Source organism: Oncorhynchus gorbuscha, unplaced genomic scaffold, assembly GCF_021184085.1.
Source record: "Oncorhynchus gorbuscha isolate QuinsamMale2020 ecotype Even-year unplaced genomic scaffold, OgorEven_v1.0 Un_scaffold_2778, whole genome shotgun sequence".
In the NCBI taxonomy this organism is placed as follows: domain Eukaryota; kingdom Metazoa; phylum Chordata; class Actinopteri; order Salmoniformes; family Salmonidae; genus Oncorhynchus; species Oncorhynchus gorbuscha.
Window position 1 is genome coordinate 1 of NW_025747198.1, and position 65721 is coordinate 65721.

The following is a 65721-nucleotide window of genomic DNA, read 5'->3' on the forward strand; positions in this document are numbered from 1 at the left end:
AATCATGTGAGTGAAAAGATGGGAGAATGTTCTAGCTCAGGAAATGTATTATTGGTTTCTTCTGTTTTTTTTGCCATATATTGATGACCATAAGATAAGTCTCTAAAGGATTGATTCACCTAATAGACTGGAGCCAACAAGTATTACTTAGATTATTATAAAAGGCATGTACATACATTTCAGCTATCCATTTTTAATTAACTTTTCTAAAAACATAATTCCACTTTAACATCATGGGCTATTGTGTGTGTGTGGATCAGCGACACAATCTAAATGTAATCCATTTTAACTTCAGGCTATACACAAAATGTAGAAAGTGCAGACTTTCTGAAGTATTCAGTACATGCTGTCTGAATTCAGACTTTCTGAAGTATTCAGTACATGCTGTCTGAATTCAGACTTTCTGAATTCAGACTATTCAGTACATGCTGTCTGAATTCAGACTTTCTGAACTATTCAGTATATGCTGTCTGAAATCAGACCTTTCTGAAGTATTCAGTACATGCTGTCTGAATTCAGACTTGAATCTGGGTCCATCCATATTCCAGAGAGCCTTTCAATGGAAGCTCATTATTCAGACATGGACTTGCACTGGCATTGCTTACCATAACATACACTGCAGTTGTCAGAGGTCGATAGCATGGTTGAGCAAAGTTTAGTGACTCATTACAAATATTTAGTTTCGTATCGATGTAATGCTCTTAACAAGTTTGTCTCTTCAAGGAGGATCATACTCGACCTACAGTTGATAAATGATTTATTCCGTGTCCGTCCATACATTTGATTACACACCCAAATAAAAGGTGTAGATGACAATGACACATTTCCTTACTTTAAATCTCAACATGAAATCAGCATTGTTCATGTCAAACACTGAAGACTAGTTAAGTAGGCATATATATATATCTATATCCTGGTTTAACGTTTGTCAAAGTGCTATATTACCCATCCCTGAACTCTTTTCCTTGCAGTCTGAGGTGAACATTACTTGTGTGTTCTTTTGGGCACTCCCCCTCCCCTCTCCTCCAAATGCGCTCCCTGCCACAGATATAAAACTCACAGGATGCTTGCTGCCAAACACAGTTGCGAGCACAGAACAGTCATTCAACGAAACCATCTCCAGTCTTCACAACATAAAGTGAGTAAAAAGCACTTCTATTGCTGACTATTTGCCTTTTTATAGACTTCCAGGAGTTTTGTAAAGTTGCTCTTGATTGAATTACTAAAGAAAATATTTGTCCTCATGGAAAACCTTGTTTTCTGCACATTCAAAATATCAGTTGGTTAATATTTTTTCAGTTGGTTATTAAAGATGATGGAATATTATTTTGGATAACAAGGTGTCGTTGGCTTTATGATTCATTTAGAAGTTATTACGCACAGTAGCAAATAAAAAATAATAGCATTTTATTGGCTACAATATGAACTAAGGACAGGAGCGTAGTCACAGTGCATTTGTTTTCTAGTTTGTTTCTCTGCGCTTTTGTGTGGTTTAGATGCGCCCCAACGCAGCGATGTCTCTGGGTATGCTGGCCGTGTACTTGCTGATATGCATGTCCAATCTGATGGCCGCGTATCCATCCAAACCCGTCATTCCCGCAGAAGATGCGCCTGTCGAGGACTTCGCCAAGTACTTCTCTGCACTCAGACACTACATCAACCAAATCACTCGACAGCGGTGAGTTGTTCATCTGGTGAGGGGAAGGAACAGCACATGAAGAAGGTTATTATTTGGAGTTAACAATTACATTCATACATTAAACAAGATGAGCATTTGATCCCAGAAGAAAAACCAAATTTCCAAAGTGGTTCTGATGCTTCTGTTTTTGTTGCCTTTCACAAAATATCTGTATTTCATACAAGGTTTAAATTTTCTAAATGTTTTCCTGTTTATTTGTACTCGTTGCGTCTCTCTCAGGTATGGGAAAAGATCCAGCCCTGATATGGTGTTCTCTGACCTGCTACAGAGGGAGAGCACAGAGAGCATCCCACTAGCAAGCTATGGAAGGTGGGTGTGAAAACATACAGAGGATACCGATATACCTGTCCTCAGAATGATCTTCTTTAGACATCATCTTTTTGGGGGTGAGGATTAGTAGCCGAAATCTAATCCATTCTTGTTTCAAGTAGTTTCATACTGTCAGAGATGCTGTTCCTCATTGTTTATTGGTCCACTATAACCTATAGGCTATAGTATATTGTGCATTTGAGAGTAACAGACACAGCAATAGTCAATGACTTATTAGTCAATGGACCAATATAATAATGGACCAATATAATAATGGACCAATATAAATGAACACTTTTCTTGTTTCTCCTGACAGATATGAGGATCTACCGTTGTGGTGGTGAAGCCAGTGTATTACGGACTTCCATACCAGTCCCTTTCAACAACACCACACTGCCTGTTTGTCACAGCACCACAACAACAACACCACACTGCCTGTTGGTCACCGCACCACAACAACACCACACTGCCTGTTGGTCACAGCACCACAACACCACCATACTGCCTGTTGGTCACAGCACCACAACACCACCATACTGCCTGAATACCTAGGATAGGTTAAGTAATCCCTCTCACCCCACCCCCCTAAGTTTTAGATGCACTATTGTTAAGTGACTGTCCCACTGGATGTCATAAGGTGAATGCACCAATTTGTAAGTCGCTCTGGATAAGAGCGTCTGCTAAATGACTTAAATGTAAATGTGTTGGTCACCGACTCGACCTGGACTTTAATGGATATCTGCAGCCTGCATGCAACCACCTCCCTGTCTGTCTGTCATAGTAGAAGTGTCCTGTACATATGTTACTTTCTCCTTTTGTGCATCACACTGTGTACTGTAAACCTAAATAAACATTTACTGGTTGGATCAAATACATCATATAAAGTACCTTGGATCAATGTTTTAGAATGTGACTCTGTTTTAAGTATATAAACAAGAATCACTCCAGAAAGTAAGCAAAGTGGTCTTTCTTAAAGAAAAACATTTCTAGTGTGGTTTTTTTTTTTACACTTATTGGATACTAGTTGTTCCTGCCAGAACCAGGACCTACACCTAGAACCACTGCTGCACAGGGTTCTCTTTGTTCCCACAGGTTTTTACTAAGATATACTGCCCTCTTCTGGACTGGCCTTAGTACTCTGACACCATTATACTCCAGCCTTCAAACAGCTGTCTGGAGTGAGAGGTGAGAATAACAATCGATTAATTCTGTCCATTATTTCAATGTGTAACAATCTTTCACTGGTCTGTGTGGATTTGTATTGTGTACAATCGTTCTATATAACAGCACCTTGCCTAACGTGAAAACAGATTTAAGGTGTAGAATCATTAAGTGGCCTGGGATCCCTATGGATCCCTGGTCGAAAGTAGTTCACTATGGAATAGGGTACGATTTGGGACACTGGCCTGGTTACCTCCAAAGGGACATGAGATAATGAGATCTGGTGCATGAACCCAGTTACCTAACTGTACTAAATGGCACCCTCTGTAGTGCACTATTTATCGCCTGGTAGGGTACCACTTGGGACTAAGTTCTGTTTTAGAAGATAGAACAGTCCTTGCATACTAATGGGTTCATTGTTCCAGAATGCTCAAATGTAACATGAGGTTCTGTCCCAAATTGGCACCCTATTCTCTATATTGTGGACTACTTTTGACCAGGGCTCACTAGTGCACTATGTATGGAATAGGGTGCCAATTTGAGATGTAGACATACAGTAGGATTCTTTATGTTGACGGCCAGATAATCATGTCAGGTCATATGTAATGTCGTTGGCTGTACTGAATAAATAAGCTACTGCTGTCTCTGGTGTTTAATGCTTATTTATTTCACAAGGAGTATGAATGTGTAACAGTGGCTAGTCATGTCGTGTAACTAACATAGGGCCTTTACGTCCCAAATGGCAACCTATTCCCTATATAGTGCTCTACTTTTGACCAGGATCCCCATAGTGGGCTTTACTATATAGGGTGCCATTTGAGATGTTATGTGTGGGTTAAAACGGTTTGTGGAGCGCTGGAGACCCAGATGATCATAGTCGATGTCAAATGCAGAATCTATAATTACTGCTATTGAAAACTATATGAAGAGAAAAGAGCAAGTCTGAAGTTCTCACACAGATATCTGTAGTACGTTAAACGAGTGGGTGGGAACTACATTAACTAGCTCCTCGTCTCTAAAGTGCGGCATGTCTCCAGGACAGGAGTCGACTGTTGCGCGCAGGGAAAAGTAGCCTCGTCTGGGGCGCAGGGAATCTATGGAGACTTGAAAGTCTGACTGAAGGACACGGAGAACGTCAGGTAAAAGTCATACATCTTTCATGACCATCTTCTTCGAAACCGCATGAGGGGTTTAGTGCCACGAAAAAGGGTTAAAATAGCGAAACGCAAGTCAGGTTAGCAATCCACTCACCAGTGTGGAAACACTCGCTAGCTAGCTAACACCAGCTGGATCCAGTCAGGCTGGGACTCAGTTGATTGCTAGCAAGCTAATAATAACACGCTAGCTACCATTGCTAACCTAACAAAGAGCATATTTCTAGACGAGGTTTTAACTAGTTGGCTAGCTAAGCCAGATATCCAGTTACATTGTTTTGCCACAAGTTATGACGTGGAATTGTGCCAAATGCTCCGCTGTTATTTTGTTTAGCTCAAATACCAATTTAGTTAATTGACCATAAAAGTGGTTGTATTTGCTTGATACCTAACAGGGCAGTTTACGAATAAAGTTAGCAAACCACTAGGAATGTGTCCCATGCGACCTCATCTGCTCGGTCTCCGCCGAACGCGAAACCAAAAATGTCTGCACGTGTTCCGCACCCCGCACAGGAAACTAGCTGATAGTGTGTGTGTCTTTACTCTAACGAGTTGTGTGTGCCTTTACTCTAACGAGGTGTGTGTGCCTTTACTGTAACGAGGTACTCTAACGAGTGTGTGTGCCTTACTCTAACGAGTTGTGTGTGCCTTAAACGAGTTGTGTGCCTTACTCTAACGAGTTGTGTGTGCCTTACTCTAAACGAGTTGTGTGTGTCTTACTTTGTGTGTATCTTACTATAACGAGGTATGAGTCCCAAATGTGTTATTTGGGGTGTAACTCGTGTGTTTGTGAGATATGTGTTGGCTTTCTGGAAGGTTCCACGTGTTGAGCTGTAAGAGTCAGACATGTTAGACACATTGAGAAGGAACACTTTAGTGTCAACAATGGAGAGAGTAGTCGAATGTCTTGCTTTGCATGGATCGGCCTTTTTTAGTTGGCTATGTGTAGTTAGTTACCCTATACGTTATTCTGTCAGTGCCGGCTTGCTCACACAATGAGCCCATCATTTCACCATGACTTGGACGTTTCCATTGCCACAATGAATGATAAAACAGATTGACCCATCTAACAACTTTGGATACCTCGGTGGTGTCCCAAATGATACCCAATTCACTACATAGTACACTAGGTGGCCTGGTCACTGTACAGGGAAAGGGTTCCAGGTGGGACGGATGTCTTTTTCTTTTTAATGCCTTTATTTGGGAGACGTGATCTGTTTTGGATCAACAGTAAAACACAGACCAGAAATGTTCCTGCTGAATTTGGACCTCTTCCTGTAATTAGTGTTTTTTTGTTCTTCATTCCTGTGGTAGTGTTCAAATCCTTGTTTGTGTCTGAGGTTGAGCTATAAACATCTTTCATCTTTAAAAAGCCTTATGAAATGGTGTCCGTAAAGCTGAGGGGAGCGGTCCAGGGGAGCGGTCCAGGGGGCGGTCCAGGGGACAGACGGGTGGCTTATTCAATGGAGTACAGTATGGATCCAATGGATCCTTCAGATAGGAAAGCATACTTTTCTATTTAAATGGTCTGTATAACATTACACTGCAGCACTCTCCTGGATAAGCCTCTGGTCTGACAGTGAACCCCATTCATCCCTGTAGCCTGCTACTTATTATATGGGGCGGCAGGGTAGCCTAGTGGTTAGAGCGTTGGACTAGTAACCGGAAGTTCATATCCCCGAGCTGACAAGCTACAAGTCTGTCGTTCTGCCCCTGAACAGGCAGTTAACCCACTGTTCCCAGGCCGTCATTGAAAATAAGAGTTTGTTCTTAACTTTGCCTTCCCCATGGTCCCTGGCTTCCCCACCTGGTCCCCACTGGCTGGTCCCTGGCTCCACCTGGTCCCTTCCCCATGGTCCCTGGCTGGGTCCCCTTCCCCATGGTCCCTGGCTGGGTCCTTTCCACCTGGTCCCTTCCACTTGGTCTCTGGCTGCGTCCCTTCCCCATGGTCCCTGGCTGGGACGCTGGTCTGGACCTTTCCCCCTGGTCCCTGGCTGGGACGCTGGTCTGGTCCTTTCTCCCTGGTCCCTGGTCCCTGGCTGGGACGCTGGTCTGGTCCTTTCCCCCTGGTCCCTGGCTGGGACGCTGGTCTGGTCCTTTCCCCCTGGTCCCTGGCTGGGACGCTGGTCTGGTCCTTTCCCCCTGGTCCCTGGCTGGGACGCTGGCTGGCTTCAGGGTTTAATTGAGGTGTTGGAGAATCCAGAGAATTTCAGCCTCTGTGGGAATGCTGCTGGCGAGAGCAGCGGTGTGTATCACACCCTGGTTGTCTCCCAAATGGCAAAGGGTGCTATTTGGGAGACCACCAGGGTGTGAATTCTGATTCCCTCTGAAGTGTGTAGTCCGTGTGTACTGCACTCATTCACTCCCCCTCACATACAGTATTTGAAAAGGAAAGGACTGGTGTGAACCTGGAGTCCTCAGTTGAAACAATAACAAAGTGGCCCACCCCGCCTCGGGTTTGTTCAGAAGCTGAGAGAAGAGCCTGGATAAATGTGACCACTCTCAAATGCATAGACAGAGCTATGGATGCAAAGACTGACCATCCGTGATATCAACATTATAGGTATTACCATGTTTTGAGGCTATACAGTGTTTCCATTTCCATAGTTTACAAACATGTTGTGTTCTGATGGGGTACAGCAGTTGAACTAAGCTCATGAGACATAAGTTAGCCTATATTCTTCAAGAATCAATGTGTGTATAGCATTCATTTAGAAGTCAACAATTTAAATTTAGCAACTAAGGATTCTAGCTTTAAGGAATATGTTGGATATAATCCCCTCTCAAATTCATGCTTAAACCCATCCAGTGCTCTAATTTAAACCCACATAAAAAAATACTACAGTTTACTATGTAATACTATAGTACTTACTATAGAATTCTGTAGTAAACTGTAGTATACTACATACTGTAGTATCCCTCGATCATGTGTAGTACTTAGTATAGAATTCTGTAGTATAGTGTACAATGCTATAATAAATATTAAGGTATTATCTACACAAAAAAACACTAGTAAATACTACAGTATTTATTTTGCATATACCCTGTCCATTCCCCCTCCCCCATATCACAATTTGTGCCACCCGCAAGTCAGAAACCTACATGACAAGTACAAACCATACAATGTGTTCCCTATGGTTATAGAAAACAGCAGAAGCTCTGAAGTCCCCGTTCAGAACCCAGTCCTACCTATCTACAGGTTATCTGCTCCTTTATTCTTTCTCCAGTATTTTTCCTCAAGGAGAAAGCTCCCCACTTCTGTCTCAAAGATAAACAAAAACACTTCAGTAAATACTACATACAGTAATGTCCCCAAAAACACTTAAGGAAATACTACAGTATACAACAGTCTGCAAAACACTACAGTAATTACTGTTTCTATATAATAAAAAATACTACAGTATTTGTACTACAGTAAACTGTAAACACTACAGTCTGCAAAAACACTACAGTAATTACTTTTTCTCTATATAAAAATGTACTACAGTATTTATACTATAGTAAACTGTAAACACTACAGTATATATTAATGTTTTTCATACCGTCATATTGACTCTGTACTGTTTACTATAGTAAACGGGTTTATTTGACACAGATTTCTTGTAGATAGTTATAGTTATAAGCAGTGGTGTAGGCAATCACCCTCAGTCCAGCGTGCGGGGGTGAATGTATGTCCAGCGTGCGGGGGTGAATGTATGTCCAGCGTGCGGGGGTGAATGTATGTCCGGCGTGCGGGGGTGAATGTATGTCCGGCGTGCGGGGGGTGAATGTATGTCCGGCGTGCGGGGGTGAATGTATGTCCAGCGTGCGGGGTGAATGTATGTCCAGCGTGCGGGGTGAATGTATGTCCAGCGTGCGGGGGTGAATGTATGTCCGGCGTGCGGGGGTGAATGTATGTCCGGCGTGCGGGGGTGAATGTATGTCCAGCGTGCGGGGGTGAATGTATGTCCGGCGTGCGGGGGTGAATGTATGTCCGGCGTGCGGGGGTGAATGTATGTCCAGCGTGCGGGGGTGAATGTATGTCCAGCGTGCGGGGTGAATGTATGTCCAGCGCGTGCGGGGTGAATGTCCAGCGTGCGGGGGTGTATGTATGTCCAGCGTGCGGGGGTGAATGTATGTCCGGCGTGCGGGGGTGAATGTATGTCCAGCGTGCGGGGGTGAATGTATGTCCGGCGTGCGGGGGTGAATGTATGTCCGGCGTGCGGGGGTGAATGTATGTCCCGCGTGCGGGGTGAATGTATGTCCGCGTGCGTGTATGTATGTCCAGCGTGCGGGGTGAATGTATGTCCGGCGTGCGGGGGTGAATGTATGTCCGGCGTGCGAGGGTGAATGTATGTCCGGCGTGCGGGGGGTGAATGTATGTCCGGCGTGCGGGGGTGAATGTATGTCCGGCGTGCGGGGTGCATGTATGTCCGGCGTGCGGGGTGCATGTATGTTCAACTCGCGGGGGTGAATGTATGTCCAGCGTGCGGGGTGAATGTATGTCCGGCGTGCGGGGGTGAATGTATGTCCGGCGTGCGGGGGTGAATGTATGTCCGCGTGCGGGGGGTGAATGTATGTCCGGCGTGCGGGGGTGAATGTATGTCCGGCGTGCGGGGGTGAATGTATGTCCGGCGTGCGGGGTCTATGTATGTCCAGCGTGCGGGGGTGAATGTATGTCCTGCGTGCGGGGGTGAATGTATGTCCTGCGTGCGGGGGTGAATGTATGTCCAACGTGTAGGGTTGCCCCCAACCCCAAAATAAGTAATTTTTTAAACGGTATTGAAAATCATACTGTCGATATTTCGAAATACCCCGGTATATCGCCCAAGCCTAGTACTACAGTATGCCTACCATAGTATACACTATAGTATTTCTTTCATGTGGGAACCCACAAGGTGGAGTGGGTTAAGTACACACACCTCAGGGAGAAGGCCTGGGTAGAGAATCTGGACCGTTTGAATGTTGAACGCTTTCAATGCTACTGATCCCGGTGGTGATAAACCAACCTGACAAATATAGGCCACACAATGATACCAGGGACTTCAGCTCTGGAGTTGACTACTTGCACTCTTGACCTCTAGGCTAATCAACATAATGCGATTAATGCTTTTCAGTCTCTTACCCCCCCCCAGACCGGTATGACCACATGACGTTCTTTGTCCAATCAGAAAGCACACACTAAGAGTGAGGAATGAAAGCCCTCTGGAGTGGCAGTGATCTGACCAAATGGAAACTGTTGAACATTACAGCATGTTGTCTACAGCAAGACTGAAATGGTTGGACTATTGTCCTTTAAAGGTTGACGCTGCTATTTCAGATGAGTCACTCTGAAGGTATTTAAGTTGGAAAGCAAGCATTTCAGGTTAGCTAGCAATCCCGTATTATTGGGCATTGGGTAATAACAAGGTGTTGTCTCCCTGTGTTCCTGTTCAGGTTCTTCTGTGTTGCCACAGGCAGGCAGGGCACCAGATGACTGGTGTGTACTGGGAGTAGGGCTTTCAGTCGCTGCGCTGCATTGGAGCACAATTCACAGGTGAGTGTCAGAGGTTCACTTCCTACTTTACTACTTCCATTCTTCTGTCACGTACGTCCACCTTTTTATTTTTAACACTGATTGGTTAAACATGAATCTATGTTTGAAACAATGCTCCATTCATGATGATGTCTGAGTAACTAAGGTGTGAAGAGGGACAACAATGTGTCTGTTGTGGAAATGTCTTTTCTGCTGTGTGTGTGTGGCGTGTCCATCTATCAGTATGTACAGTATAGCAGTATGTACTCTCCTCTGTCTGGACAGTGGGGTTGGTTAGGGTAGTGTGTACTCTCCTCTGTCTGGACAGTGGGGTTGGTTAGGGCAGTTTGTACTCTCCTCTGTCTGGACAGTGGGGTTGGTTAGGCCAGTTTGTACTCTCCTCTGTCTGGACAGTGGGGTTGGTTAGGGCAGTTTGTACTCTCCTCTGTCTGGACAGTGGGGTTGGTTAGGGCAGTATGTACTCTCATCTGTCTGGACAGTGGGGTTGGTTAGGGCAGTATGTACTCTCCTCTGTCTGGACAGTGGGGTTGGTTAGGGCAGTATGTACTCTCCTCTGTCTGGACAGTGGGGTTGGTTAGGGCAGTTTGTACTCTCCTCTGTCTGGACACTGGGGTTGGTTAGGGCCGTTTGTACTCTCCTCTGTCTGGACACTGGGGTTGGTTAGGGCCGTTTGTACTCTCCTCTGTCTGGACAGTGGGGTTGGTTAGGGCAGTTTGTACTCTCCTCTGTCTGGACAGTGGGGTTGGTTAGGGCAGTATGTACTCTCCTCTGTCTGGACACTGGGGTTGGTTAGGGCAGTATGTACTCTCCTCTGTCTGGACACTGGGGTTGGTTAGGGCAGTTTGTACTCTCCTCTGTCTGGACAGTGGGGTTGGTTAGGGCAGTTTGTACTCTCCTCTGTCTGGACAGTGGGGTTGGTTAGGGCAGTTTGTACTCTCCTCTGTCTGGACAGTGGGGTTGGTTAGGGCAGTATGTACTCTCCTCTGTCTGGACAGTGGGGTTGGTTAGGGCAGTATGTACTCTCCTCTGTCTGGACAGTGGGGTTGGTTAGGGCAGTATGTACTCTCCTCTGTCTGGACAGTGGGGTTGGTTAGGGCAGTTTGTACTCTCCTCTGTCTGGACAGTGGGGTTGGTTAGGGCAGTATGTACTCTTCTCTGTCTGGACAGTGGGGTTGGTTAGGGCAGTATGTACTCTCCTCTGTCTGGACAGTGGGGTTGGTTAGGGCAGTTTGTACTCTCCTCTGTCCCGACAGTGGGGTTGGTTAGGGCAGTGTGTACTCTCCTCTGTCCCGACAGTGGGGTTGGTTAGGGCAGTATGTACTCTCCTCTGTCTGGACAGTGGGGTTGGTTAGGGCAGTTTGTACTCTCCTCTGTCTGGACAGTGGGGTTGGTTAGGGCAGTTTGTACTCTCCTCTGTCTGGACAGTGGGGTTGGTTAGGCCAGTTTGTACTCTCCTCTGTCTGGACAGTGGGGTTGGTTAGGGCAGTATGTACTCTCCTCTGTCTGGACAGTGGGGTTGGTTAGGGCAGTATGTACTCTCCTCTGTCTGGACAGTGGGGTTGGTTAGGGCAGTATGTACTCTCCTCTGTCTGGACAGTGGGGTTGGTTAGGGCAGTATGTACTCTCCTCTGTCTGGACAGTGGGGTTGGTTAGGGCAGTTTGTACTCTCCTCTGTCCCGACAGTGGGGTTGGTTAGGGCAGTGTGTACTCTCCTCTGTCCCGACAGTGGGGTTGGTTAGGGCAGTATGTACTCTCCTCTGTCTGGACAGTGGGGTTGGTTAGGGCAGTATGTACTCTCATCTGTCTGGACAGTGGGGTTGGTTAGGGCAGTATGTACTCTCCTCTGTACCGACAGTGGGGTTGGTTAGGGCAGTATGTACTCTCCTCTGTCTGGACAGTGGGGTTGGTTAGGGCAGTTTGTACTCTCCTCTGTCTGGACACTGGGGTTGGTTAGGGCCGTTTGTACTCTCCTCTGTCTGGACACTGGGGTTGGTTAGGGCCGTTTGTACTCTCCTCTGTCTGGACAGTGGGGTTGGTTAGGGCAGTTTGTACTCTCCTCTGTCTGGACAGTGGGGTTGGTTAGGGCAGTATGTACTCTCCTCTGTCTGGACACTGGGGTTGGTTAGGGCAGTATGTACTCTCCTCTGTCTGGACACTGGGGTTGGTTAGGGCAGTTTGTACTCTCCTCTGTCTGGACAGTGGGGTTGGTTAGGGCAGTTTGTACTCTCCTCTGTCTGGACAGTGGGGTTGGTTAGGGCAGTTTGTACTCTCCTCTGTCTGGACAGTGGGGTTGGTTAGGGCAGTATGTACTCTCCTCTGTCTGGACAGTGGGGTTGGTTAGGGCAGTATGTACTCTCCTCTGTCTGGACAGTGGGGTTGGTTAGGGCAGTATGTACTCTCCTCTGTCTGGACAGTGGGGTTGGTTAGGGCAGTTTGTACTCTCCTCTGTCTGGACAGTGGGGTTGGTTAGGCAGTATGTACTCTTCTCTGTCTGGACAGTGGGGTTGGTTAGGGCAGTATGTACTCTCCTCTGTCTGGACAGTGGGGTTGGTTAGGGCAGTTTGTACTCTCCTCTGTCCCGACAGTGGGGTTGGTTAGGGCAGTGTGTACTCTCCTCTGTCCCGACAGTGGGGTTGGTTAGGGCAGTATGTACTCTCCTCTGTCTGGACAGTGGGGTTGGTTAGGGCAGTTTGTACTCTCCTCTGTCTGGACAGTGGGGTTGGTTAGGGCAGTTTGTACTCTCCTCTGTCTGGACAGTGGGGTTGGTTAGGCCAGTTTGTACTCTCCTCTGTCTGGACAGTGGGGTTGGTTAGGGCAGTATGTACTCTCCTCTGTCTGGACAGTGGGGTTGGTTAGGGCAGTATGTACTCTCCTCTGTCTGGACAGTGGGGTTGGTTAGGGCAGTATGTACTCCTCTGTCTGGACAGTGGGGTTGGTTAGGGCAGTTTGTACTCTCCTCTGTCCCGACAGTGGGGTTGGTTAGGGCAGTGTGTACTCTCCTCTGTCCCGACAGTGGGGTTGGTTAGGGCAGTATGTACTCTCCTCTGTCTGGACAGTGGGGTTGGTTAGGGCAGTATGTACTCTCCTCTGTACCGACAGTGGGGTTGGTTAGGGCAGTATGTACTCTCCTCTGTACCGACAGTGGGGTTGGTTAGGGCAGTTTGTACTCTCCTCTGTCTGGACAGTGGGGTTGGTTAGGGCAGTTTGTACTCTCCTCTGTCTGGACAGTGGGGTTGGTTAGGGCAGTATGTACTCTCTGTCTGGATAGTGGGGTTGGTTAGGGCAGTATGTACCCTCCTCTGTCTGGACAGTGGGGTTGGTTAGGGCAGTATGTACCCTCCTCTGTCTGGACAGTGGGGTTGGTTAGGGCAGTTTGTACTCTCCTCTGTCTGGACAGTGGGGTTGGTTAGGGCAGTATGTACTCTCCTCTGTCTGGACAGTGGGGTTGGTTAGGGCAGTATGTACTCTCCTCTGTCTGGACAGTGGGGTTGGTTAGGGCAGTATGTACTCTCCTCTGTCTGGACAGTGGGGTTGGTTAGGGCAGTTTGTACTCTCCTCTGTCTGGACAGTGGGGTTGGTTAGGGCAGTTTGTACTCTCCTCTGTCTGGACAGTGGGGTTGGTTAGGGCAGTTTGTACTCTCCTCTGTCTGGACAGTGGGGTTGGTTAGGGCAGTATGTACTCTCCTCTGTCTGGACAGTGGGGTTGGTTAGGGCAGTATGTACTCTCCTCTGTCTGGACAGTGGGGTTGGTTAGGGCAGTATGTACTCTCCTCTGTCTGGACAGTGGGGTTGGTTAGGGCAGTTTGTACTCTCCTCTGTCTGGACAGTGGGGTTGGTTAGGGCAGTATGTACTCTTCTCTGTCTGGACAGTGGGGTTGGTTAGGGCAGTATGTACTCTCCTCTGTCTGGACAGTGGGGTTGGTTAGGGCAGTTTGTACTCTCCTCTGTCCCGACAGTGGGGTTGGTTAGGGCTGTCTCTCCTCTGTCCCGACAGTGGGGTTGGTTAGGGCAGTATGTACTCTCCTCTGTCTGGACAGTGGGGTTGGTTAGGGCAGTTTGTACTCTCCTCTGTCTGGACAGTGGGGTTGGTTAGGGCAGTTTGTACTCTCCTCTGTCTGGACAGTGGGGTTGGTTAGGCCAGTTTGTACTCTCCTCTGTCTGGACAGTGGGGTTGGTTAGGGCAGTATGTACTCTCCTCTGTCTGGACAGTGGGGTTGGTTAGGGCAGTATGTACTCTCCTCTGTCTGGACAGTGGGGTTGGTTAGGGCAGTATGTACTCCTCTGTCTGGACAGTGGGGTTGGTTAGGGCAGTTTGTACTCTCCTCTGTCCCGACAGTGGGGTTGGTTAGGGCAGTGTGTACTCTCCTCTGTCCCGACAGTGGGGTTGGTTAGGGCAGTATGTACTCTCCTCTGTCTGGACAGTGGGGTTGGTTAGGGCAGTATGTACTCTCCTCTGTACCGACAGTGGGGTTGGTTAGGGCAGTATGTACTCTCCTCTGTACCGACAGTGGGGTTGGTTAGGGCAGTTTGTACTCTCCTCTGTCTGGACAGTGGGGTTGGTTAGGGCAGTTTGTACTCTCCTCTGTCTGGACAGTGGGGTTGGTTAGGGCAGTATGTACTCTCTGTCTGGATAGTGGGGTTGGTTAGGGCAGTATGTACCCTCCTCTGTCTGGACAGTGGGGTTGGTTAGGGCAGTATGTACCCTCCTCTATCTGGACAGTGGGGTTGGTTAGGCCAGTTTGTACTCTCCTCTGTCTGGACATTGGGGTTGGTTAGGCCAGTTTGTACTCTCCTCTGTCTGGACAGTGGGGTTGGTTAGGCCAGTTTGGTACTCTCCTCTGTCCCGACAGTGGGGTTGGTTAGGGCAGTGTGTACTCTCCTCTGTCCCGACAGTGGGGTTGGTTAGGCCAGTTTGGACTCTTTTCCCTTTATAGGGAACTACTTCTGACCAGGGCTCATAGGATGCTTTTTGGGGCACAACCTTTATCCAGGAGGAGTGGGGGAAAAACCCATCCTCTCCACCAAGACTTTGAAACTATGTAAAAAAAGAGTGATCAACGTTGTTGTTAACATCCTGGTTGGTAGCTGATGAAGTGGAAACCTTTTGACGTGGGTTCCCTACCCTCTCCAGCCTTCCAGGTGCTGTGTTGTCTGTCAGTCTGCCTGAGGTGAGGGCAGACGGACTGGTTTTGATGTAGGGTGAAGTTGCCCTTAGACACTGATCTTGGGACAGTTTAGCATTTTCCCCACTAATGGCTAAGGTTAGGATTGGAGGCGGAGAAGCCTATCATAGATCTGTAGCTAGGGGAAAGTTCATCCTGTAGTGTTATTGTTCCATTCAAATGTCTCTCAAAAACATATTATTTACAAGGTGTTACAATGGGACGCTGTTGTTTGCATTGTGGCTACATGGGGTTTGTTTACATGTCAGATTGTTGTATAATACACCTGAGTATACCACACCTTAGGAACACCTGACCTAATATTGAGTCTCAAAGGATCATAGGGGTTTAAAGGGTGTGTCTCAGTCACCAGATCTCAACCCAATTTCAACACTTATGGGAGATTCAGGAGCGGCGCCTGAGACTGTGTTTTCCACCACCATCATCAATACACCAAATTATGGAATTTCTCATGGAAGAAGGGTGTCACATCTCTCCAGTAGAGTTCCAGTTGTAGAATCTTTGCCTTGGTGCATTGAAGCTGTTCTGTTGGCTCGTGGTGCCCAACGCCCTATAGAGTTCCAGACACTTGTAGAATCTTTGCCCTGGTGCATTGAAGCTGTTCTGTTGGCTCGTGGTGCCCAACGCCCTATAGAGTTCCAGACACTTGTAGAATCTTTGCCCTGGTGCATTGAAGCTGTTCTGTTGGCTCGTGGTGCCCAACGCCCTATAGAGTTCCAGACACTTGTAGAATCTTTGCCCTGGTGCATTGAAGCTGTTCTGTTGACCTGTGGTGCCCAACGCCCTATAGAGTTCCAGACACTTGTAGAATCTTTGCCCTGGTGCATTGAAGCTGTTCTGTTGGCTCGTGGTGCCCAACGCCCTATAGAGTTCCAGACACTTGTAGAATCTTTGCCTTGGTGCATTGAAGCTGTTCTGTTGGCTCGTGGTGCCCAACGTCCTGTTTTGGGCTTTCCTTTATTCTGTTACCTCTATGTTGGTGTGTGCAAGTCAAAGTCCTTGTGATTTTTGTCATGATGTTTTTTGTTAAGATTAGAAAGTAGACCAGAGAAAGCTGTAAGTATAGGCTGTGACAAGCCTTGGTTTGAGTGTTTCACCGGTAACCACTTATAGGCTTGAATTGGGAAACGGTTCTGTTCTCTTATATAGTGAATGTTGGAGACATCTACCAGTGGGACCCGTCAATGTCTGTCCCAAATGGCACCCTATTCCCTATATAGTGCACTATGATGGGCCCTGGTCAAAAGTAGTGCACTATAAAGGAATAGGATGCCATTTGGAACTTCTCCATTGTTTTAGCGAGTTGCTTGTTGGGGTTATGGAAATGAAGGCTTTTCGTACTGAATCACTCCATTGATGGTCTCTTACTGCTCCAGTTGTTTCACCCTTGTTATGCCAGGTATTTTACATCAAGGCCCTACATTTGTGTTTGATTGGGATTTTGGGAATTTGTCACTGTGCACTCATTAATATCCAAATCAAATGTCGTTACCATAGAAGTTAAAATAGACAGTTTAAAGGGGTGTTTCACCAACATCCATCTTGAATTATACAAAGGGTGGGACTAATCCTGAATGCTGATTGGTTAAAACTGCATTCCACCTGGTGTCTATTCCATAAGTTACCACCGGCTAAATCTATGACTTTTAAAATTGAATCTGTTCTTTCTGACTACACAATCCACTGTTTCATCAGCCCAGCCAGGCAATTTATAAACTTGACCACTATAAAAAGTATGTAGACATTATCTCGCGTCTCTTTTAGGCTAACATTTAGTTTACAACAGTGGGTATTTGTATAAACCTTGCTGTCTGTCTCTCCGACATTTGCAACATTTGAATATTGAAACAATGTAATATCCAGCTGTCCCATAGTAATGGAGTCGGGGCGAGACAGGAGGCAGCTTTTCTCAGCCAGTCGAAATCACGAATCAGCTGGCATCATTGTTATGGTTTGTTCATTCTAAATGTTCTATTGCCATACTAGCTGGCAACGTTCTTATCCCTTGCCTGCTAGCTAGCCAACTACGGGTAACTTACAATCAGGTCAAACAGCAAAGGAGCTGCATTTGCATTTGTTTAAGCTGTTTTCTAGTGACATTTATTTGGATACATCCAATTTGCTAATGAGGTGTGATTTCACCTGGCATAGAAAATGTGTTCTCTTGTCAGGACACTGTTGTTCATAGGAGCTAGGCAACAGCACAGCTAACACAATCACATCAAACTGAAGCTGGACACTGTTGTTCATAGGAGCTAGGCAACAGCACAGCTAACACAATCACATCAAACTGAAGCTGGACACTGTTGTTCATAGGAGCTAGGCAACAGCACAGCTAACACAATCACATCAAACTGAAGCTGGACACTGTTGTTCATAGGAGCTAGGCAACAGCACAGCTAACACAATCACATCAAACTGAAGCTGGAAAGATGAAACTAGCTGCTCTTTGTTTCGTTTGACATTTTTTCAATTGACACTTAAAAAAAAAAAAAAAAAAAGGCTTCTTTGTATGTGTGTATATACACTGCTCAAAAACATAAAGGGAACACTTAAACAACACAATGTAACTCCAAGTCAATCACACTTCTGTGAAATCAAACTGTCCACTTAGGAAGCAACAATGATTGACAATACATTTCACATGCTGTTGTGCAAATGTAATAGACAACAGGTGGAAATGAGGCAATTAGCAAGACACCCCCAATAAAGGAGTGGTTCTGCAGGTGGGGACCACAGACCACTTCTCAGTTCCTATGCTTCCTGGCTGATGTTTTGGTCACTTGAATGCTGGCGGTGCTTTCACTCTAGTGGTAGCATGAGACTGAGTCTACAACCCACACAAGTGGCTCAGGTAGTGCAGCTCATCCAGGATGGCACATCAATGCGAGTTGTGGCTCAGGTAGTGCAGCTCATCCAGGATGGCACATCAATGTGAGCTGTGGCAAGAAGGTTTGCTGTGCCTGTCAGCGTAGTGTCCAGAGCATGGAGGCGCTACCAGGAGACAGGCCAGTACATCAGGAGATGTGGAGGAGGCCGTAGGAGGGCGACAACCCAGCAGCAGGACCGCTACCTCCGCCTTTGTGCAAGGAGGAGCAGGAGGAGCACTGCCAGAGCCCTGCATAATGACCTCCAGCAGGCCACAAATGTGAAAATGTGCATTTGTCTGCTCAAACGGTCAGAAACAGACTCCATGAGGGTGGTATGAGGGCCTGACGTCCACAGGTGGGGGTTGTGCTTACAGCCCAACACAGTGCAGGACGCTTTTCATTTGCCAGAGAACACCAAGATTGGCAAATTCGCCACTGGCGCCCTGTGCTCTTCACAGATGAAAGCAGGTTCACACTGAGCACATGTGACCAGAGTCTGGAGACGCTGTGGAGAACATTCTCTTGCCTGCAACATCCTCCAGCATGACCGGTTTGGCGGTGGGTCAGTCATATTGTGGAATGGCATTTCTTTGGGGGGCCGCACAGCCCTCCATGTGCTCATCAGAGGTAGCCTGACTGTCATTAGGTACCGAGATGAGATCCTCAGACCCCTTGTGAGACCATATGCTGGTGCGGTTGGCCCTGGGTTCCTGCTAATGCAAGACGATGCTAGACCTCATGTGGCTGGAGTGTGTCAGCAGTTCCTACCAGAGGAAGGCATTGATGCTATGGACTGGCCCACCCGTTCCACAGACCTGAATCCAATTGAGCACATCTGGGACATCATGTCTCGCTCCATCCACCAACGCCACGTTGCACCACAGTCTGTCCAAGAGTTGGCGGATGCTTTAGTCCAGGTCTGGGAGGAGATTCCTCAGGAGACCATCCGCCACCTCATCAGGAGCATGCCCAGGCGTTGTAGGGAGGTCATACAGGCACGTGGAGGCCACACACACTACTGGGCCTCATTATGACTTGTTTTAAGGACATTACATCAAAGTTGGATCAGCCTGTAGTGTGGTTTTCCACTCTAATTTTGAGTGTGACTCCAAATCCAGACCTCCATGGGTTGATAAATTTGATTCCCATTGATAATTTTTGTGTGATTTTGTTGTCAGCACATTCAACTATGTAAAGGGAAAAAAGTATTTAATAAGACTATTTCATTCATTCAGATCTAGGATGTGTTATTTTAGTGTTCCCTTTATTTTTTTGAGCAGTGTATATATGTCTGTAAAAAAGATCCCAGCTGATTCATGATTTCAACTGGCTGAGAAATGCTGCCTCCCTGTTTGTCTTGTCCTGACTCGTTTGTTACTATGGGACGGCTGGAGATCGGATTTGAATATTGAAAACATTTAGCAAATGTCAGAGAGACGGACAAAGGTTTATATAAATCTCCGCTGTTGAAAACTAAATATTAGTCTAAAAGAAATGGTAGATGATGTCTAGATGCTTTTTATAGTGGAGATCAAGTTTATAAATGACCTGTCAGGGTAGATGAGACAGTGGATTCAGCAGTCAGATGGAACAGAGTAAATAGGCATTTTAACTTCATAAATTTAGCTGCTGGTAACTTATGGAATAGACACCGGCTGGAATGTGTTTCAGGATTAGACCGACTCGTTGTATAAAACTCTAGACATGACCGCCTGGTCTTCCTGATATCTACTAAGGTGTGAGACGGGCCGTTCATACAAGGACCTGTACATGCAGTGCATTGGGAAAGTATTCAGACCCCTTGACCCTTTTCACGTCTCTGCCATATACATAGGCTGACATTATGTGGCCTTCTGATTGCAAGTCTGCATAGAACTATTGATTTTGTGGATATAAAAATAGTATTTCTTTTTAAAAACATTTTGTGTTTGTCCTCCAGCCATGCAGCAGGTGCTGGATAACCTGAGAGACATGCCTCCCACCACGGGGGCCAAAGACATCGACCTCCTCTTCCTCAAGGGAATCATAGAGAGCCCCATAGTCCGCTCCCTCGCCAAGGTAACATACACACTCCATCATATCATCAGCTAAGAGAGAAGAGAAGGAGGGGAGAGGAAGAGGCACTCAGTGCCACCATATAAATGTCTCCTCCATCTTGTCAGAACGGACTGAGCCAATAACAGCCAAACAGCAGCAGTCTGGAACGTTTTGGCCGAGATTGTTTTGAATGTATGGTATGGCCAATTAGCCAGTCAGTCTGCTAGTACACGGCGCAACTGGCCGGCAATTTGAGTTGCTTGCAACCGAGTTGTTTGTTGGTTGCTTGGGGAAACACCCCCCTGCAACCAATAAGCATCTCATTTGCAACTTGGTTGAATCCAGTTCAAACTTTGTGCAACTAGTTGCAAGCAACAGCCAATCAAAACAAACACTTTTGTCACATGATCCATTTGAAGGTTTGGAATTCTGACCCAGTTGTCATGTCACCACAGCTGTTCGTGCTGCGCAGAACAACCTGCAATCAGGGTTGACAGAACAGAGACTAACACAACAGGAATTGTATACAAGTTATTTGTACATGGTTTAGCAGTCAATAAATGTCATTTTGAAGAGAAGCCAAACCTCTCCTTGACCAGTTTCAACTGAAGTTGTCCACCATGAACTGTGCTAGCTTGGTTAGCTCGTTGTTAACTAGCTAGGTGTTGGTGTTTGCCGTGTAATTTTGGCTAGCTTGCTGTGTTGGTGTTTGCAATGTCCTTTAGGCTAACTAGCTAAATTGTACAGGCTGCATTTCTACAGTGTCCTTGCTGTCACAATAACCAAACCGTTGGGTGAACACATTGGTGAAACCACAACGTAATGCAGCAGATGACATGGGTTGAGTTTAGAATTCTCAAACCATCCGCTTCAATTTGATTGGCTGTTGCGTGCAATTTTAATCACATTTGAGTTGCTTCATTTAACCGCAGAGTTGCTTGAGATTACGTCACTTGCAACTAGAATTGCGTTAAAGTGGCTTTGTGTAAGTAACCCCAGCCTAAGTCTCGGTGGTTACTGCCGGGTGCATGGGGTTAACAGCTGCACATCTATGTTTAACACTGCAGTGAAATGTCATCTACAACGTGTTTCAACCATGTCACAGTCTGTAGAGGCCAGGGCCTAATTTATAAACCGCAGTGGTGTTAAAGTACTTAAGTAAAAAATACTTTACAATTTAAGCAGTTTTTTGGGGGTATCTGTCCTTTACTTTAAAACCTGTTTCTGCATCTGGGCTGTATGGGTGAGAGGGAGTGTGGACAGTACACTGTACAGTTGTCCCTTGGTTGTATTTGATTCCATTGGTTTCCCTTCCCTACTTTTAAAGTATTTTTTTGGGGTGAATCTGTACTATAGTAATCATATTTTTGACTCATTTTACTTCATTTACATTCCTAAAATGTCTTTACTTATTACTCCATACATTTTCCATGACACCCAAAAGTACTCATTATGTTTTGAATGCTTAGCAGGACAGGAAAATTGTCTAATTGACACACTTATCAAGAGAACATTCCTGGTCATCCCTACTGCCTCTGATCTAGAGGACTCACTAAACAGAAAACATTCCTGGTCATCCCTACTGCCTCTGATCTGGATTACTCACTAAACAGAGAACATCCCTGGTCATCCCTACTGCCTCTGATCTGGAGGACTCACTAAACAGAGAACATCCCTGGTCATCCCTACTGCCTCTGATCTGGCAGACTCACTAAACAGAGAACATCCCTGGTCATCCCTACTGCCTCTGATCTGGCAGACTCACTAAACAGAGAACATCCCTGGTCATCCCTACTGCCTCTGATCTGGGGGACTCACTAAACAGAGAACATTCCTGGTCATCCCTACTGCCTCTGATCTGGCAGACTCACTAAACAGAGAACATCCCTGGTCATCCCTACTGCCTCTGATCTGGGGGACTCACTAAACAGAGAACATCCCTGGTCATCCCTACTGCCTCTGATCTGGCAGACTCACTAAACAGAGAACATCCCTGGTCATCCCTACTGCCTCTGATCTGGGGGACTCACTAAACAGAGAACATCCCTGGTCATCCCTACTGACTCTGATCTGGGGGACTCACTAAACAGAGAACATCCCTGGTCATCCCTACTGCCTCTGATCTGGCAGACTCACTAAACAGAGAACATTCCTGGTCATCCCTACTGCCTCTGATCTGGCAGACTCACTAAACAGAGAACATTCCTGGTCATCCCTACTGCCTCTGATCTGGCAGACTCACTAAACACAAAGAAAAAAACGTGTTTAATTTTTTGTTTGTTTTTGTACCATCTTTGAAAGGCCAAAAGGAGAAGTGTGTTTGTTTGTTGTGACATGCTGACATCTGGTGGACATTTTACACTAGGTTCACTTTTCACAGGGAAAAAACTGACCATTAAATCAGGCTTTATTTCTACAGCATGGAATGCAACACAGTGTGCTTCATAGGAAAAAAAACAAATAAAACCTGAAATATTTCATATTTACTACACAACAAATAAAACCTGAAATATTTCATATTTACACAACAAATGAAAGAACAACAATAACTGAACGACTAAAAAGCACCTCAAGGAAAAGCTCAACTTAAAAGATGTTTTAACATCTCCTTTACATATGTCCACAGTTTCAGCACCCCTCAGGTTCTCTGGCAGGCTGTTCCAGAGGCCGGGGGCAGAATAACTGGTCCTGGGCGTTGGGATAGTTAAAACCTGAACTAAATACTGTGTGTATTAATGTGTGTCTCTGCAGGCACATGAGAGGCTGGTGGATGTGAAGCTGGAGGCTGTGAGAGACAACAACCAGCAGCTGGTCTCAGAGATCCTAGACTCCCTCACAGGACTGAGTAGTAGAGACGCCTCCGCCGAGGAACTAGCCAACATCCTCCAGGAACCACACTTCAAGGTACTCACACACCTATGTGTACACACACACACACACACACACATACACACTCACACACCTATGTGTACACACACACACTCACATACCTGTGTACATACACACACACAGTACCGTTGAGTTGTTAGAGCTAGCCTGAAAGTAGACTAGAGAATGACTGTCCTGTCAATCACCATATTACTCCTGAAGTTTCTGCCTCGCTGTCTCTGCCTCGCTCTCTCTCAATATTCACTTCATTTCAATTTGCTTTATTGTCATTATGTAACAATGTACATGTTGCCAAAGTTTTCTTTGGAGATTAACATTATTATAATAATAATAATAATCATCTCTCTCTCTCTGGTTGGAACTACACTACATGGTCAAAAGTATGTGGACACGTGCTCGTCGAACATCTCAATCATTGACTCTCTGGTGCCTCTACGGCAGCTAGAGCTGTAACTCTCTGGTGCCTCCATGGCAGTTGGAGCTGTGACTCTCTGGTGCCTCTATGGCAGTTAGAGCTGTGACTCGCTGGTGCCTCTACGGCAGCTAGAGCTGTGACTCTCTGGTGCCTCCATGGCAGTTGGAGCTGTGACTCTCTGGTGCCTCTATGGCAGCTAGAGCTATGACTCTCTGGTGCCTCTACGGCAGCTAGAGCTGTGACTCTCTGGTGCCTCTACGGCAGCTAGAGCTGTGACTCTCTGGTGCCTCTACGGCAGCTAGAGCTGTGACTCTCTGGTGCCTCCATGGCAGTTGGAGCTGTGACTCTGGCAGCTAGAGCTGTGACTCTCTGGTGCCTCTACGGCAGCTAGAGCTGTAACTCTCTGGTGCCTCCATGGCAGTTGGAGCTGTGACTCTCTGGTGCCTCTATGGCAGTTAGAGCTGTGACTCTCTGGTGCCTCTATGGCAGCTAGAGCTATGACTCTCTGGTGCCTCTACGGCAGCTAGAGCTGTGACTCTCTGGTGCCTCTACGGCAGCTAGAGCTGTGACTCTCTGGTGCCTCTGGTCTTTCTGTAGCTCAGTTGGTAGAGCATGGCGCTTGTAACGCCAGGGTAGTGGGTTCGATCCCCGGGACCACCCATACGTAGAATGTATGCACACATGACTGTAAGTCGCTTTGGATAAAAGCGTCTGCTAAATGGCATATATTATTATTATTATTATCTACGGCAGCTAGAGCTGTGACTCTCTGGTGCCTCTACGGCAGCTAGAGCTGTGACTCTCTGGTGCCTCTACGGCAGCTAGAGCTATGACTCTCTGGTGCCTCTACGGCAGCTAGAGCTGTGACTCTCTGGTGCCTCTACGGCAGTTAGAGCTGTGACTGGTGCCTCTACGGCAGTTAGAGCTGTGACTGGTGCCTCTACGGCAGTTAGAGCTGTGACTGGTGCCTCTACGGCAGTTAGAGCTGTGACTGGTGCCTCTACGGCAGTTAGAGCTGTGACTCTCTGGTGCCTCTACGGCAGTTAGAGCTGTGACTCTCTGGTGCCTCTACGGCAGTTAGAGCTGTGACTGGTGCCTCTACGGCAGTTAGAGCTGTGACTCTCTGGTGCCTCTACGGCAGTTAGAGCTGTGACTCTCTGGTGCCTCTACGGCAGTTAGAGCTGTGACTCTCTGGTGCCTCTACGGCAGTTAGAGCTGTGACTCTGGTGCCTCTACGGCAGTTAGAGCTGTAATACTGAATGTTTTTAAGGAGAACTGCAACTGTTTGGATTGAATCATTGTTTTTGTGGTGTTGGAAGCCGGTGTGTTAATTGTTATTATTATTATTATGAAGAAATTGTTGTCCTCAGGGCACCATTGCAAATGAGACCATGGTATCAAATGGTTGTAATAATCTGTCTTTGACTCTCTCTCTGTCTCTGCTACTTGCCCCTCCTAGAGATAAAAAAAAAATAGCCTATTCTGTCTGGACCAATGAGAAACTGCGGCCTGAGGGGGGCTATGTCCCTGGTCCAATGGGAGTGGAGGGGTCAAGTGGGGGAGGTAGACACACATTTCTGGGTTAGGGAGTTCTATCATGTGTGAACCAGATCTGTACTGATGCATGTTACTGCTCTCTCGGTCTGTCTTTCAGTTTCTGTTTTTCTCTGTCTTTCTCTGTCTCTCTCTGTTCTGTCTCTCTTTGTCTCTGTGTCTTTCTCTGTCACTGTTTTTCTCTGTGTCTCTCTGTCTCTCTCTGTTCTGTCTCTCTGTCTGTGTGTCTTTCTCTGTCACTGTTTTTCTCTGTGTCTCTCTGTCTCTCTGGTCTGTCTCTCTTTGTCTCTGTGTCTTTCTCTGTCACTGTTTTTCTCTGTGTCTCTGTCTCTGTGTTCTGTCTCTCTGTGTGTGTGTGTCAGATATTTATCCTGTGATATGGCTGCTCTGCAGGTGAGAACTTAACAGTCTTGTTCCTCCTTTCCTTCCTGTGGGACTGATTCATGATTGTATTTCCTGCATGCTACTTTTGGTCTTAAACATGCACTGGTTGTGAAGAAGTGTAGTCTACTTGTGAAGAAGAGCTGTGATTGGTTCATATACACTGGAGGGGCAGTTACCCAGTAGGTTGTGTGTTTCTCTCGTCAGTTGGTAGTAAATCAATGAGTGTTGCTGCTTGACTACGACATGATGAAATAGTGTTGTTGAGGAGGGTGTGGTGACAGGTCTGTGTGATATGTGGAGGAAGAGGAGGGTGTGGAGACAGCTCTGTGTGATATGTTGAGGAGGAGGGTGTGGAGACAGGTCTGTGTGATATGTTGAGGAGGAGGGTGTGGAGACAGGTCTGTGTGATATGTTGAGGAGGAGGAGGGTGTGGAGACAGCTCTGTGTGATATGTTGAGGAGGAGGAGGGTGTGGAGACAGGTCTGTGTGATATGTGGAGGAGGAGGAGGGTGTGGAGACAGCTCTGTGTGATATGTTGAGGAGGAGGAGGATGGTGTGGAGACAGCTCTGTGTGATATGTGGAGGAGGAGGAGGGTGTGGAGACAGCTCTGTGTGATATGTGGAGACAGCTCTGTGTGATATGTTGAGGAGGAGGGTGTGGAGACAGGTCTGTGTGATATGTTGAGGAGGAGGGTGTGGAGACAGCTCTGTGTGATATGTTGAGGAGGAGGAGGGTGTGGAGACAGCTCTGTGTGATATGTGGAGACAGGTCTGTGTGATATGTTGAGGAGGAGGGTGTAGAGACAGGTCTGTGTGATATGTTGAGGAGGGTGTGGAGACAGGTCTGTGTGATATGTGGAGACAGGTCTGTGTGATATGTTGAGGAGGAGGAGGGTGTGGAGACAGGTCTGTGTGATATGTGGAGACAGGTCTGTGTGATATGTTGAGGAGGGGGGTGTGGAGACAGGTCTGTGATATGTTGAGGAGGAGGAGGGTGTGGAGACAGGTCTGTGTGATATGTTGAGGAGGAGGAGGGTGTGGAGACAGCTCTGTGTGATATGTTGAGGAGGAGGAGGGTGTGGAGACAGGTCTGTGTGATATGTGGAGGAGGAGGAGGGTGTGGAGACAGCTCTGTGTGATATGTTGAGGAGGAGGAGGATGGTGTGGAGACAGCTCTGTGTGATATGTGGAGGAGGAGGAGGGTGTGGAGACAGCTCTGTGTGATATGTGGAGACAGCTCTGTGTGATATGTTGAGGAGGAGGGTGTGGAGACAGGTCTGTGTGATATGTTGAGGAGGAGGGTGTGGAGACAGCTCTGTGTGATATGTTGAGGAGGAGGAGGGTGTGGAGACAGCTCTGTGTGATATGTGGAGACAGGTCTGTGTGATATGTTGAGGAGGAGGGTGTGGAGACAGGTCTGTGTGATATGTTGAGGAGGGTGTGGAGACAGGTCTGTGTGATATGTGGAGACAGGTCTGTGTGATATGTTGAGGAGGAGGAGGGTGTGGAGACAGGTCTGTGTGATATGTGGAGACAGGTCTGTGTGATATGTTGAGGAGGGGGGTGTGGAGACAGGTCTGTGATATGTTGAGGAGGAGGAGGGTGTGGAGACAGGTCTGTGTGATATGTTGAGGAGGAGGGTGTGGAGATAGCTCTGTGTGATATGTGGAGGAGGAGGGTGTGGAGACAGGTCTGTGTGAGATGTTGAGGAGGAGGAGGGTGTGGAGACAGCTCTGTGTGATATGTTGAGGAGGAGGAGGGTGTGGAGACAGGTCTGTGTGAGAGGAGGAGGAGGGTGTGGAGACAGGTCTGTGTGATATGTTGAGGAGGGTGTGGAGACAGGTCTGTGTGAGAGGGGGAGGGTGTGGAGACAGGTCTGTGTGATATGTTGAGGAGGAGGGTGTGGAGACATGTCTGTGTGATATGTTGAGGAGGAGGAGGAGGGTGTGGAGACAGGTCTGTGTGATATGTTGAGGAGGAGGAGGGTGTGGAGACAGCTCTGTGTGATATGTTGAGGAGGAGGGTGTGGAGACGGCTCTGTGTGATAAGTTGAGGAGGAGGGTGTGGAGACAGGTCTGTGTGATATTTTGAGGAGGAGGAGGGTGTGGAGACAGGTCTGTGTGATATGTTGAGGAGGAGGAGGGTGTGGAGACAGGTCTGTGTGACATGTTGAGGAGGAGGGTGTGGAGACCGCTCTGTGTGATATGTTGAGGAGGAGGGTGTGGAGACAGGTCTGTGTGATATGTTGAGGAGGAGGAGGAGGGTGTGGAGACAGGTCTGTGTGATATGTTGAGGGTGTGAGACAGGTCTGTGTGATATGTTGAGGGTGTGGAGACAGGTCTGTGTGATATGTTGAGGGTGTGGAGACAGGTCTGTGTGATATGTTGAGGGTGTGGAGACAGGTCTGTGTGATATGTTGAGGAGGAGGAGGGTGTGGAGACAGCTCTGTGTGATATGTTGAGGAGGAGGGTGTGGAGACAGGTCTGTGTGATATGTTGAGGAGGAGGAGGGTGTGGAGACAGGTCTGTGTGACATGTTGAGGAGGAGGGTGTGGAGACCGCTCTGTGTGATATGTTGAGGAGGAGGGTGTGGAGACAGGTCTGTGTGATATGTTGAGGAGGAGGGTGTGGAGACAGGTCTGTGTGATATGTTGAGGAGGAGGCAGCTAACGCTCTCTCTCTTCCAGTCTCTCTCTTCTCTCCAGTCTCTGATCAAGGCCCATGACAAGGTGGCAGCTAACTGTCTCTCTCTCTCTCTCTCCAGTCTCTGATAGCTGCCACCTTGTCATGGGCCTCAATCAGAGACTGGAGAGAGACAGTTAGCTGCCACCTTGTCATGGGCCTCAATCAGAGACTGGAGAGAGAGAGACAGTTAGCTGCCACCTTGTCATTGGGCCTCAATCAGAGACTGGAGAGAGAGGCCCAGAGAGACAGTTAGCTGCCACCTTGTCATTGGCCTCAATCAGAGACTGGAGAGAGAGGCCCATGAGAAGGTGACAGTTAGCTGCCACCTTGTCATGGGCCTCAATCAGAGACTGGAGAGAAGAGAGACAGTTAGCTGCCACCTTGTCATGGGCCTCAAACTGTCTCTCTCTCTCTCTCTCAGTCTCTGATTGAGGCCCATGACAAGGTGGCAGCTAACTGTGTCTCTCTCTCTCTCTCTCAGTCTCTGATTGAGGCCCATGACAAGGTGGCAGCTAACTGTCTCTCTCTCTCTCTCTCTCTCCAGTCTCTGATTGAGGCCCATGACAAGGTGGCAGCTAACTGTCTCTCTCTCCAGTCTCTGATTGAGGCCCATGACAAGGTGGCAGCTAACTGTCTCTCTCTCTCCAGTCTCTGATTGAGGCCCATGACAAGGTGGCAGCTAACTGTCTCTCTCTCTCTCTCTCTCTTGAGGCTGACAAGGTGGCTCTCTCTCTCTCTCCAGTCTCTGATTGAGGCCCATGACAAGGTGGCAGCTAACTGTCTCTCTCTCTCTCTCTCAGTCTCTGATTGAGGCCCATGACAAGGTGGCAGCTAACTGTCTCTCTCTCTCTCTCTCCAGTCTCTGATTGAGGTCCATGACAAGGTGGCAGCTAACTGTCTCTCTCTCTCTCCAGTCTCTGATTGAGGCCCATGACAAGGTGGCAGCTAACTGTCTCTCTCTCTCTCTCTCTCCAGTCTCTGATTGAGGCCCATGACAAGGTGGCAGCTAACTGTCTCTCTCTCTCTCTCCAGTCTCTGATTGAGGCCCATGACAAGGTGGCAGCTAACTGTCTCTCTCTCTCTCCAGTCTCTGATTGAGGCCCATGACAAGGTGGCAGCTAACTGTCTCTCTCTCTCTCCAGTCTCTGATTGAGGCCCATGACAAGGTGGCAGCTAACTGTCTCTCTCTCTCTCTCCAGTCTCTGATTGAGGCCCATGACAAGGTGGCAGCTAACTGTCTCTCTCTCTCTCTCTCCAGTCTCTGATTGAGGCCCATGACAAGGTGGCAGCTAACTGTCTCTCTCTCTCTCTCCAGTCTCTGATTGAGGCCCATGACAAGGTGGCAGCTAACTGTCTCTCTCTCTCTCCAGTCTCTGATTGAGGCCCATGACAAGGTGGCAGCTAACTGTCTCTCTCTCTCTCCAGTCTCTGATTGAGGCCCATGACAAGGTGGCAGCTAACTGTCTCTCTCTCTCTCCAGTCTCTGATTGAGGCCCATGACAAGGTGGCAGCTAACTGTCTCTCTCTCTCTCTCCAGTCTCTGATTGAGGCCCATGACAAGGTGGCAGCTAACTGTCTCTCTCTCTCTCCAGTCTCTGATTGAGGCCCATGACAAGGTGGCAGCTAACTGTCTCTCTCTCTCTCCAGTCTCTGATTGAGGCCCATGACAAGGTGGCAGCTAACTGTCTCTCTCTCTCTCCAGTCTCTGATTGAGGCCCATGACAAGGTGGCAGCTAACTGTCTCTCTCTCTCTCCAGTCTCTGATTGAGGCCCATGACAAGGTGGCAGCTAAATGTTATGAGATGCCGTCGGAGGTGAACAGTAATGCCATGGCGACCGGCCCACTCATGCCCGCCGACGCCGTCAGGATAATTGGCATTCAGAAGAAGGCTGGCGAACCACTGGTGAGTTAATGAGTCCCAAATGGCACCTTATTCCTTATATAGTGCACTACTTTTGACCAGGGACCAATAGCTGGGCTCCGGTCAATAATGGTGCAAAATGTAGGGAACAGGGTACCATTTAGGACATAGTCTCAGACATTACCAATCAATCTGCAAGATCTGGATGACTGTTCATAGTTTGTAGTTAGCAGGTTAGGTACATGGAATATTTAAATCCCTTCTCATGCATTAACCTCTCTCTCTCTCTCCATTCTCTCAATCCCCCTCTCTTCCTCTTCTCCTCCTCAGGGCGTGACGTTCAGGGTGGAACGCGGGGAGCTGGTGATCGCCAGGGTCCTGCACGGCAGTATGATCGACCGGCAGGGCATGCTGCACGCGGGCGACGTGATCAGGGAGGTGAACGGGCGTGAGGTGGGCAGCGATCCCAAGGAGCTGCTGGAGCTGCTGAGGGACTGCCAGGGGGGCATCACCCTCAAGATCCTGCCCAGCTACCGTGACACTCCAGCACCACCACAGGTGAGAACAGGGTCATATTTATTAGTGAAACGAAGCAAAATGTTTAACAACAGAAAACAAAAATGTTTCTTGTTGTCCAGATTCAGTTTGTTATTGGCCAGATTTCAGGTAGGTCCCTCAGTTTCAGTTAGCTTCCATTCACATCCTAATGACAACAACACGGGTGGCTAATCATCCTCCTCTTGGAGGGACATTGGGAATGTAGAGTTTTTGCAGCAACACACCCGACTCAGTTCATTGAGGTGATTCAGCCGATTAGTAGAGTCAGATGTGTTAAAGCAGGGCAGGACCAAAAGCCCGCCCCAACAAGTAGCTCTTCAGGAGGAGGGCTGGTTCCCCACTAGGTCAAAGAGGCTGTAATAATGATACTGTTAAATATTAGGAGGAGGGCTGGTTCCCCACTAGGTCAGAGAGGCTGTAATAATGAAACTGTTAGATATTAGAAGGAGGGCTGGTTCCCCACTAGGTCAAAGAGGCTGTAATAATGAAACTGTTAGATATTAGGAGGGCTGGTTCCCCACTAGGTCAGAGAGGCTGTAATAATGATACTGTTAGATATTAGGAGGACGGCTGGTTCCCCACTCGGTCAGAGGGGCTGTAATAATGATACTGTTAGATATTAGGAGTACGGCTGGTTCCCCACTCGGTCAGAGGGGCTGGAATAATGATACTGTTAGGGGCATGGCCCTTCTAATATCTATCTCCTATTGAGAACCTGTTTCTGCACCTGGGCTGTACAGGTCAGAGGAAGTGTGTACAGTAAATACACTGCAGTTGTCTCTTGGTCATATTTTATTTTTGCTTTTGCAGTGTAGATTGTGTTTTTTGGCGGGAATCTGTACTTTACTATTGATGTTTTTGACAACTTTTACTTCACTACATTCTTAAAGAAAATATGTACATTTTACTCCAAACATTTCCTCTGACACCCAAAAAGTACTTATTACATTTCAAATGCTTAGCAGGACAGGAAAAAGGTCCAATTCACACACTTCCCAACCGCCTCTGATCTGGCAGACTTGCTCATCATAAATGCTTCATTTGTAAAGGATGTCTGAGTGTTGGAGTGCCCCTGGCTAGCTGTACATTTACAGAACTAGAACATGGTGCTGTCTGCTTTTCTATAGTAAAAAATCATTTGAAATTATTTATACTTTTACATTTTGAAACTTAAGTATATTTTAACAATTACATTTCATTTTGATACATATTTATAACCAACACTTTGACTTTTACTCAAGTAGTATTTTACTGGGTGACTTTTACTTGAGTAATTTTCTATGAAGTTATCTTTGACTTTTTCCATCACTGTGTTTTTGTACCTGTCAGAGTGGTTGAGGGGGAGACGGGGTTGACCTGGTCCTAACCCAGAATGACAGGGCACTGAGCTGGAACTGTTACCCTGCCTGGGACACACTGGTCCTATTAATACACTTCATGGAATAACTGGGGCACTGAGGAGAGGGAGGAAGAGAGGGAGCGAGGAAGAGCGAGGAAGAGCAAGGAGGAGGAGGAGGAGGAGGGAGAGAGTATGAAAGAGAAAGAAAGCCTATCTGGGGGATGAAGAGGAGTAAAGGAAAGGACAGCTGATCTGGGACCTTATGTAGGACAGGGCTCTCCAACCCTGTTCCTGGAGAGATGCAGTCCTGTAGGACAGGGCTCTCCAACCCTGTTCCTGGAGAGGTGCAGTCCTGTAGGACAGGGCTCTCCAACCCTGTTCCTGGAGAGATATGGTCCTGAAGGGCAGGGCTCTCCAACCCTGTTCCTGGAGAGATATGGTCCTGAAGGGCAGGTCTCTCCAACCCTGTTCCTGGAGAGATGCAGTCCTGAAGGGCAGGGCTCTCCAACCTTGTTCCTGGAGAGATATGGTCCTGTAGGACAGGGCTCTCCAACCCTGTTCCTGGAGAGATGCAGTCCTGAAGGGCAGGGCTCTCCAACCCTGTTCCTGGAGAGATATGGTCCTGTAGGGCAGGGCTCTCCAACCCTGTTCCTGGAGAGATATGGTCCTGAAGGACAGGGCTCTCCAACCCTGTTCCTGGAGAGATATGGTCCTGTAGGGCAGGGCTCTCCAACCCCGTTCCTGGAGAGATGCAGTCCTGAAGGGCAGGGCTCTCCAACCCTGTTCCTGGAGAGATGCAGTCCTGTAGGACAGGGCTCTTCAACCCTGTTCCTGGAGAGATATGGTCCTGTAGGGCAGGGCTCTCCAACCCTGTTCCTGGAGAGCTATGGTCCTGTAGGACAGGGCTCTCCAACCCTGTTCCTGGAGAGATATGGTCCTGTAGGACAGGGCTCTTCAACCCTGTTCCTGGAGAGATATGGTCCTGTAGGGCAGGGCTCTCCAACCCTGTTCCTGGAGAGATGCAGTCCTGTAGGACAGGGCTCTCCAACCCTGTTCCTGGAGAGATGCAGTCCTGAAGGGCAGGGCTCTCCAACCCTGTTCCTGGAGAGATGCGGTCCTGAAGGGCAGGGCTCTCCAACCCTGTTCCTGGAGAGATATGGTCCTGAAGGGCAGGGCTCTCCAACCCTGTTCCTGGAGAGATATGGTCCTGTAGGGCAGGGCTCTCCAACCCTGTTCCTGGAGAGATATGGTCCTGTAGGGCAGGGCTCTTCAACCCTGTTCCTGGAGAGATATGGTCCTGAAGGGCAGGGCTCTCCAACCCTGTTCCTGGAGAGATATGGTCCTGTAGGGCAGGGCTCTCCAACCCTGTTCCTGGTGAGATATGGTCCTGTAGGGCAGGGCTCTCCAACCCTGTTCCTGGAGAGATATGGTCCTGAAGGGCAGGGCTCTCCAACCCTGTTCCTGGAGAGATATGGTCCTGTAGGGCAGGGCTCTCCAACCCTGTTCCTGGAGAGATACGGTCCTGTAGGGCAGGGCTCTCCAACCCTGTTCCTGGAGAGATACGGTCCTGTAGGGCAGGGCTCTCCAACCCTGTTCCTGGAGAGATACGGTCCTGTAGGGCAGGGCTCTCCAACCCTGTTCCTGGAGAGATGCGATCCTGTGGGACAGGGCTCTCCAACCCTGTTCCTGGAGAGATCTGGTCCTGAAGGGCAGGGCTCTCCAACCCTGTTACTGGAGAGATATGGTCCTGAAGGGCAGGGCTATTCAACCCTGTTCCTGGAGAGATATGGTCCTGAAGGGCAGGGCTCTCCAACCCTGTTCCTGGAGAGATATGGTCCTGAAGGGCAGGGCTCTCCAACCCTGTTCCTGGAGAGATATGGTCCTGAAGGGCAGGGCTCTCCAACCCTGTTCCTGGAGAGATATGGTCCTGAAGGGCAGGGCTCTCCAACCCTGTTCCTGGAGAGATATGGTCCTGAAGGGCAGGGCTCTCCAACCCTGTTACTGGAGAGATATGGTCCTGAAGGGCAGGGCTCTCCAACCCTGTTCCTGGAGAGATATGGTCCTGAAGGGCAGGGCTCTCCAACCCTGTTCCTGGAGAGATATGGTCCTGAAGGGCAGGGCTCTCCAACCCTGTTCCTGGAGAGATATGGTCCTGAAGGGCAGGGCTCTCCAACCCTGTTCCTGGAGAGATACGGTCCTGAAGGGCAGGGCTCTTCAACCCTGTTCCTGGAGAGATGCGGTCCTGTAGGACAGGGCTCTCCAACCCTGTTCCTGGAGAGATGCAGTCCTGTAGGACAGGGCTCTCCAACCCTGTTCCTGGAGAGATACGGTCCTGAAGGGCAGGGCTCTCCAACCCTGTTCCTGGAGAGATATGGTCCTGAAGGGCAGGGCTCTCCAACCCTGTTCCTGGAGAGATATGGTCCTGAAGGGCAGGGCTCTCCAACCCTGTTCCTGGAGAGATGCAGTCCTGAAGGGCAGGGCTCTCCAACCCTGTTCCTGGAGAGATGCAGTCCTGTAGGACAGGGCTCTCCAACCCTGTTCCTGGAGAGATATGGTCCTGAAGGGCAGGGCTCTCCAACCCTGTTCCTGGAGAGATATGGTCCTGAAGGGCAGGGCTCTCCAACCCTGTTCCTGGAGAGATATGGTCCTGTAGGACAGGGCTCTTCAACCCTGTTCCTGGAGAGATATGGTCCTGTAGGGCAGGGCTCTCCAACCCTGTTCCTGGAGAGATATGGTCCTGAAGGGCAGGGCTCTCCAACCCTGTTCCTGGAGAGATATGGTCCTGAAGGGCAGGGCTCTCCAACCCTGTTCCTGGAGAGATATGGTCCTGTAGGACAGGGCTCTTCAACCCTGTTCCTGGAGAGATATGGTCCTGTAGGGCAGGGCTCTCCAACCCTGTTCCTGGAGAGATATGGTCCTGTAGGACAGGGCTCTTCAACCCTGTTCCTGGAGAGATATGGTCCTGAAGGGCAGGGCTCTCCAACCCTGTTCCTGGAGAGATATGGTCCTGTAGATTGTTTGTTTTTCTCTGTAGATTCTCACAGTACAGACTGTAGAGTGTTGGGCTGTTGGTGATTTACAATCTGAAGATGTTGTTGTTAAACACCCCTCCTATTTCCTTTTTTCTACCTGAAGCTGTAACTATGGTAACACAGACCTTGTTTTCTAGGTGCATCTGAAACCCCACTTTAACTACAGCCCAGCCACAGACAACCTGATCCCCTGTAAGGAGGCTGGCCTGGCCTTCTCTAAAGGAGATGTTTTGCACATCGTCAACAGAGAGGACCCTAACTGGTGGCAGGTAGGTACTGCTGACCACAGAACAGCCCTTAACTGGGTTATTCATCCATAATCCACAGGTCCTCATGCCTTACTGCTCAAATATATGGCTCAGGTACTACTTTCAGAGGAACGTTCTATTAGACTCGGGATTGAATGACTTTCCCACATCCACCCCTAGGCACTTGATCTGAAACAACTGGATGGAGAGATGCAATATGGTAATAGGTCCGTGCTCCATCTTGCCTTCTTTTGATTCGCTAGGTGGAACTTTTAATTAGGGATGCACGATATATCGGAATCGGACGATATTAGCTAAAAAAATGCCACCATCGGTATCGGCCCGATGTCTAGTTTAACGCCAACGTTAAAAACCCATGTCAAAGCTGCCGTGCATACCTGTATAACGTAGGTAGATGACATGCATACCTACATAACGTAGGTACATGACGTGCATACCTATATAACGTAGGTACATGACGTGCATACCTATATAACGTAGGTAGATGACATGCATACCTATATAACGTAGGTACATGACATGCATACCTACAGGTATATAACGTAGGTAGATGACATGCATACCTACAGGTATATAACGTAGGTACATGACATGCATACCTACAGGTATATAACGTAGGTAGATGACATGCATACCTATATAACGTAGGTAGATGACGTGCATACCTATATAACATAGGTAGATGACGTGCATACCTATACAACGTAGGTAGATGACGTGCATACCTATAACGTAGGTAGATGACATGCATACCTATATAACGTAGGTAGATGACATGCGTACCTATATAACGTAGGTACATGACGTGCATACCTATATAACGTAGGTACATGACGTGCGTACCTATATAACGTAGGTACATGACGTGCGTACCTATATAACGTAGGTAGCTGATGTACATACCTATATAACGTAGGTAGTTGATGTACGTACCTATATAACGTAGGTAGTTGATGTACATTCCTATATAACGTAGGTAGTTGATGTACATACCTATATAACGTAGGTACATGACATGCATACCTATATAACGTAGGTACATGACGTAATGACGCCACGTAACATGTAGCGCTACACTTGCAACACAGCATTCCTAACCTAGTCCACAATGCGTGCTGTGTGGATGGAGCAGTCAAGTCCAGCAGTCATTTGAAAGAGGAAGAACATTTCAGAGAGACAACTCAAAGGTGAAATCCATTAGTGGCAAGATAATGGGATTCATTGCCCTTGACAATCAACCGTTCTCTGTCGTGTGGGTGATGTTGGCTTTCGCCGACTGGTTGAGCACCGGTACACACTACCAAGTGCGCTGTTGTTCAGATGTTGCCCTACCGGAGTTACAGTCACAGCTTCACCACATGCTATGGAACACCGTTTGGGTCTTTGCGTGTCAAATAACACTTCCACAATAACACTATTTTATGCTTTAAATAAGCTTTTAATTTGCCATGTAAAATAATAGCGTTCTATTGTAGAATGTTGTGTGTTCTGAGTTTACAAGCCAAGCGCCACCACTACTATCAGTAGCACTGTCAAAGCTGTACAAGGTTCTGCGTTTACAAGCCAAGCACCACCACTACTATCAGTAGCACTGTCAAAGCTGTACAAGGTTCTGCGTTTACAAGCCAAGCACCACCACTACTATCAGTAGCACTGTCAAAGCTGTACAAGGTTCTGCGTTTACAAGCCAAGCACCACCACTACTATCAGTAGCACTGTCAAAGCTGTACAAGGTTCTGCGTTTACAAGTCAAGCACCACCACTACTATCAGTAGCACTGTCAAAGCTGTACAAGGTTCTGCGTTTACAAGTCAAGCACCACCACTACTATCAGTAGCACTGTCAAAGCTGTACAAGGTTCTGCGTTTACAAGTCAAGCACCACCACTACTATCAGTAGCACTGTCAAAGCTTGTACAAGGTTCTGCATTTACAAGCCAAGCACCACCACTACTATCAGTAGCACTGTCAAAGCTGTACAAGGTTCTGCATTTACAAGCCAAGCACCACCACTACTATCAGTAGCACTGTCAAAGCTGTACAAGGTTCTGCGTTTACAAGCCAAGCACCACCACTACTATCAGTAGCACTGTCAAAACTTGTACAAGGATCTGCGTTTACAAGCCAAGCACCACCACTACTACCAGTAGCACTGTCAAAGCTGTACAAGGTTCTGCGTTTACAAGCCAAGCACCACCACTACTATCAGTAGCACTGTCAAAACTTGTACAAGGATCTACGTTTACAAGCCAAGCACCACCACTACTACCAGTAGCACTGTCAAAGCTGTACAAGGTTCTGCATTTACAAGCCAAGCACCACCACTACTATCAGTAGCACTGTCAAAGCTGTACAAGGTTCTGCATTTACAAGCCAAGCACCACCACTACTATCAGTAGCACTGTCAAAGCTGTACAAGGTTCTGCATTTACAAGCCAAGCACCACCACTACTATCAGTAGCACTGTCAAAGCTGTACAAGGTTCTGCGTTTACAAGCCAAGCACCACCACTACTACCAGTAGCACTGTCAAAGCTGTACAAGGTTCTGCATTTACAAGCCAAGCACCACCACTACTATCAGTAGCACTGTCAAAGCTGTACAAGGTTCTGCATTTACAAGCCAAGCATCACCACTACTATCAGTAGCACTGTCAAAGCTGTACAAGGTTCTGCATTTACAAGCCAAGCATCACCACTACTATCAGTAGCACTGTCAAAGCTGTACAAGGTTCTGCATTTACAAGCCAAGCATCACCACTACTATCAGTAGCACTGTCAAAGCTGTACAAGAAATGTCTGCAAACACCGGCCACGAACGACGTGTTTACAATACCACGTTGGTAATAAAGCATCATTTGTTCAACCGCAACTTCTGGGGTAGCTAGTCTTAGCTTGGTACCTAGCTAGCACCAATACAACCAGCCTGAAAACAATGACCAGTAGAAACTGCAGTCATTTTCACTATTCTTAGCAATGATTTTAGGTGTCCTTGTGATTAAGTATTAGCTAGGTAGTATCTTGTTGTTCCCCTATTGAAATTGAACTTCAGTTCATGAAGATAAATAGCTATGCAGCTACTTAACCTTGTTTCCCATAGCTATATTATAAGCAGCCAGCTAGCTTCATCTGGCTCGTGAGTCTCAACGGGACCGGGTTATTTGTTGTGAAGCTAGCAGCAATAAGGATCAGGCACAATAGAGGAGTTTGCGGTTTGCCTTCAAAATAAAAGCACCCCTTTGAAAGTGATGCCGAAGGTTACAATTGGTGGAATCATGCCATATTTTGACTAGATAATGTGGAGCAATGAAATGGGGTATCAGTCTACTCGGTGACACCCACAGAACACAACTGTGAAGTTGTGAAGAGTTTACGCAAATATTAGCGTTGTAGCTCTTATCGCGGGACTGTGACTGTGTGAAATCATCTCCACAGTCAGCCTATTGTGTGTGTTGACATTCATATTACACTGTACAATTTTACCTAAGGATTGGGGATCAATGAAATGGGGTATCGGTCTACTCAATACCCAATATATTTTTTCAAAACATCCACACAGTATAGGTTGACAATAAATGTGGCTCAATTCACAGTTGTTTCAGAGTCCCGCAATGGAGCTACAACACTAATGTTCTCTGGGTGTCACTGAGGAGACTGATGCACCATGTCATTGATCCACAATCCATTGGTAAGGCTGTACAGTGAAATAAGGATGCCCACAATGCAATTCTAAAGTATTTATTTATTTATTTATTTAACGAGGCAAGTCAGTTAAGAACAAATTCTTATTTTCAATGACGGCCTAGGAACAGTGGGTTAACTGCCTGTTCAGGGGCAGAACGACAGATTTGTACCTTGTCAGCTCAGGGATTCAAACTTGCAACCTTTCGGATACTAGTCCAACGCTCTAACCACTAGGCTACCCTATTACATCCAGTGTAGTTTCAAACGCTTTTGTCTTTTGTTGATTTTATATAACATTCCAACCTCATTTAGCATGATCTATTAAACTACGCCATAATTATACTATTTGTATTCATTTGCATCACTGTCAATGGCATACTTTTATTTTGAAGGCTAACCGCAAATGAAATACGAGTGATTTAGTGTAATAATTACATTTTAAAAAATGAGTGAACGAGTTAGATTATCATGTGACATGCAGTCATATCCTGATTGGTCAACAAGCTTATATGACACATCAAAAAAAGTTTTTATTTGACGTGTAACTTTTTTGACACGCAAAGACCCAAACTGCGTTCCATAGAAATCCTGGTTGAGAATGAAACGAATAAACAACACAACAAGTAAGTGAAATGAATATGTTTTGATTATGTTTTACTGGTAATGGGGACATACGTAATCGCCAACAAAATAACTTTTTGGTCAGTGTGTGTAACCTTTATTTAACTGGGCAAATCAGTTAAGAACAAATTCTTATTTACAATGACAGCCTACCACGGCCAAACCCAGACAACGCTGGGCCAATGTTGTGCCACCCTATGGGACTCCCAATCACGGCTGGATGTGATACAGCCTGGATTCAAACCAGGGACTGTAGTGATGCTTCTTGCACTGAGACACAGTACCATAGACCGCTGCGTCCACGTGTGTGTGTTAACTATTTAACTGTACTAGAATGAGAAACAGGAAGTAGCATGTCTCTGACCTCACATCCTGTCCCTCAGGCAGTCAACATTGTGGGAGGAGCCACAGGACTGATCCCCAGTCAGTTCTTAGAGGAGAAGAGGAAGGCCTTTGTGACGAGAGAATGGAATGGATCAGGTACATTTCTGACTATGTAAAGTGACATTGGGTGTTTTGAAAAGTGCTTAAAATGTAATGATTATTACGTAGTTAGACTTCTTTACACCCGCCTATATAACTCAGAACACTGCCTGGTTCAACTAAGGTGAAATGGAATTGTAACACACATCTCTATACTCAAAAAGTTCTGACATCTACCCCAAAATCATATCTTCTGCCCACCTGAAAAGTAGTGTACTATATACACACAGCCTAATATTCCCATGACAGTTTATTTCTCAAATTATCACATTAGGCAACAAAGTATAGGCTGAATACACACTCTAATAAATAACCTCTAATAAACCCCCCCCCTCCCCCTCTACTTCCCCTCTACTTGTGTCCACAACTCAGACATACTTAGGAAATATGTTTACTCTGGTGCCCTCTTGTGGTTCAGTGAACTTTTAATGTGTGTTGTTCCTCCCAGGTGTTCTCTGTGGGACACTAACAGGAAAGAAGAAGAAGAAGAAGAAGAAGATGATGTACCTGATGTCCAAGAATGCAGGTGAGTTCAGCAGCCGTTAGACCTCTCTGATCCAGCTGTTAGACCTCTCTGATCCAGTCATTAGACCTCTCTGATCCTGCTGTTAGACCTCTCTGATCCTGCTGTTAGACCTCTCTGATCCAGTCGTTAGACCTCTCTGATCCTGCTGTTAGACCTCTCTGATCCAGTCATTAGACCTCTCTGATCCAGTCGTTAGACCTCTCTGATCCTGCTGTTAGACCTCTCTGATCCAGTCATTAGACCTCTCTGATCCTGCTGTTAGACCTCTCTGATCCAGTCGTTAGACCTCTCTGATCCTGCTGTTAGACCTCTCTGATCCAGTCATTAGACCTCTCTGATCCTGCTGTTAGACCTCTCTGATCCTGCTGTTAGACCTCTCTGATCCAGTCGTTAGACCTCTCTGATCCTGCTGTTAGACCTCTCTGATCCAGTCATTAGACCTCTCTGATCCAGTCGTTAGACCTCTCTGATCCAGCTGTTAGACCTCTCTGATCCAGTCATTAGACCTCTCTGATCCTGCTGTTAGACCTCTCTGATCCTGCTGTTAGACCTCTCTGATCCAGTCGTTAGACCTCTCTGATCCTGCTGTTAGACCTCTCTGATCCAGTCATTAGACCTCTCTGATCCTGCTGTTAGACCTCTCTGATCCAGTCATTAGACCTCTCTGATCCTGCTGTTAGACCTCTCTGATCCTGCTGTTAGATCTCTCTGATCCAGTCGTTAGACCTCTCTGATCCTGCTGTTAGACCTCTCTGATCCAGTCATTAGACCTCTCTGATCCTGCTGTTAGACCTCTCTGATCCTGCTGTTAGACCTCTCTGATCCTGCTGTTAGACCTCTCTGATCCAGTCATTAGACCTCTCTGATCCTGCTGTTAGACCTCTCTGATCCTGCTGTTAGACCTCTCTGATCCTGCTGTTAGACCTCTCTGATCCTGCTGTTAGACCTCTCTGATCCAGTCATTAGACCTCTCTGATCCAGTCATTAGACCTTTCTGATCCAGCTGTTAGACCTCTCTGATCCAGTCATTAGACCTCTCTGATCCTGCTGTTAGACCTCTCTGATCCTGCTGTTAGACCTCTCTGATCCTGCTGTTAGACCTCTCTGATCCTGCTGTTAGACCTCTCTGATCCTGCTGTTAGACCTCTCTGATCCTGCTGTTAGACCTCTCTGATCCTGCTGTTAGACCTCTCTGATCCTGCTCTAAAGGGCTTCAGTTCACCCTGTGGGCGTTGTTATACTGATAACAGTAGTGGGCGTTGTTATACTGATAACAGTAGTGGGCGTCGTTATACTGATAACAGTAGTGGGCATTGTTATACTGATAACAGTAGTGGGCGTCGTTATACTGATAACAGTAGTGGGCGTTGTTATACTGATAACAGTAGTGGGCGTTGTTATACTGATAACAGTAGTGGGCGTTGTTATACTGATAACAGTAGTGGGCGTTGTTATACTGATAACAGTAGTGGGCGTCGTTATACTGATAACAGTAGTGGGCGTCGTTATACTGATAACAGTAGTGGGCGTTGTTATACTGATAACAGTAGTGGGCGTCGTTATACTGATAACAGTAGTGGGCGTCGTTATACTGATAACAGTAGTGGGCGTCGTTATACTGATAACAGTAGTGGGCGTCGTTATACTGATAACAGTAGTGGGCGTTGTTATACTGATAACAGTAGTGGGCGTCGTTATACTGATAACAGCAGTGGGCGTCGTTATACTGATAACAGCAGTGGGCGTCGTTATACTGATAACAGCAGTGGGCGTCGTTATACTGATAACAGCAGTGGGCGTCGTTATACTGATAACAGCAGTGGGCGTCGTTATACTGATAACAGCAGTGGGCGTCGTTATACTGATAACAGCAGTGGGCGTCGTTATACTGATAACAGCAGTGGGCGTCGTTATACTGATAACAGCAGTGGGCGTCGTTATACTGATAACAGCAGTGGGCGTCGTTATACTGATAACAGCAGTGGGCGTCGTCATACTGATAACAGCAGTGGGCGTCGTTTATACTGATAACAGCAGTGGGCGTCGTCATTATACTGATAACAGCAGTGGGCGTCGTCGTTATACTGATAACAGCAGTGGGCGTCGTCGTTATACTGATAACAGCAGTGGGCGTCGTCGTTATACTGATAACAGCAGTGGGCGTCGTTTATACTGATAACAGCAGTGGGCGTCGTCGTTATACTGATAACAGCAGTGGGCGTCGTCGTTATACTGATAACAGCAGTGGGCGTCGTCGTTATACTGATAACAGCAGTGGGCGTCGTCGTTATACTGATAACAGCAGTGGGCGTCGTCGTTATACTGATAACAGCAGTGGGCGTCGTCGTTATACTGATAACAGCAGTGGGCGTCGTCGTTATACTGATAACAGCAGTGGGCGTCGTCGTTATACTGATAACAGCAGTGGGCGTCGTCGTTATACTGATAACAGCAGTGGGCGTCGTCGTTATACTGATAACAGCAGTGGGCGTCGTCGTTATACTGATAACAGCAGTGGGCGTTGCTATCAGTAACTTGTTGTTGACCAGAGCCATCACATGTTGTTGACCAGGCCTGGCTCCCCAGTGGGTGATTCTATGCCGAACCATGGCTGTGCCCCTGCCCAGTCATGTGAAATTCTTAAATTAGGGTCTAATGAAATTATTTAAATTGACAGTTAACTGACTCAGTAAAATTGTTGAAATTGCGTTTTTATATTTTTGGTCAGTAGTTATGTGTTAGTTTTATTACTGAGCAAACTAAGCTGATGGTGGTAGTGTGTCTGTTGTCGTGACGACCAGAGTTTGACCGCCACGAGCTGCAGATCTACGAAGAGGTGGCCAAGATGCCTCCATTCAAGAGGAAGACCCTGGTTCTGATTGGTGCTCAGGGAGTGGGCAGGCGCAGCCTGAAGAACAGACTGATCATCATCAACCCCCTGCTCTATGGAACCACCGTCCCCTGTGAGTCCCAGTCCCCCTGTGTGTATATCAACCCCTGCTCTATGGAGTCCCAGTCCCCCTGTGTGTGTGTGTGTGTGTGTGTGTGTGTGTGTGTGTGTGTGTGTGTGTGTGTGTGTGTGTGTGTGTGTGTGTGTGTGTGTGTGTTTCAGGGGTACAGCAGGAGATGACAAACTTCAGTCTCCTATGGATGAATGAGATCTTTCCTCGCCCCTCTTTCTCTCCTCACCCCTCCTGCAATACCTCCCTCAATCTCCTTACCCCCCCTCTCACTCTCTCCTCGCCCTCCTCCTTACCTCCCTCAATCTCCTTACCCCCCCCTCACTCTCTCCTCGCCCTCCTCCTTACCTCCCTCAATCTCCTTACCTCCCTCAATCTCCTTACCCTCACTCTCTCCTCGCCCTCCTCCTTACCTCCCTCAATCTCCTTACCCCCCCTCTCACTCTCTCCTCGCCCTCCTCCTTACCTCCCTCAATCTCCTTACCCCCCCTCTCACTCTCTCCTCGCCCTCCTCCTTACCTCCCACCATTTCCTCACCTCCCTCCAGTCACGTCTCGGCCTGCTCGGGAGGAGGAGAGAGACGGCCAGTCGTACTGCTTTGTGTCTCGGTCCCAGATGGAGACAGACATTAAGGCCCGTCGCTACCTGGAGCATGGAGAGTACGATGGAAACCTCTACGGAACCAAGATGAACTCCATCCACGAGGTGGTGGACGCAGGACGTACCTGCATACTGGACGTTAACCCACAGGTAGGTCTGACACACACACATTTCACACAGTCAGGATTTATTCATTTTAAAGGTCCAGTTCTGTCAAAAATGGGATTTTCCTGTGTCCTTATATTACTGCACTTAGGTTGGAATAATACTGTAATGTGAACATCATGATCATGCCTTTTAGTGTAAGAGCTGATTGAAAAGACCGCCTGAAATTTCTAGCTTGTTTTTGTGGGATTGAGTTTTGGTCTGCCTGGTGACATCACCATGTGGAAAATGAGTTAATAGACCAATAAGAAAGAGAGTTCCAAACCTCTCTGCCAATAACAGCTAGTTCTCAGTTTCCCCTCCCCATTCAGACCACTCCCAGACAGTTCTTTGAGAAATTACTTTTGCTAAGAAGCTATTTTTGTTTCTTTTTGACTATTTTGATTGAAAATAATGACAGTAAGGGACCTAATTTGTTACCCAGAAATAATTTGATATTGAGATAAAGACAGCTGCATGGGTCATAAGCAAAACCTGAATAAGCATGATGTGTGTTGATGGGTTGTGTGTGTTGATGGGTTGTGTGTGGATGGGTTGTGTGGATGGGTTGTGTGTGTGTGTGGATGGGTTGTGTGTGTGTGTGGATGGGTTGTGTGTGTGTGTGTGTTGATGGGTTGTGTGTGTGTGTGTGTTGATGGGTTGTGTGTGTGTGTGTGTTGATGGGTTGTGTGTGTGTGTGTGTGTTGATGGGTTGTGTGTGTGTGTGTTGATGGGTTGTGTGTGTGTGTGTTGATGGGTTGTGTGTGTGTGTGTTGATGGGTTGTGTGTGTGTGTGTTGATGGGTTGTGTGTGTGTGTGTTGATGGGTTGTGTGTGTGTGTGTGTGTGTGTGTGTGTTGATGGGTTGTGTGTGTGTGTGTGTGTTGATGGGTTGTGTGTGTGTGTGGGTTGATGGGTTGTGTGTGTTGATGGGTTGTGTGTGTGTGTGTGTGTGTGTTGATGGGTTGTGTGTGTGTGTGTGTGTGGGTGTGTGTGTGTGTGTGTGTGTGTGTGTGTGTGTTGATGGGTTGTGTGTGTGTGTGTGTGTGTGTGTGTGTGTGTGTGATGTTGTGTGTGTGTGTGTGTGTGTGTGTGTGTGTGTGTGTGTGTGTGTGTGTGTGTGTGTGTGTCGTCAGGCGCTGAAGCAGTTGAAGACAGCAGAGTTCATGCCGTTTGTGGTGTTTGTTGCTGCTCCACAACTGGACACACTAAGAGCTATGCACAAAGCCGTGGTGGACGCTGGACTCACCACCAAACTGCTCACGGTCAGTCTCTGGATGTTGGTGGATCTGTGCACAATTCTGAGTGTTGTAGTTATTCAGATGATAATCACTGATGGAAACCTCTCGCTCTCCGGTCTCGCTCTCCCCCTCCACTCTCGCTCTCCCCCTCCACTCGCAATCCCCCTCCACTCGCTCTCCCCCTCCACTCTCGCTCTCCCCCTCCACTCTCGCTCTCCCCCTCCACTCTTGCTCTCCCCCTCCACTCTCTCTCTCCCCCTCCACTCTCTCTCTCCCCCTCCACTCTCTCTCTCCCCCTCCACTCTCTCTCTCCCCCTCCACTCTCTCTCTCCCCCTCCACTCTCTCTCTCCCCCTCCACTCTCGCTCTCCCCCTCCACTCTCGCTCTCCCCCTCCACTCTCGCTCTCCCCCTCCACTCACTCACTCTCCCCCTCCACTCACTCACTCTCCCCCCTCCACTCACTCACTCTCTCCTCCTCCACTCTCTCTCTCCCCCTCCACTCTCTCTCTCCCCCTCCCAGGAGACAGATCTGAAGAAGACGGTGGATGAGAGCGCCAGGATCCGCCGGGCCTACAGCCACTACTTTGACCTGACCATCGTTAACGACAACCTGGACAAGGCCTTTGAGCAGCTGCAGGCGGCCGTGGAGCAGCTGTGTTCTGAGCCCCAGTGGGTCCCTGTCAGCTGGGTGTACTGAGAGACACAGCCTGGTTAGGCTGCTCCCTACTGGGCTGGAGGACACGACGCCCACTGCTGGGCCCAGGAGCACATGGAGACTTGGAAGAGGTTGTCCCTAACCACCACGGTTGGGGTCAATTTTAATTCTGGAATTTGAGGAAGTAGATGAACTACAATTCCACATTTTTCCCATTGAGGAAAAGTGGAATGTCAGTGAACTTCCTAAATTGACTGAATTGAAATGGAATTGACCCCTACAGGGATGTGAGAGCTAAGGACCCATTGAGACTTATGTTTGTATGGGACTTTACCATGCAGCCCCAGTGGAGCCTAGCCTCACCCTGTCTAGCACCACTCCGCCTAGCCTCACCTAGCCTAGCCTCACCCTGTCTAGCACGACTCCGCCTAGCCTCACCTAGCCTAGCCTCACCCTGTCTAGCACGACTCCGCCTAGCCTCACCTAGCCTAGCCTCACCCTGTCTAGCACGACTCCGCCTAGCCTCACCTAGCCTAGCCTCACCCTGTCTAGCACGACTCCGCCTAGCCTCACCTAGCCTAGCCTCACCCTGTCTAGCACGACTCCGCCTAGCCTCACCTAGCCCCACCCTGTCTAGCACCACCCCACCTAGCCTCACCCTGTCTTGCACGACTCCGCCTAGCCCCACCCCGCCTAGCCTCACCTAGCCCCACCCTGCCTAGCCCCTCCAGGCTCAGTCTGCTCTGCACCACAGGCCCCATCTGCACACTATGCAACTCTCTGGATATGTCCAAAATAGCACCCTATTCCCTATGTAGTGCACTACTTCTGACCAGCACTACATAGGGAGTAGGGAGCCATTCGGAATAGAACCAATGTTCACAATACACAAGAATAACTTTATTTATTGAACATAGTTTTCTAACTTTAACTTGACTACCTTTCTGTTCATATGGATATGGAACGAGAAACAAAATCATGGATTTGAGGATATTTTAAAAATATTTAATGTTTTATTTTATCACTGTTGGTTGCTCACAACTACTACAATATTTCTCATAACGTTTAGAACAATAATACAAGTGTATTTATTCTGAAAGATGTGAAGAGGGCTTGCTTTGTGACGATACCTCATTGTGTTAAAACTCTTTCTCAGTTTACATTGCATACAATACTTCATCTCCTGGCCTCGTGTCCCAAATGGCACCCTATTCCTTATATAGTGCACTACTTTCACCGGAGCCTTATCAGCCCTGGTCAAAAGTAGTGCACAACATAGAGAATAGGGTGCCATTTGGGACGCACACCGGTCTCACATCACCTCTGAACCCTCCATGTAGAATAACAGCCATGTTCTCTCTTTAAGGCAGACTAAGGCCTGAGAGAGAGGTGGTAATATCACATCTGTGATATAAAGGTCTTTGTTGCTGTTTCTTGGATGAGACCATAATGTAGGCTAATTGTTACTCTGCTTTCTGTATTACCAGATTGTGAATGGTTTCATTAAAGGTCGACTCAGCGAGATGTCGTTGCACAAAGTTAACACATAGTGGATCCATTTCCTCCACAACTAGGGAGCGTTGAAGCGCGAGGTTCAACTCCTCAAATCAAAATCAATTCAAGTCACATTTTATTTGTAACATACACATGGTTAGCAGATGTTAGTGCGAGTGTAGCGAAATGCTTGTGCTTCTAGTTCCGACAATGCAGTAATAACCAACAAGTAATCTAGCTAACAATTCCAAAACTACTACCTTATAGACACAAGTGTAGGGGGATAAAGAATATGTACATAAAGATATATGAATGAGTGATGGTACAGAACGGCATAGGCAAGATACAGTAGATGGTATCGAGTACAGTATATACATATGAGATGAGTATGTAAACAAAGTGGCATAGTTAAAGTGGCTAGTGATACATGTATTACATAAGGATGCAGTAGATGATATAGAGTACAGTATATACGTATACATATGAGATGAATAATGTAGGGTATGTAAACATTATTAGGTAGCATTGTTTAAAGTGGCTAGTGATATATTTTACATCATTTCCCATCAATTCCCATTATTAAAGTGGCTGGAGTTGAGTCAGTGTGTTGGCAGCAGCAACTCAATGTTAGTGGTGGCTGTTTAACAGTCTGATGGCCTTGAGATAGAAGCTGTTTTTCAGTCTCTCGGTCCCAGCTTTGATGCACCTGTACTGACCTCGCCTTCTGGATGATAACGGGGTGAACAGGCAGTGGCTCGGGTGGTTGCTGTCCTTGATGATCTTTATGGCCTTCCTGTGACATCGGGTGGTGTAGGTGTCCTGGAGGGCAGGTAGTTTGCCCCCGGTGATGCGTTGTGCAGACCTCACTACCCTCTGGAGAGCCTTACGGTTGTGGGCAGAGCAGTTGCCGTACCAGGCGGTGATACAGCCCGCCAGGATGCTCTCGATTGTGCATCTGTAGAAGTTTGTGAGTGCTTTTGGTGACAAGCCAAATTTCTTCAGCCTCCTGAGGTTGAAGAGGCGCTGCTGCGCCTTCTTCACGATGCTGTCTGTATGGGTGGACAAATTCAGTTTGTCTGATGTGTACACCGAGGAACTTAAAACTAGCTACCCTCTGCTGTTTTGGTCCTGTAGCTACCACGTTGTAGCAGCGTGAGGTTAAACTACTCCGCTGTTTTGGTCCTGTAGCTACCACGTTGTAGCAGCGTGAGGTTAAACTACTCCGCTGTTTTGGTCCTGTAGCTACCACGTTGTAGCAGCGTGAGGTTAAACTACTCCGCTGTTTTGGTCCTGTAGCTACCACGTTGTAGCAGCGTGAAGCACAGGGTTAAACTACTCCGCTGTTTTGGTCCTGTAGCTACCACGTTGTAGCAGCGTGAAGCACAGGGTTAAACTACTCCGCTGTTTTGGTCCTGTAGCTACCACGTTGTAGCAGCGTGAAGCGCAGGGTTAAACTACTCCGCTGTTTTGGTCCTGTAGCTACCACGTTGTAGCAGCGTGAAGCACAGGGTTAAACTACTCCGCTGTTTTGGTCCTGTAGCTACCACGTTGTAGCAGCGTGAAGCGCGAGGTTAAACTACTCCGCTGTTTTGGTCCTGTAGCTACCACGTTGTAGCAGCGTGAAGCGCGAGGTTAAACTACTCCGCTGTTTTGGTCCTGTAGCTACCACGTTGTAGCAGCGTGAAGCACAGGGTTAAACTACTCCGCTGTTTTGGTCCTGTAGCTACCACATTGTAGCAGCGTGAGGTTAAACTACTCCGCTGTTTTGGTCCTGTAGCTACCACGTTGTAGCAGCGTGAAGCACAGGGTTAAACTACTCCGCTGTTTTGGTCCTGTAGCTACCACGTTGTAGCAGCGTGAAGCGCGAGGTTAAACTACTCCGCTGTTTTGGTCCTGTAGCTACCACGTTGTAGCAGCGTGAAGCGCGAGGTTAAACTACTCCGCTGTTTTGGTCCTGTAGCTACCACGTTGTAGCAGCGTGAAGCACGAGGTTAAACTACTCCGCTGTTTTGGTCCTGTAGCTACCACGTTGTAGCAGCGTGAAGCGCGAGGTTAAACTACTCCGCTGTTTTGGTCCTGTAGCTACCACGTTGTAGCAGCGTGAAGCGCGAGGTTAAACTACTCCGCTGTTTTGGTCCTGTAGCTACCACGTTGTAGCAGTGAAGCACAGGGTTAAACTACTCCGCTGTTTTGGTCCTGTAGCTACCACATTGTAGCAGCGTGAGGTTAAACTACTCCGCTGTTTTGGTCCTGTAGCTACCACGTTGTAGCAGCGTGAAGCACAGGGTTAAACTACTCCGCTGTTTTGGTCCTGTAGCTACCACGTTGTAGCAGCGTGAAGCGAGGTTAAACTACTCCGCTGTTTTGGTCCTGTAGCTACCACGTTGTAGCAGCGTGAAGCGCGAGGTTAAACTACTCCGCTGTTTTGGTCCTGTAGCTACCACGTTGTAGCAGCGTGAACGAGGTTAAACTACTCCGCTGTTTTGGTCCTGTAGCTACCACGTTGTAGCAGCGTGAAGCACGAGGTTAAACTACTCCGCTGTTTTGGTCCTGTAGCTACCACGTTGTAGCAGCGTGAAGCGCGAGGTTAAACTACTCCACTGTTTTGGTCCTGTAGCTACCACGTATCAGCGTGAAGCACGAGGTTAAACTACTCCGCTGTTTTGGTCCTGTAGCTACCACGTTGTAGCAGCGTGAAGCGCAGGGTTAAACTACTCCGCTGTTTTGGTCCTGTAGCTACCACGTTGTAGCAGCGTGAAGCGCGAGGTTAAACTACTCCGCTGTTTTGGTCCTGTAGCTACCACGTTGTAGCAGCGTGAAGCGCGAGGTTAAACTACTCCGCTGTTTTGGTCCTGTAGCTACCACGTTGTAGCAGCGTGAAGCACGAGGTTAAACTACTCCGCTGTTTTGGTCCTGTAGCTACCACGTTGTAGCAGCGTGAAGCGCGAGGTTAAACTACTCCGCTGTTTTGGTCCTGTAGCTACCACGTTGTAGCAGCGTGAAGCGCGAGGTTAAACTACTCCGCTGTTTTGGTCCTGTAGCTACCACGTTGTAGCAGCGTGAAGCACAGGGTTAAACTACTCCGCTGTTTTGGTCCTGTAGCTACCACATTGTAGCAGCGTGAGGTTAAACTACTCCGCTGTTTTGGTCCTGTAGCTACCACGTTGTAGCAGCGTGAAGCGCGAGGTTAAACTACTCCGCTGTTTTGGTCCTGTAGCTACCACGTTGTAGCAGCGTGAAGCACGAGGTTAAACTACTCCGCTGTTTTGGTCCTGTAGCTACCACGTTGTAGCAGCGTGAAGCACGAGGTTAAACTACTCCGCTGTTTTGGTCCTGTAGCTACCACGTTGTAGCAGCGTGAAGCGCGAGGTTAAACTACTCCCCTGTTTTGTTCCTGTAGCTACCACGTTGTATCAGCGTGAAGCACGATGTTAAACTACTCCGCTGTTTTGGTCCTGTAGCTACCACGTTGTAGCAGCGTGAAGCGCAGGGTTAAACTACTCCGCTGTTTTGGTCCTGTAGCTACCACGTTGTAGCAGCGTGAAGCGCGAGGTTAAACTACTCCGCTGTTTTGGTCCTGTAGCTATCACGTTGTAGCAGCGTGAAGCACGAGGTTAAACTACTCCGCTGTTTTGGTCCTGTAGCTACCACGTTGTAGCAGCGTGAAGCGCGAGGTTAAACTACTCCGCTGTTTCGGTCCTGTAGCTACCACGTTGTAGCAGCGTGAAGCGCAGGGTTAAACTACTCCGCTGTTTTGGTCCTGTAGCTACCACGTTGTAGCAGCGTGAAGCGCGAGGTTAAACTACTCCGCTGTTTTGGTCCTGTAGCTACCACGTTGTAGCAGCGTGAAGCGCGAGGTTAAACTACTCCGCTGTTTTGGTCCTGTAGCTACCACGTTGTAGCAGCGTGAAGCACGAGGTTAAACTACTCCGCTGTTTTGGTCCTGTAGCTACCACGTTGTAGCAGCGTGAAGCGCGAGGTTAAACTACTCCGCTGTTTTGGTCCTGTAGCTACCACGTTGTAGCAGCGTGAAGCGCGAGGTTAAACTACTCCGCTGTTTTGGTCCTGTAGCTACCACGTTGTAGCAGCGTGAAGCGCAGGGTTAAACTACTCCGCTGTTTTGGTCCTGTAGCTACCACATTGTAGCAGCGTGAGGTTAAACTACTCCGCTGTTTTGGTCCTGTAGCTACCACGTTGTAGCAGCGTGAAGCACAGGGTTAAACTACTCCGCTGTTTTGGTCCTGTAGCTACCACGTTGTAGCAGCGTGAAGCGCGAGGTTAAACTACTCCGCTGTTTTGGTCCTGTAGCTACCACGTTGTAGCAGCGTGAAGCGCGAGGTTAAACTACTCCGCTGTTTTGGTCCTGTAGCTACCACGTTGTAGCAGCGTGAAGCGCAGGGTTAAACTACTCCGCTGTTTTGGTCCTGTAGCTACCACATTGTAGCAGCGTGAGGTTAAACTACTCCGCTGTTTTGGTCCTGTAGCTACCACGTTGTAGCAGCGTGAAGCACAGGGTTAAACTACTCCGCTGTTTTGGTCCTGTAGCTACCACGTTGTAGCAGCGTGAAGCGCGAGGTTAAACTACTCCGCTGTTTTGGTCCTGTAGCTACCACGTTGTAGCAGCGTGAAGCGCAGGGTTAAACTACTCCGCTGTTTTGGTCCTGTAGCTACCACGTTGTAGCAGCGTGATGCGCACCCGTGCACATGCTTTGTGTGACTGTATGTCACTCATCTCTATATCTTCGTTGCAACGTCATCTCGAGGAGTCTACTTTTAATTCCATTGTATCGTCAGCGGACGGTCTCCCAGTTGGGTCAGTACTCTGTCAGTACATGTCTGTATGGTGCTGTGTTTTATGTTGGTATAATACTTCCAGGAGACTGGACCTTGACAGCGTACTGCATCTGAGAACCCTCCCTTTGTGATATTACTGAAACTTAACCAACTGCCATATCTACTTAAAAGTTATATATTTTACCATTTCAACAGAGCAAAACATTGTATTTTCAGATGTGTCAAATAAATTAACTTCTTTTTATTTTTACGACTTCTACTTATCTCAGGTCATATTTATCATATCCAGAGTGTGTAAAAAAAATGTGACTTAATTTATTTCACAGAAGGGTACATTTGTTTATTTAAACAAATCATATTTCAAAGATATATATATTAGTCAATAGAAACAACCATTTGGCTTAGTTCATTAAATGTCGGTAGTTACAGTGCCTTCAGGAAGCATTCACAACCCTCAACTTTTCACACATTTTGTTGTTACAGCATGAATTTTTTTAAATGTACATTTAGATTTTATCACTGGCCAGCACATAACACCCCATGTCAAAGTGGAATTGTTTATTTTTACAAATTAACTAGAGTCAATAAGAATTCAACCCCTTTATGGCAAGCCTACCAAGACAGTGTCCAAGTTACAATTTGAACTTAAATCTATGGCAATACCTGAAAACGGTGGTCTAGAAATGATTAACAACCAATTTGACAGAGCTTGAAGAATTGAGAAAATATTGTGCAGATGTTGCACTATCCAGGTGTGGAAAGTGCTTAAGACTTACCCAGAAACACTCACACCTGTAATCACTGTCAAAGGTGCTTCTACAAAATAGTGACTCGGGTGTGAAAACTCATGTAAATTATATTTATATATATTTAATTTAAGTAAATTTGAAAACTTGTTTTCACTTTTATTATGGGGTATTTGTGTCTAGATGGGAGAGGGGAAAAGCATCTATATAATCCAGGCTATAACAAAATATGTTTTCACTTTTATTATGGGGTATTTGTGTCTAGATGGGTGAGGGGGGAAAACATCTATATAATCCAGGCTATAACAAAACATGTAGAATAAGTCCATGGGTATAAATACTTTCTGAAGACACTATAACAAACATATAAAACAACATGTAAAGTTTTGGTCCCAGGTTTCATGAGCTGAAATAAAAGATCCCAGAAATGTTCCATGTGCACAAAACGTTTCTCAAATGATGTGCACATTAGTTAACATCCCTGTCAGTGAGCATTTCTCCTTTTGCCAATTTAATCCATCCATCTGACAGGTGTGGCATATCAAGAAGCTCATTAAACAGCATGATCACTACACAGGTGCACCTTGTGTTTGAGGGAGAGTGCAGTTGGCATGCTGACTGCAGGAATGTCTGCCAGAGCTTTCAATGTTTTTTTCTACCATAAGCTGCTTTCATTTTAGAGAATTTGTCAGTACGTTGAACCGGCCTCATAACCGCGGCCCACGTGTAACCACACCGTCCCAGGACCTCCACATCCGGCTTCTTCACCTGCGGGATCGTCTGAGACCAGCCAACCGAACGAACAGCTGATGAAACTGTAGGTTTGCACAACTGAATCATTTCTGCACAAACTGTCAGAAACCGTCTCGTGGAAGCTCATCTGCCTGCTCGTCCTCCTAAGTCAACCTCATTGCAGTTTGGTGTCGTGACTGACTTTAGTGGGCAAATGCTCACCTTCTATGGCCACTGACACACTGGAGAAGTGTGCTCTTCAGGATGAATCCCGTTTCAACTGTACCGGGCAGATGGCGTTGTGTGGCGTTGTGTGGGCGAGCGGTTTGCTGATGTCAACGTGAACAGAGTGCCCCATGGTGGCGGTGGGGTTATGGTATGGGCAGGCATATGATACGGACAACTAACAATTGCATTTTATCGATGGCAATTTGAATGCACAGAGATACAGTGACGAGATCCTGAGTCCCATTGTTGTGCCATTCATCTGCCGCAATCACCTCATTTCAGCATGTCCCAAGGATCTGTACACAATTCCTAGAAGCTGAAAATGTCCCAGTTCTTCCATGGCCTGCATACTCACCAGACATGTCACCCATTGAGCATGTTTGGAATGCTCTGTATCGACGTGTAGGAAGGTGTGTTCCAGTTCCCGCCAATATCCAGGAACGTCACACAGCTATTGAAGAGAAGTGGGACAATATTCCACAGGCTGTAATCAACAGCCTGATCAACTCTATTTTTAGAAGGTATCTGTGACCAACAGATGCATATCTGTATTCCCAGTCGTGAAATCTATAGATTAGGTCCTAATGAATTTATTTCAATTGAACGATTTCCTTTTATGAATTAACTTCGTAAAATCTTTGACATTATTGTTTATATTTTAGTTCAGTGTAGCTTTGCTGGAGGCCATTTTCCCTGAAAAGCATAATTGATGTTTGGTCCATACAGTACCATGTTACTAGACCCCCTGCTTTCCTCAAACTATTCTCTACTTTTCTAAAGCCAGTAGAGTCGACCAACTGTCCAATCATTGCCATTTTTACATTTAAATGTACTGTAGGTCATTTAGCAAACACTTATCTAGAGTGACCTGAATATATTGTGTGGTAAACACCAGTAACACAGAAAGGAAAATCCTACCACTGCTGCTCAGGCTCCCAGGTGATTTATAACGTTGTGACCCTGGGAACAGCGTTTTCCAGGAGTTTTCCCTACAACTCCAGGACCCGCGGAAAGCACCAGGATGTCCGTATGTTCTCCAGCTGTTGTAGATGGAGAAACATCAGTATAATAATAATGGTGTAAAGTTTAATTAAATGACTGTCCTTGTAACTTGCCACGCAGGAGAAAAGGTCCATGAAAGAAGGTAAACAAAGAACGGTGGACTAAAGCTCTATTCAGTCTACATTACTGAAGAGTTACAGATTGCACAGTAGAATTGAAGGAAATTTTCCCGATTTTAAGCCAACATTTAGCGCTTACCATGAATGCATTCTCTGCTAAAGCAGGAACATTGCCTTTAAATTTAAATCACGCTGGAATGCTGAACTTTTGCGATGCGGATTGAATAGATCCCTTGACACGCTCCCAATTCTAAGCAGTAGTTTTAGGCCAGGATTCGTTATCATAGAGCAGTGCATTACACGTGACTTTTAAAGGTAATTTACACTTGATGCACCTTTTGCCGTGAATGGTAATGTCCACAAACAAAAAATGCCTTTAAAAGGATCATGGTCAGCTGTCCAGTGCACTACTCTAGAACACACTGGATTGAATACCGGCTTTTATAACACTCAACAGTGTCGTCTTAATACTGATCCTGTAGGGTGTCGTCTTAATACTGATCCTGTAGGGTCTTAATACTGATCCTGTAGGGTCTTAATACTGATCCTGTAGGGTCTTAATACTGATCCTGTAGGGTCTTAATACTGATCCTGTAGGGTGTCGTCTTAATACTGATCCTGTAGGGTCTTAATACTGATCCTGTAGGGTCTTAATACTGATCCTGTAGAGTCTTAATACTGATCCTGTAGAGTCTTAATACTGATCCTGTAGGGTCTTAATACTGATCCTGTAGGGTCTTAATACTGATCCTGTAGAGTCTTAATACTGATCCTGTAGAGTCTTAATACTGATCCTGTAGAGTCTTAATACTGATCCTGTAGAGTCTTAATACTGATCCTGTAGGGTGTCGTCTTAATACTGATCCTGTAGAGTGTCGTCTTAATACTGATCCTGTTGGGTCTTAATACTGATCCTGTTGGGTCTTAATACTGATCCTGTAGAGCAGTGGTCACCAAACTACGGCCCGCGGGCCGGATACGGCCCGTCAGCACATTTGGCCCGGCCCTCTGAACAATACCAGAGACGCTATCGAATTTTTTTCCTATTTGGCCTCCAGAAAAAAAATCCTAGGCCCGGCCCTGTCAAAGAGAGAACAGAATAATGGCGAAAAGGTTAGGTAAGAGAAAAATTGATTCAGAATGCAGGGTATTTAACCTGCAGTGGACAAACGATTATTTTTTTGTTCAATGCAAAGAAAAGGCTGTTTGTCTCATCTGTCAAGAGACGGTGGCGGTATTCAAAGAATACAATCTTCGCCGACACTATGAATCCCGTCACAAAGACAAGTACGATAGCTTGCAAGGCCAAATACGAGCAGACAACCTCTCAAAGCTAAAAAGTGGACTACTATCTCAGCAGAATACATTTGTACGCCAAGCTCAGCTGAACCAGGCATCCGTTCGGGCCAGCTTTCGGGTTGCTAAACTGATAGCAAGAAGCGGTAAGCCTTTCACTGACGGAGAGTTTGTTAAGAAATGTATGGATGCTGTCGCGGAGGAGGTGTGTCCTGAGAAGAAAGATGCATTTAATGCCGTAAGTCTGTCGGCGAGTACAATCACCAGACGCGTTGAAGAAATCGGGAGTAATGTATATGCCCAGCTGCAGCAGAAGACGAAAGAATTTGACTTTTTTCATTAGCACTGGATGAGAGCACGGACGTGCAAGACACAGCGCAACTGCTCATTTTTATTCGTGGAGTTAGCGCAAACTTTGAGATATGCGAGGAGCTGGCAGCCCTCCAAAGTCTCAAAGGGACTACAACGGGAGAGGATATTTTTGACAAAGTGTGCCAAACCATGGAGAAGTTGGACCTGGACTGGTCAAAGCTAGCTAGCATCACGACTGACGGGGCTCCTAGCATGGTGGGCGAAACTCGCGGTCTAATAGGACGCATGAACCGGGAGTTGGAAAAAAGGGGTCTCACCGCCCCGCTACCAGTCCACTGCCTAATTCACCAGCAAGCACTGTGCTGCAAAGTGTTGACGTGGGATTCTGTAATGAAGGTTGTGGTGTCGTGCATAAACTTCATCAGAGCAAAGGGACTTAAACACAGGCAGTTCCAAGAATTCCTGTCTGAACTGGAGTCTACGCACGGAGATGTGCTGTACTACACAGAGGTCCGATGGCTGAGCCGGGGCAGAGTTTTGAGGCGTTTTTACGAGCTGCTACCCGAAATTAACGCATTTCTTCATTTAAAAGACAAAACGGTCCCAGAGCTGATCGACCCAGAATTGAAATGGCACCTCGCATGACAGAAATACTTAACAGCCTTAACTTGCAGCTACAAGGCGAGGGGAAACTCATTTGCGACATGTATTCACACATAAAAGCATTTGAGGTGAAATTAGCGCTGCTTTTGGAACAAGTGAAAAAGCGCAACTTCGTCCATCTTCCTGCTACCCAAAACCTGTCGACAGAGAACCCAGCGGTCCCGTTCCCAGCCTGAAAAGTGCGTGGAAGCACTGGAAATTCTGAAGGTGGAGTTCGGTGTGCGATTCAGTGAACTACATGATCATGCAAAAGAAATCCGTCTTTTTCAGAACCCCTTTGTTGCCGACATTGATGAAGCCCAGCCTTCATATCAGTTTGAGTTGGCTGAGTTACAGAACTGTGATGTTCTGAAAGACGCATTCAAGCCCAACAGTCTCATTGACTTCTATGCCGCCCTCCCAAACGACACATATCCAAACATCAAAAAACACGCAATGAAAATGTCCACAGTTTTTGGCAGCACGTATATCTGCGAGAAAACCTTTTCTCGCATGAAACTGCTGAAAACCCCGATGAGATAAAGATTGACAGATGTACATTTGCATCAGTGCTTGAGACTGGCTGTAACTAGAATGGAACCTGATATTCAACTTCTCACCAGCCAGATGCAGGCCCACAGTTCACACTGATGAACATACATAGGTAAGCTCACTTTTCTGACTTGAATGAGTCATTCTGAGCATAAACAAATATAATCATAATAAAATCTACTGGGATAAAATCCATCTTTACAACCATACTGGTAGTGAAATGTATTGTGCTTTGTAGGTGCTGTATCACTTAGTTCAGTTTCTCAACCTGCTTCTTTTGTGGTTTTCACAGGGAAGTTGATGAGAGAGAGCTGCAAACAGCGGTGTCTACAAGCCTACTGGAACCTACAAAAGGATTATAAGGAAGGAACACAAGAACTTTAAGAGACTGCTCATATGTGTCAGAGAGATTCTGCTCTGACAACTGAGCTGAACTTTTATCTGTTAAGATTGTGCATGGCACGACAGAAAGTTAATGTTCCATGGCTTTTTTTTCTATGAAGAACCCAGAGAGAGTTATTTAGTTATTATTTATTTCCTGTTTTTTTCTGTGAAGAACTCAGAGAGGGTTATTTAGTTATTATTTATTTCATTAATAGTGTTATTATTTGTTTCCTGACTTTTTTTCTGTAAAGAACCTGGAAAGGGTTATTTGGTTATGTGTGGCTTTCTGGAAAACAATACATTTTTAAGCTCCCCTACGATCGTCACACTTTTTCTGTTACAAACTGACACCGGCCCCCCCATCAGAGAAGGGAAAAGTTATGTGGCCCTCACAGGAAAAAGTTTGGGGACCCCTGCTGTAGAGTCTTAATACTGATCCTGTAGAGTCTTAATACTGATCCTGTAGGGTCTTAATACTGATCCTGTAGAGTCTTAATACTGATCCTGTAGAGTCTTAATACTGATCCTGTAGAGTCTTAATACTGATCCTGTAGAGTCTTAATACTGATCCTGTAGGGTGTTAATACTGATCCTGTAGGGTCTTAATACTGATCCTGTAGGGTCTTAATACTGATCCTGTAGGGTCTTAATACTGATCCTGTAGGGTCTTAATACTGATCCTGTAGAGTCTTAATACTGATCCTGTAGGGTCTTAATACTGATCCTGTTGGGTGTCGTCTTAATACTGATCCTGTTGGGTGTCGTCTTAATACTGATCCTGTAGGGTCTTAATACTGATCCTGTAGTCTTAATACTGATCCTGTAGGGTGTCGTCTTAATACTGATCCTGTAGGGTCTTAATACTGATCCTGTAGGGTGTCGTCTTAATACTGATCCTGTAGGGTCTTAATACTGATCCTGTAGGGTCTTAATACTGATCCTGTAGAGTCTTAATACCGATCCTGTAGAGTCTTAATACCGATCCTGTAGGGTCTTAATACCGATCCTGTAGAGTCTTAATACCGATCCTGTAGAGTCTTAATACCGATCCTGTAGAGTCTTAATACCGATCCTGTAGAGTCTTAATACCGATCCTGTAGGGTCTTAATACCGATCCTGTAGGGTCTTAATACCGATCCTGTAGGGTCTTAATACCGATCCTGTAGGGTCTTAATACCGATCCTGTAGGGTCTTAATACCGATCCTGTAGGGTCTTAATACCGATCCTGTAGGGTCTTAATACCGATCCTGTAGGGTCTTAATACCGATCCTGTAGGGTCTTAATACCGATCCTGTAAGGTTATAGTCTTAATAGTGATCCTGTAAGGTTATATCACTCCTATTGGCCATGACAACGTCATCCGGTAATAGTGCCTTCAGAAAGACTTCACGTTGTTACAACCTGATTACATTGAGATTTTGTGTCACTGATCTACATACTGTACCCCATAATGTCACAGTGGAATTGTTTACAAAGGAATTAAAAATGGAAAACTGGTTACGGTAAGCCTAAATAAGTTCATGAGTAAAATCACAAGTTGCATGGACTGTGTGTGCAATAATAGTGTTTAATATGATTTTTGAATAACGACCCCACACACAGTTAACTGTAAGGTCCCTCAGTCGAGCAGTGAATTTCAAGCACAGGTTTACCAATGGTTCACAAAGAAGGGCACCTATTGGTAGATGGGTTAAAAAAAAGAAGCAGACATTGAATATACCTTTGAGCATTGTGAAGTTATGAATTACACTTTGGATGGTGTATCAATACACCCAGTCACTACAAAGATACAGGCGCCCTTCCTAACTCAGTTGCCGGAGAGGAAGGAAACCGCTCCTCCCTCTCTCACTCAGTCTCTCCTTAAACTAAAGAGGCCAGGCCTTTCACAGTGATACTCATGACTAGAGGAAGGTATCCAGGCTGGTCCTTCATCTCTGTCCTCAGTGTGTCCTCCTCTCTCTTCAGTGTAACTTCAGAGTGACCAAAGAGACTCTCTGTCCTCTGATACACGTCCTCCTCAGTCAGAACAGCCAGACCTGCATCTCTCAGAGAGAGGGTCTCCCCACTCCCTGCTGCCACATGCTGCACCTGGAGGACAAGCAGCACAGGAATATGATCAGATACTGCAATGTCATGTCTGTAAGATGCAATGACAATTTCAAAATGGAGAATGAAGTATTGTAATAACGGGGGGGGGGTGTTTATATTTGTCCTGTTACACACGTGTTGGTAATGGAAAGGTGTTTGTTGCATATCCCAACTCCCCCTGGGACACCCACAGGGAGTGAGGTCACGGCCAGGGTCACCATATCCCAACTCCCCCTGGGACACCCACAGGGAGTGAGGTCACAGCCAGGGTTACTGGCCCAACGCTCTAACTGCAAGGCTACCTGCCACCCTTAATCTATTCCAAACAACTATTGAATTAATTGAACCTTTACTTAGCTTACCCAAGTGGTGAACAGGTCACACAGTACTATATTTTTGAAGAAGTATACAGACTTGTTTACCAGACAGTGTAGTATTTATTTTTTACCCCCTTTTTCTCCCCAATTTCGTGGTATCCAATTGTTAGTAGTTACTGTCTTGTCTCATCATCCCGTACGGGCTCGGGAGAGACGAAGGTCGAGTCATGCATCCTCTGAAACACAACCCAACCAAGTGCGCATCCAACCCGGAAGCCAGCTGCACCAATATGTCGGAGGAAACACCGTACACCTGCACTGCGCCCGGCCTGCCACAGGAGTCGCTAGTGAAACAAGGATAACCCTACCGGCCAAACCCTCCCTAACCCGGACGACGCTAGGCCAATTGTGCATCGCCCCATGGACCTCCCAGTTGAGGCCGGTGGCACAGCTAGCGCTGCGATGCAGTGCCTTTGACGACTGCGCCACCCGGGAGGCCCATAGATTGTTTGTAAGTGTACAGTATTTTTGAAGAAGTATACAGACTTGTTTTTACCAGGCTAAGTGTAACAAAAGGGGAAGTGTGAACTCACCAGGATCTGCAGGGCCTGTAAGACTGGAGGACTGCAACAGGATCCCAACACAGAGAGACCTTCATCTGTCATTCCTGAGAAATAAAGATTCACAGATGGTGTGAAACAGGAAGTGGTTTTCAGGGCATTGTGGGTTCTGAGAAAATAAAATGTTCATGAAGTGAGATGCCAGTTTTCCTGATAAATGCAGTGGCTGGAGACAATGAATTGAACTGGCACTTAATATTCAACTAATATTCACTGCTCAGTGTCTCACCATCCATGGCACTGACAATGAGATGAGTGGCATTGAGGAGGGTGGGTGTCTGGCTGGAATCACTGAGGGATGGTGTCTGGCTGGAATCACTGAGGGATGGTGTCTGGCTGGAATCACTGAGGGATGGTGTCTGGCTGGAATCACTGAGGGATGGTGTCTGGCTGGAATCACTGAGGGAGGGTTTCTGGCTGGAATCACTGAGGACAGAGTGTGTTGGGCTGGAGTCCGAATGCTCTAGAAGGTTCAGTATGGCCTGGACTGTCTGCATCTGAGACACTTCCTTAACCTCCCCCAGGTCAGCTGTCTTCCCTGTGCACATCTGGTCCAGCTGTGAGAAGAGACATTATTAGAAAGAATAGGTGAGATGTGTGGTTTGTTTTATCCTGCTAAACTTAGTTGAATGTACTTGACTGTAAGTCTCTCTGGATAAGAGTGTCTGGTAAATGACTCATATGTGAAGGTTTGAGACAGAAGATATTTAGGATACTATGGTAGATTATAATGATGACAGACCGAACGTAATGAGAAGTTAGTATGTTCAGCATTTTCAGAAAGCTGCTGATTCTTGCTAGTAATCCGCTCATAGACAATAACTGTAGGACTGTGTGTGTGTGTGTGTGTGTGTTTGCCCTGTTTCTGTACGCCTCAACTCACCACACTCTCCAGCACACTGACTGTCTCTCTGTCCTCCAGGGTTGTCTTGAGGAGCTGGAGCAGAGAGGAACGAGTGTCTGCTGGCAGGACAGACAGCAGCTGGAAATGACCCCTCAGTTTGTCCAGTTCTGTCAACACACAAACATCTTGCATCTAGCGGAAGTTTGACTCCACTGCCACCGTATCACAGAGATTTCACCAGGAAACTATCATATGTACCATTTATTCTGCAACCACAATGGGACAAATGTATGAATTAATGTATTTAAATGAATTGTTAGAGGAAACCGTGATCTCTCCAAGGCAGTGCTATAACCTTTTACATGATCCTCCTGATCAGCTCTTCTGTTGATATTACTGATGTATTTATTTATCTAGGCAAGAAGGTGAAGAACAAATCCTTATTTACAACAGGATACGCTAGACATTGGCCCTGTACACACATGTTGTATGTACAACGCATTTGGCACAACAAGGTTTTCTGGACCAAAATAATTAAACAAGCGTTGTGGACTGTGGAGCCACGGCACAATGATTGAGTAAACATTTATGTGCAGACAATTTATCACCAAAATAAGTTGTATCACAACAACCATTGTGTTAAATGTGTTGTAAATCAGTTCTACAACCTGAATGTGACGGGATCATTAAGAGTTTTACATAAAGAACAACATGTAACATTCCATTCAGTATAATGGACCAGGAACGTCTTCTACCACTGGACCAGGGACGTCTTCCACCACTGGACCAGGGACGTCTTCTACCACTGGACCAGGGACGTCTTCTACCACTGGACCAGGGACGTCTTCTACCACTAGACCAGGGACGTCTTCTACCACTAGACCAGGGACGTCTTCTACCACTGGACCAGGAACGTCTTCCACCACTGGACCAGGAACGTCTTCCACCACTGGACCAGGGACGTCTTCTACCACTGGACCAGGAACGTCTTCCACCACTGGACCAGGGACGGGACGTCTTCTACCACTGGACCAGGGACGTCTTCTACCACTAACGTCTTCTACCACTAGACCAGGGACGTCTTCCACCACTAAACCAGGTACGCCTTCCACCACTAGACCAGGGACGCCTTCCACCACTAGACCAGGGACGCCTTCCACCACTAGACCAGGGACGCCTTCTACCACTAGACCAAGGACGCCTTCCACCACTAGACCAGGGACGCCTTCCACCACTAGACCAGGGACGCCTTCCACCACTAGACCAGGGACGCCTTCCACCACTAGACCAGGGACGCCTTCCACCACTAGACCAGGGACGCCTTCCACCACTAGACCAGGGACGTCTTCTACCACTAGACCAGGGACGTCTTCTACCACTAGACCAGGGACGTCTTCCACCACTAGACCAGGGACGCCTTCTACCACTAACGTCTTCTACCACTAGACCAGGGACGTTTTCTACCACTAGACCAGGGACGTCTTCTACCACTAGACCAGGGACGTCTTCCACCACTAGACCAGGGACGTCTTCTACCACTAGACCAGGGACGTCTTCTACCACTAGACCAGGGACGTCTTCTACCACTAGACCAGGGACGTCTTCTACCACTAGACCAGGGACGTCTTCCACCACTAGACCAGGGACGCCTTCCACCACTAGACCAGGGACGCCTTCCACCACTAGACCAGGGACGCCTTCCACCACTAGACCAGGGACATCTTCTACCACTAGACCAGGGACGCCTTCCACCACTAGACCAGGGACGTCTTCCACCACTAGACCAGGGACGCCTTCTACCACTAACGCCTTGCACCACTGGACCAGGGACGCCTTGCACCACTGGACCAGGGACGCCTTGCACCACTAACGTCTTCTACCACTAGACCAGGGACGTCTTCTACCACTAGACCAGGGACGTCTTCTACCACTAGACCAGGGACGCCTTCCACCACTAGACCAGGGACGCCTTCTACCACTAACGTCTTCTACCACTAGACCAGGGACGTTTTCTACCACTAGACCAGGGACGTCTTCCACCACTAGACCAGGGACGTCTTCCACCACTAGACCAGGGACGCCTTCTACCACTAACGCCTTGCACCACTGGACCAGGGACGCCTTGCACCACTGGACCAGGGACGCCTTGCACCACTGGACCAGGGACGCCTTGCACCACTAGACCAGGGACGGGGAACTTTATGAACTCATCCTGAGGGGTCGCAGTTGCTCGCGGGTCTGCCAACCCACATCCATTCCCACACATGCAGTCAGATTTTGCCCTAAGCAACAATGTTTGCAGTTTTTAATATGATGTGAGAGAGTGACTAACCAAATCAATGGGGGCGCTTCCACACCTGCATTGCTTGCTGTTTGGAGTTTTAGGCTGGGTTTCTGTACAGCACTTTGATATATCAGCTGATGTCACAAAGTTTAGACAGCTGGCTAGACTAATTTAGCAACCTAAAAAGGGTTGATCCACAACCAATTGTGTATTCTACTATTCTACCTCTCAACAGTAAGTAGAGACCCCGACTGAGTTCCCCTGACAGAAATCTAATGATAATAACAACTATTTAAATTGGTACGTGGGCCTACAAAAGGAGGGGAACTTCCATTAGTCTCGTTACCTCTCTGAAAGCAGCTCTTCTTTGGGGTGTCGTCGCGAGCGCCAGACACCCCCACTAAGCTCTTCTTAACAGGCCCATCCACCTCGAACCCCCCAAGAGTGTCGGACATTAGGCACAGCTCTGAGGAACAAGAGTGTGGGACATTAGGCACAGCTCTGAGGAACAAGAGTGTGGGACATTAGGCACAGCTCTGAGGAACAAGAGTGTGGGACATTAGGCACAGCTCTGAGGAACAAGAGTGTGGGACATTAGGCACAGCTCTGAGGAACAAGAGTGTGGGACATTAGGCACAGCTCTGAGGAACAAGAGTGTGGGACATTAGGCACAGCTCTGAGGAACAAGAGTGTGGGACATTAGGCACAGCTCTGAGGAACAAGAGTGTGGGACATTAGGCACAGCTCTGAGGAACAAGAGTGTGGGACATTAGGCACAGCTCTGAGGAACAAGAGTGTGGGACATTAGGCACAGCTCTGAGGAACAAGAGTGTGGGACACAGCTCTGAGGAACAAGAGTGTGGGACATTAGGCACAGCTCTGAGGAACAAGAGTGTGGGACATTAGGCACAGCTCTGAGGAACAAGAGTGTGGGACATTAGGCACAGCTCTGAGGAACAAGAGTGTGGGACATTAGGCACAGCTCTGAGGAACAAGAGTGGGACATTAGGCACAGCTCTGAGGATCAAGAGTGTGGGACATTAGGCACAGCTCTGAGGAACAAGAGTGTGGGACATTAGGCACAGCTCTGAGGAACAAGAGTGTGGGACATTAGGCACAGCTCTGAGGAACAAGAGTGTGGGACATTAGGCACAGCTCTGAGGAACAAGAGTGTGGGACATTAGGCACAGCTCAAGAGTGAGGCAACAAACAAGAGTGTGGGACATTAGGCGCAGCTCTGAGGAACAAGAGTGTGGGACATTAGTCTAGGGACATTAGGACATGCAGCTCTGAGGAACAAGAGCTGAGGGACAACAGTGGGACATTAGGCACAGCTCTGAGGAACAAGAGTGTGGGACATTAGGCACAGCTCTGAGGAACAAGAGTGAGGAACAAGAGTGGGGACATTAGGCGCAGCTCTGAGGAACAAGAGTGTGGGACA

At 47.2% G+C, this 65721-nt stretch overlaps 3 protein-coding genes across 3 annotated transcripts; 2 read left to right on the top strand and 1 right to left on the bottom strand.

The window, feature by feature from the left end:
• Positions 1-993: 993 nt before the first annotated feature.
• LOC124026569 (pro-neuropeptide Y-like) lies at positions 994-2509 on the top strand. Its single transcript, XM_046339479.1, has 4 exons — positions 994-1138; positions 1497-1678; positions 1919-2008; positions 2325-2509. The coding sequence occupies exons 1-4, from the start codon at positions 1064-1066 to the stop codon at positions 2350-2352; spliced, it is 375 nt and encodes a 124-aa protein (XP_046195435.1). The 5' UTR covers positions 994-1063; the 3' UTR covers positions 2353-2509.
• A 1486-nt stretch (positions 2510-3995) lies between these two features.
• Positions 3996-46952, top strand: LOC124026572 (protein PALS2-like). Its single transcript, XM_046339481.1, has 13 exons — positions 3996-4308; positions 9739-9838; positions 19831-19949; positions 22680-22832; positions 29612-29758; positions 30047-30274; positions 34783-34914; positions 39600-39696; positions 40148-40225; positions 43027-43188; positions 43733-43935; positions 45065-45193; positions 45691-46952. Exons 3-13 carry the CDS (start codon positions 19833-19835, stop codon positions 45865-45867), a joined length of 1623 nt encoding a protein of 540 aa, XP_046195437.1. The 5' UTR covers positions 3996-4308; positions 9739-9838; positions 19831-19832; the 3' UTR covers positions 45868-46952.
• A 12907-nt stretch (positions 46953-59859) lies between these two features.
• LOC124026571 (gasdermin-E-like) lies at positions 59860-65109 on the bottom strand. Its single transcript, XM_046339480.1, has 5 exons — positions 64627-65109; positions 62036-62163; positions 61382-61709; positions 61126-61199; positions 59860-60215 (listed from the first exon to the last, which is right to left on the bottom strand). Exons 1-5 carry the CDS (start codon positions 64733-64735, stop codon positions 59988-59990), a joined length of 867 nt encoding a protein of 288 aa, XP_046195436.1. The 5' UTR covers positions 64736-65109; the 3' UTR covers positions 59860-59987.
• Positions 65110-65721: the final 612 nt, after the last annotated feature.

Bases quoted from the DNA above. Each gene is read 5' to 3' on its own strand.
- LOC124026572 (XM_046339481.1), top strand. From the start codon at position 19,833: ATGCAGCAGGTGCTGGATAACCTGAGAGACATGCCTCCCACCACGGGG. The intron at 22,833-29,611 runs GTACTCACACAC...CTCTCTCTCCAG, and splicing joins TCCAGGAACCACACTTCAAG to TCTCTGATTGAGGCCCATGA. The intron at 45,194-45,690 runs GTCAGTCTCTGG...TCCCCCTCCCAG, and splicing joins TCACCACCAAACTGCTCACG to GAGACAGATCTGAAGAAGAC.
- LOC124026569 (XM_046339479.1), top strand. From the start codon at position 1,064: ATGCTTGCTGCCAAACACAGTTGCGAGCACAGAACAGTCATTCAACGA. The intron at 1,139-1,496 runs GTGAGTAAAAAG...TGTGTGGTTTAG, and splicing joins TCCAGTCTTCACAACATAAA to ATGCGCCCCAACGCAGCGAT. The intron at 2,009-2,324 runs GTGGGTGTGAAA...TTCTCCTGACAG, and splicing joins CCACTAGCAAGCTATGGAAG to ATATGAGGATCTACCGTTGT.
- LOC124026571 (XM_046339480.1), bottom strand. From the start codon at position 64,735: ATGTCCGACACTCTTGGGGGGTTCGAGGTGGATGGGCCTGTTAAGAAG. The intron at 62,164-64,626 runs GTAACGAGACTA...GTGTGTTGACAG, and splicing joins GAAGAGCTGCTTTCAGAGAG to AACTGGACAAACTGAGGGGT. The intron at 60,216-61,125 runs GTGAGTTCACAC...CTTGTCCTCCAG, and splicing joins TACAGGCCCTGCAGATCCTG to GTGCAGCATGTGGCAGCAGG.